This window comes from Lagopus leucura, unplaced genomic scaffold, assembly GCF_019238085.1.
Source record: "Lagopus leucura isolate 7727_CA_CO unplaced genomic scaffold, USGS_WTPT01 Super-Scaffold_100053, whole genome shotgun sequence".
NCBI lineage: Eukaryota > Metazoa > Chordata > Aves > Galliformes > Phasianidae > Lagopus > Lagopus leucura.
In genome coordinates, this window is record NW_024962299.1 from 692,837 (window position 1) to 764,925 (window position 72,089).

The window sequence follows — 72,089 nt, forward strand, 5'->3', positions numbered from 1 at the left end:
TAAAGACTCCAATTAAAATCCAAACACAGTTATATTAGGCCACAGTAGTATGAAAATCACAATAGGTGTCACAGCCATTTTAATCCAAAACAACCACAATAATTTGCCTCTTTCTCAGACACGCCTTCCTTCCCATTGCAGCTGCCCACGGAATCTAACATATCAGGTCTTATGGTGAGGAGGAGTGCTAAAAGGATCGCCCCGGCTGTCTCTTCGGACTTTGCTTTATTTGAAAAGCACATTACTGTTCCCAGTGGAGGCACACGGCCGCGGAGCACAAAGCCGCGGACACGAGGCTTGCTTCCTCACCACCTTTCCTGAGCAGAAGCCCACGGAACCACAACAGCCTGCAGTCCTTCAGCTGAGAAACCCCGCTCCCCTGGGGTGTAGGACTGCACTTTTACAGAAAATTGATACATTTTCATTTTCTTCTCATTGCTCCTCCTTCTTAGGATTTTTTTTTCTTTTCTTTCAGCATAAGTACTGATTTTACTAAATAGACCAATTTACCTTACTGTAGGCTATCATTTTGCTATTAGAATGCTTGTACAATGAACAATTTAGCCTGGGAACTAGGTATATCTGTTAGAAAGGTAATCTAAGTTACAGATGCATCCTTCACATACGCTTTGCCAGTTGGATGATTCAGCACCCGTTTGTTTTGACTTGGAGACGAGGATACCTCAAATTAACAGTTATCGAAAAATAAGGCCATTTTGAGGCAAGAAATTGACAAAGCTGACAACTTCTCTCACAGCAGCACTAATAAGCTTCCATTCACAGGGAGTTGATAAAGATTATTATAAACAGTTTTCCAGACACAGGACTTCAGGAGACAATATATAAATATTTTAAATGGTAAAATATAGGTGCTGGCTTTTTCTGTACCGTGTCCAGAAAATCTGCACAAACACATCAAATTCTCCACCTAGGGAATTTACTTTATTGTTACGTTTGCATTTAAAACAAATGTACGTGACCTATTTGGGGCTAATATAACTAAAAGGAACCTATTTGTTGTTTATTATTTATAGAAGATTCACTTCAGATTAGGCCTTCTGCAGACGTGTGTATCTGTGTGGCACCATAAAGTGTCTCCAGATATCTCCCAGCACTAAAACAGACGAGGAAATGACAAGTTAGGATGTATCCCAGTACGCACAGTATTTTATAAAAGCTAAGATTAAAAGCTGTTTTTTCCTCTTCAGAAAGGCCACATGAAAGAGCTAGCACCATGGCTAATGCATTGACCTTCTGTGTCTGATAATGACAAGTTCAAGTTCCAAGAGTTGGATAAGACGTGGAACTAAAGTAAGTGCACTCAAGCAACGAGTTCCTGCTCTGACAGAATCCCACTCACAAAACCAGCCTTCCAGAAAGAACGAGCAAAACAAATATTATTTTTTTATATATTTAACCATGGACTCTTTCTATACCAGCATATCTCAGAACTATTCTCTTCAGTCTAAGGCACTGATGGTCCCTTTTACTTTTTCATAGCAGATTTGAAATTATTTCACACAAGTAAGAGATGGTAAATTTCTAAAAGAGAGGTGTAAAATTGCTGCTCGTGTGTACAGATTCTTATTTTCAGCTTTTTTTTCTTGTAAACAGAGAGAAAAACATAGAAAATCATGTGTATCACACAAGAGAGGCAGCGTCTATTCACAGCCAACCAGGAAATCAGAACTGCATTTTCACACGACAAGCAGACCTCCTAAAGTGAACTGCTCTGGAGATCTAGCATGTTTTTCTTTTCAGAGGGGGATATGTGTCTGTGTTTAGCACATTATATTGTAAATAAATATTCAGAATTACACATGGATACCGTAACACCGCTCCGCTTAATTTTTGAGGGAAACAGTAAAAGCTAGAAGACATGCTGGGGCTCAGCTTGGTATAAATCAACATACCTGTCAGTTCTTAAGCATCAAATCATACCCAGAGCTGTGCAGGGAGTGATCCTCACCTCAGCCAGCACATAGGACAGAACGTGAGCGCAAAAACAACTCCGCTCCAAAAGGAGCTCCTTCAAACATGGCTCTCGAACCGGCATTTTAATTTTCTTCCCATGGGCAGTCTGAGCTCACCTCAGAAACAGACAATTATTTAGAAAGAAAAATTCACCTTATGCACATCCAAAGCTTTGGTGCCTTTCATTCCAGGAAATTCATGCACACAAATTTTTTTTCTTCCTTGGAAAAAAAAAAATCAAATTAAAAAAAATAATAATACCATGGTACTGAGTTAAAAAAAAAAAAAAAAAAGCGCATTAAAAGAACACTAACATGTCTAAAACAAGAGCTCACGCTGAAGTTAAGAAATGGCCACAATTAAACTTGTCCAGGAAGACAGATTAAGGTCAAACACGTCTATTAATTCTGGGTACCCACTTTAAACCACCTTAGACCTATGTTTTATATTTTACTTTTTCATCAGCACAGCATTTCATAACTGCGGTGACTTCAGCCCAGCACAGCCCAGGCTGCACAGTGCCACAGGGACAGGCAGCCGAGGGCTGTCAGCTCTGTGCAAGCAGTCTCTTGCGCAGGCAGAAAAAAAAATCTGAATTTTAAAGAGGCATTCAGTTTATCTACTTGCAGCCCCTACTCCTTTCCCTGTTTGCTACACTGATTTCAGCTTCCACTGCTCGGCTAGCCAGACCTCCACAGCAGCCAAATCCAGACCACCAGCCGTCACCCCCATGACTTTTTCGCACCCAGGGACAGCCCCTCAGCAGCACCCCGTCCCCACACTCCGTGAGCACAGCCGGGCCGGCCCCTATCTGGAAGCCGGGCACCCAGCCGTGGCCTTCTGCAGCGCTCAGAGCACCGGCACGTGCAGCTGCACAGACGAGAGCGTCCCGCCCTCGCACCTCCGCTCCGCCGCAATCACCTCCCTCGGCGGTACGGGCCAAAATAGAACGAGCGGTGCCGCTTAACGTTGGCACCACGTGCCGGCTGAGGCCATCAGGACAGGGCACCGTAGCAGCCCATGGCCTGCTGGGGCGCCCACAGCCCGCCCAGAGAAAGCAGCCTGCCCCGTGGGGCCGCGGCCCTCCCCAGGCCGTGCTGCGAGCTGCCGCCTCACGCAGGGGCGCGGGCTGAGCGTGGCACCGCCTGCAGCCACACCTGGGGATTCTGCCATAGGGGAAACCACGCTGTCAAAAGAAAGGATGTATCCGCACTTTGTAGCGCGTTTTCTTTGGGTTTTGATACATCTCTCACTAATTCTAATTATCAAAGAGACTTTCTTTCTAAACAAAGGCTGCTGCTTCCTCATCCAAGAGCGACGTTAGGATGCTAAATGAGGAATGCGATCAGAGCGCCTTGCCAAACAAAGGGAGAAGTCAAACACAGACACTTGTGATTCCCCCGCTGGATCAAGCAGAGGGAGAGGAGCTGCAGAGAAAAAAAGCCGACGTTTCAAACACGTTTCTGTAATCAACAGTTCCTGCAAGCAAGGTTCAGAAAATTACAGGAAAAATGATCTTTTTCTGTAAATATCCCTTGTTGTTTTCTTGTTTAAGGTGACTTTTTTTGTTGTTTTGGTTTGGTTTGGTTTCTTTTTTACACATCAGTCTTTGGCTTTTTTTCTTCATCTTAGCTTAGAAAAAGGAAAAGCTATCCTGAAATTTTACAAAATTTGGCACAGTAAATTACAGTCTGTCATGTAACTTCTTCTTTCAGATAAATTCTGAAGTGTCTGTTATGCACTCAAGATGGAACAATTTCTGCTACTAAGAAAATACATTTTTCCTAAGACATAAGTTATTTGTTAATAGGTCTACACACTCATTATGTGAAAACACAGTCTTCTAAAAGCTTCTTATTTTCTCAATAAATTGGATATTAAATAGTTATTTGGACAATTTTAAAGTTAATGTTTATAATACAAACAATAACAATCCTTATAAAAACAGTTACTTCCTAACACCAGCACCGCTTTCTGCTTCCACTAAATGAACGCACCTTTGCCATCCCAGTCTACTCTGATCTGTGCAGCGAGTTTGAGTCCTCAGCATCCGTTAGGAGAGACGAGAGAGAACTCTGCTATTCCTTATCTTGCTGTTCTTCATGCTTAAACTTACAAGGCAGTGTTTGCCAACCAACATCAGTGTTTTTCTTTCTTTCCTCCTGCCTTTATCTACTTGGCTCTTAGTGCCATCACAGTTATTTGGAGGTGTACAGAACTCCCATCACATATATTCTGTTTACAAATAAGCATCTGCAGAAGGTGAAGCTAAAATCATGTCACCAGAACACAGTTAAAGCTAATGCTTTAAGGCAGATAGCATGGAAACAAGGCAAATAATGTCATCTTTGTTTACTAATAGCCATTTCCCTCCCAGTGCAAGAGGGTTACCTTTCTTACTTCCTCTTATTCCTTTATTTGGTAGAGATGCCAGACAAAGTCTCAGTGTACTTTCAAGTCCTATAAAGTATATGTTCAGGTTGCTTATTCCTTCTCGTCTTTCTGTAAATGAGAAACGTCACATTTTGCTTAGACTCAATGATGTTAGTTTCATTTCTTTCAGAATATGCTTAAATCTTCTATTTTGGATCAGGTTCTTCTTTGCATTCAAAGTTATTCTAAAAAATTCTAAGTATTGTAATGTTTGATACATTGTTTTAAACCAAGCATGGTAAAATCCAGGAGGTGATCTTCAAACCTGCACACGAAACTCGCCCTTCTTCTTCCTATGAGCGTACACAAGACAGGAAACTGCAGAAGAAAGAAGCGTGGAGTTTTTTGTTTGTTGGTTGGTTTTTGTGTTGTTTCCATTTTTAATAACTCAGGCAGTAAGCATTTGATAGCAACAGCTGCCAAAAGCGCATAAGCAAATCAGGTTTAAAAGGCAGTGTCCCAAGGTGTATCAGTTTCTTAAAGCCATCTTTCATGAAAATTAATTCGTTCCAGCCTGAAACGTGGCTTTGACACACCTATGAGCTACTGCAGGCCGTCCACACACACTGGCTCACCACCAGTTTTACTGCCAGAGGAGACCAGGTCAGAGATGGCTTGTGTTGTCAGATCAGTCACTGACTTACCTCAATTGCCTTTGGCAAATCATTTAACCTCTCTGGATTACAGTTTTTATACCAGTAGAATAGATCTTCATCAAGGTAGGAGGAGTTTAGCCCATTAATTAATTAATGTAACTATTAAAACGCTCATACGTTAATACCAATCTCCATCTACTCCAATTATAATTCTAATACAATATTAAAAGTAACCAAAACAAAAACCAAAAAAGCCACTGCCTAGTAGATAGAACTGAGCTGTTTCTCTATAGGTGAGAGCTATTTCAAAGCAGCTTTCTGCCCTGTGCACCTTAATGACGACAAATTAAGGAGCACGAGGCTTTCCGTTTTCTTGCAGCTCATGAGTGGTAACAAAAAGCACAGCAGCCTTTGTCTGGATGTGACAACTTGCACGCTTTGGAACACTGCTGTAGGTTTTAATGAGCTAAATTATTTTAAAATATATATTGTGAAAATTCTCGTGACCTGAAACCTGACAGACTGTGTTTGAGTCTCAAACGGAATGTTCCTGCCTAGATCTAACCCTGGAAAACAGAGTATATCACAGAAATGCTGACAGAACATTAGCTACACTGAAGTGTGCTAACGGGTACCACTATAATACACTCTATTCCAGAATAATTTTTCTTTTTATTATTTCATTAAGTTGTATCTCACTAAAGTTCCTCCTAGGATCTCTCTACAGCACCAAATTTTTCATTGAGAAAACTATAAATCATGGGCCTAAATTACAATTTAATTATAAACGCCTTCCCTTCTAATGCTGCCTGGGACCTTTTACCCTCCTACATAATTCTAAAAAATGACCCCTGTCATAATTTCCTTCACTAGAATAATATGCAGAGATCTAATCCTGAATCCTGCTGTCTTATAATTTAATATAAGAGGTAATTATTATTCAAAAGATAATGTTGCAGATATTGAAAATATTCTGAAGTTTAAGTCTAAAAAAACCTCGACTTGGTATGTAAAAGCCTCTTACTTGACTCCCATAGAAAAGGAAGTAAATAAAAAGGTTTTAAGATTGCCTGCAAAATGCTAGCAGTATTATTTGTAGCCGGAATTCGTCTACTATAAATTCCATCACCTTTGAACTACAGAGAAGACACTCACACACACAGCAAAACCAGGAAGGCACCAGATCATTTATTATTGATTCCTGCTTTTTGCCATAGGTTAGACAAAAATTCTTCGACTGCTGCTCTCGAGCTGAAAAAAATATTTGAGGTGGCTCTGCATTGCTGGGTGCGAGGAGGTGCACATCAGCCGGAGCAAACAAAGAAAAAACCTCCTTCTTACAATTCAGATTTGATTTTAAATTTACCACAGCAAGGCACAGCCATGCTTGTCCAAAGCATCCCTGCAGAGGAGAAATTTAATACTATTAAAACTTTAAGGAATTCATGCTTCTTTTTTTTTTAAGTCAGAAAAGCAAAGCCTCAACATCAATTCATCTTGCACACAAGGCAGTGAATTTAACCGCGTACGCAGAACGCAGCTATTACTGCCTGTCTCCATTCCCTTCACAAAGACCTTGACCTTAAAATCTTGTTTTTTCTTTTTCCTAAAACTGAGATTTCATCAATTAAGAAGTGTTTTCTCTTTAGCCAACTCTTAGGTTATGCAAGAACATCTGCCAAAGATGCGATCTGATCGTACAGATGGAGAAAAGAGGTCAGGATGTGCATAAGGAAAAGGACTTGGCAGAAGGAATCCCAGAACATCCTAAGAATGAAATTCAGAGAACAACTGCAATCCTTTTTCAGTCACAAATTCAGGGAGCGTGCCCCATTTTTTTCAAGCAAATGAGATACGAGATGAGCTTCCTTGCTCCTAACTGTGTGCAGCACCATCAGTAAGACCAAATAAAACACCGCAACTGACAGATTCAACATCCTGAAGAGGTACAGGCCAGTGAGGTGAGCAGGAAATGGGGTTCACAAGAGGTAATTATCGCCCATGTTCACCCTTCCTAGGTGAGGCAGAACATCACTATTCGGCTCAATAAAAAAATCAAACTATATATTGTAGAGCACCAGTTTACTACCCTCTTTGTTTTTGCTTGGGGAGCAGTTCATTTAAGATGTAATAAATTGAAGGTTTTTTCCTGTCCTTCCATAAATCTAGGGACAGTGCAAATGAGGTGTTCCTCATTACGAAAGAAGAAAAGGGGCTCCCTAGGTAGTGACATGGACTGGTAGCATTAAAGCACTCATTAAAAGGAGCTCTGTTCTTTTTTGTAATAAGGAATATTACTTAATAGCACTACAAGCACGGTTCACTTCATATTGCTGAAGTGAGCTTTTGGGGTGCAGTGAAGAGTAAAAAAGGAGAAAGTACCACAAACATAATAAAATAAAGAGGTGGAATTTTGCCTCTAACAAATTAATAATAAGTAAGGAAGTGTCATTGTCTGCCTGTATGTAACAGCATTGCTTCGCGCAACAGAAAGATGTAAGGATCTCAGGGGATTTGTGGAAGATGCTAGACTACACTTCCAAATGAACAAACAAAACCAGAGTAGATGGGCACAGGTAGACAGACAGAGATTGCCAGCAGATGATTTTCTAACGTGGGGATCCAAGAAAACACAAAGCTGAAGCAATTTGGAAGGAGAAGTGCTACTAGCAAACCAGGATGGGTTACTGTGATGGGGGATGTACAGCACCAAAAAGAACAGAGTGGAGCAACAAGAACAGTAATTTTATATTTCCACTTCCAACAAAAGTCTCTCCACAACAGCAGAGGTAAATGTTTGGACATTTAGAGAATCTGAATTTCATCTCTCTGGGGATCAGAAGTGAAATTTCAGTTGTAGAATACCTCTGTTTGCTTTTTTCTGTGCACAACAGGAAATCTCTATCAAACACACATATTAGATACGAAGCTCATACGTAAGATACGAAGCACACGAAGAAAGAATGATGCTTCCCCACTGCTGGCATCCTGTCTCATTTGGGTTCACCCCAGATGCTTTGGAAGAAGACAAAAAAAAGGTCTGGTGATTATCTTTGCATTTGCATTCTACTCTGTAATGCCATTTGCTTCAGAACCTACAAGGCTGCGTCTGCAAGTAAGCACACCATGGCTTCCCATTGGACACAGCATTTCACAAGAGGGTTCTGTAGGAAGCTGTGGTTTGTACTGCATCAAATCCTCCCGACCAACCTCAGGATTGAGTGTGCAAAACAACACGTAAAGATGAAGGTCAGAAAACAAAGGCACTGTGCAGAGGGAACAATTGGAGATCTTCAATTAACTTTTTTTTTTAAACTTTTGCAATCCTTGTGCCATTCAGAAAGGAGAACAAGGAGCGTTAATTGAGCAGGTATTATAGCTGTTGGAAGTGTTTTTGTTATAAGTCAATCACGTTGTCAAAACCATGATTAATCTGAGTAAGAGCTTTGCCTGAATTAGAAATGAAAAAACGGAGTTTACGTATTCCATTTACATTACATGTACATTAAGTTTACTTTAGAAATTATATTTTCAAAAAGCTATTGAAATCAGTAGGAAAGCACAGATTTTGTTTCTGACAAAACTTTCCTTTTGCTGCTCCTGCTCAACGCAGCCATCAGTGTGAGCAGCGTCCAGGCTGCAGTACCACAGCACAGCTTAGCAATGACTTCTGGAACTCTCCTCTCTCTTGCTTCTGTTGTCAGCACGTCTGTTTTGCATAGAGAATGTTAATAAAGCACTGCAAAGCACCTAGACGTAAGTTCTTTACAGAAACAAACCTATTTCACACAAATGAATTTTCTTATATCTGCGCCTCGAGCAATTTCTCTTTTCTTCTTTTTCACCAAATCTATTTTAGCATTCATTCACAAAAGCACACTGAGGTCACATCGCTTCTCAAAGCAGAAGGATGACGAGGTCTGAAACCAACAGCAGGGCAGCTGGCTGAGAAACTACGCACGGGTAACACGGCACCTCCGTGCCCATCTAAAGCTGTCCTGCACAACCTCATACAGTTTTCCTGGTCACCTCCCTCCTCTGTCAGATTACTGTGAACTGCACTGCCACCATGGAACCCAACGTCTCACAGGTTTCTGTTGCCTGAAAGTTCGGATAGCACAGTCTTTGCTTTACGATTCAGCTCAGTACTGCAAACACTGTAAAGAGCCTGGGTTGGGGCAGGCCCCTGCCAAACCTCCTTTCACATCTCCCTCCGTTTTGGCTCCAATAAGTATGCCCTAAATACGATTCTTCAGATATACACCTACACTCACCTAAACCACACTTCCTCGGCATGCTTTTAAACAAAGCAGCCATGTGAGACTGGCAGAAACCTCCCTAAAAATCAGGATATGTGGCATCTGCTGCTTTGTCCCTGGCCGCAGCTGTTACTCTGCCACAGAAGTTGGTGCTTTGGAGAGACAATGCTTCTTCTGACAAATCTGTACAGTTTGTTAGTTATTCATTTCCTTGTCATCCTCCAGGCGCTCACAAATACTTTGGTTATTTCTTCCAGAATTTTTGCAGGAAGTGGAGCTGAGACGACTGATCTGCAACTGCTGTCCAAACTCCTCAGCTCCTGTTTAAGTCAATGACACTGCATTGCCTTCCAGTATTCTGACTCCCTTGCACAAGTTTTCAAAGACAGCCAGTGCCTGTTCTGAGTTTAATCCAGCTTCACACATTCCTTTAATGAGGTTTGGAAGTGACGGTTGTAACAGCATCTATCTTGTACACTTTAGCCTGTTTTTAGTCTATTCAGAACTGAGATCTTATCCATTTGGCAAGTGCATCAATTATGGTAGCTGTTGTCCTATAGATGACCTTTAATAGAGGGGGATACGAAAACATTTGGCTGTCTGAAAATTATCATTTGCTCTCCACTGAATGGAGATCCCACACTTTTCTTTATTTTCCTATTCCTGCTATTGTTCTTAGCACCATTATCTTTGCTTTTTTAATGCATCTTGCTGGCTGGTTCCCATTTCATGAGTTGGCCTCTCTGATTTTATCAGAGCATGTTTCTGCTGTACTTTAACACTCACTCAGCAAGGTGGTTTCTTACACCTTGCATCCTCCCTCTGCTCTGGGATATTTTGCAATTGATAAAAAGATTTCATTTATATAATTATTCAGACTTCAGATCTGAATAACCCCCTGTAATTTTCATGTTAGACATCTGAGATATTCATGGTTGCTAATTATCCTTGTCTTTTAATTGTGCACTGAACTAAAAAACCTGCTAGCCTTTTGCCTATGATGTCTTCTGCATTCCTTTTGCATATTCCTTCTCCAGACACAGTGGTAAATGCTGCAACAAGAATTTGGTTTCTTACAACAACAGTTTTCACTGTTTTCCTGTCTGTAACTAGAGGCCACACCAAAAAAGAGAAGAAAGGACAAACAAAAGCTCAGGCTCCCAGCTGATAGCAGCACCCTTTGTCAGGGGTCCGAGAACACCCATCCTTCCAACTTTACAAGAACAGTTTTGCACAGGGAACCCGGCCCCAGCACGTTTCTCTCACATTTAATAGGCCACTTTAGTAGCACGTTTACTTACTCCTCATCAAACAAGGATAATTGACAGCTTTCCACCCCTAGCATCCCACTCCGAGAAGGCAGTTTCCCCAGGAGCCGCCTTGTACAACCTCAAACACTTTATTACTGGTCAATTTGGGTTTCCTGCCCGCTTTAAGTGGCAGTGCTGAGGGTCTCTAACTCTCTCGTGTCTCGCTAATCAATATAAGCAGTCACTTCCACGGCATTTCCCTGCTACTCAGCAAGAGGGGCAATGGACTGCCACGGGCTGTAAATGACTGGATAGCTTTACTGTTGCATCACGAAGTCACTCAAATTTCAAAACAGGAGGAAGATCTGACTTTCTGGCTTCTTTTGAGCTTCTCTCTGCTTCTTGCTGTGAGAGCACAGAACGCCGTTGGCCGGGCTCCATGGCCGGGACCCGCTGTGCCCCTCGGCCGCAGCACTGGCCTGGCCCCACCGCCAGAGCGCAGGCACTGCCCTCAGAGGAGAGTGGCAGAACATTCTATCAAGTGTCGACCACAGCTTTACAGCCCCTGCACTACGGGTATGAGAAAGTTAGGATTAAACAATTATTGCCTCAAACTCACACAGTAAAATTTGTTTATGAGGTAAATTTTAACAAGAAACAAACAGTTAGTGTTGTTTATAAGCAAACTCAAGCTATAAAAACCAGGGAATGCTTTGTAAATGCCAGCCCGTGGGCCAGATGAGGTCCTGGGGGGAGCTCCCTGCTGTCTGCAGCTGGCTCTCACACGCACTCAGATCTGACCGGTTCCAGCAGCCAGGTGCAATCAAAGCCAGGCGCAGTGGTGAAAGGCATCTTCATTTGCTGCTAGTAAAGAGCTCTTCTCATGGGTCTTCCATTGCACGGAATGACCTCTCGGTAACACCCATATGACAAATGGCCACACTGGCTACTAAAAGATACATCTATTATTTAGTAACAAATATCATCAAAAAGACTGCGCTGAACACAACACCGGTGTGCACGAGGCCGTGCCAGGCTCCACCAGTTGAGCCGAGTGGTGACCAAACACCTGAAACCCATCGCCAAAGCTGATGGGCACTGGATGTGTCAGGGCTCCTGGGCTGGCTCACGTGGGAGCCGTCCCTTCGCCTCTGGGACCTCTGCAGTGTGCAGGACCTGAGGAGCACCAGTGAACACTGCTGCTCTCGCTGAAGTCCTCACGCTTCGTGTACTCTGAGAAGGAAATACTCCTTTTAGCTGATCCAACTTTACTAACCCTTAACAACAAAGAAACAAAAATCAGGGTAGGGGGAGAGAAAGAAGGAGGAGGACGGAGGATGTAACATTCTTTTTGACCGCGTGCTAAAAAAGTATAAATCCTTTAAAAAGCGAATATACGCCTACTGCAAAGCACTGAGGTGAAAAGGGAGGTCTGAACATCCCTGCTCCCCCAGGATCTCTTCAAGAGAGCGTGTTTCTGTGGTGGTTGCCTTGTGGTTTCGTTGTTCACTACAGTTTCCCAGAGCCCTATATTTTACTGAAACATAAGTACAGGCCCACCAATTCGCTGACAAGCTGATCTATTGGCTCTAGGACACTGAGGGGAATTATGCTCCTGCCGCCCTGATGCTCTCCTTTGTTTAGAAAAAGAAGAGAGAAAGAGAGAGAGTGCAAAAAAAAAAATCCTCAATCGTTTAGTACAAGTCATTTTACATGCTGGGATAATGAAGTATAAAAATGCCTTCAAAGGACTGATTTCCTACTTTTAACTCACTACCAGCCGAGCTCTTTGTGAGGCCCTCTGGAACATGCATTCCCAGCCCCACTCAAACAAAAGAGCTGCGAATTCATTAAACTATTTAATTATGCCTTTTTATTTTTCTCCATTAGCAAGCCCTGCCAGTACAAAGTAAATAAAGCCACCATGGTCTTTCCCCAGCAGACACACTGACTGTTTTTATTCTTTATTCAGTTTACAATATAAAGGGCTATTTTTTTCCCCCTCCTCCTATTCTTGGCTAGTTTCCTAATACGAGCCCTACAAACAGAAGCATCCAACTGTACATGCAATGCATGGAACTAGAGAGCAGCAGCAGCACTCAGCATTGCAAGCACATACCCTAGACAGCTTTCAAAGTACCAGCAGCCAGCGGCAGCCAAACAGCACTTTACAGCCAGGCGCGGAAAAGATATTAGCTTTTTTTTTTTATACTCTAGTAAATTTGCTTTTTACATCTATTTCTTTTCAGAAGGGCTTGTTATTGAGCTTACTGTCCACAAATTCCATTGATCTCAGGCTGTGACTCAATCCATATGCTCACGCTTTGACACCAGCACAGCAAGCAAGCGATACAAATCCTGTTCAGGCTACAAACTTATTGATTTTATAGATTTCCCCCAAAGTTGTGATAATGATATATCATTGTTAAATTTGGTAGAACAAACTGCTTTCCCAATCTGTCAATGCGAGCATGAAAACCAATTCACAGCCTTGTTTAGAAGGCTTTCCCTTCAGAAGAATAACTACTGCTAGCGGAAGCAGATCACCAATACCAGCCGCTGGCACAGGCGTGATGGATGTTACCCTTCCTGCTGCCCTTTGCTGACCTACAGCAGCCTGGGCTCCCACCTCACCTCCTGGTTATGAGAACCACCCTCGGTTTTCAGCAGCATTTTTCAAATTCATTATTTAAAACTTGCAGTATATGTAAACGACAGTAACAGCTTTTAAACATATTTCCTCTAAATATTTTAGATGCATTAAGACAACAAGAAAATTGATTTCTAACAAATCATTTTTGCTTGCTCTACTCCAATGCTCACACAAATGACAAAGCTATGCTTTTCCCTTCCATGGGAGGGAGACAGAATACTGACTCAGAGGAGCATCTTCACTTCTTGCATCATCACAGCTTCTCCATCTGACAGTGGTGGGAACAATGAAACATTCCACTTCATAACAAATGGCCTCCGCTGTGAAACACAGTTGGGCATTTTCCTCATGGCTTCTTTCTGCCAAAGCAGAAACTTGATCCGACCTTCGTCTCCTCACCAAGAGGCTTCCATTCCAGAGGTATTAGAACAAGGAAACTCAAGCTGTTTCTCAGGTTCTGAGAACACAGCATAAGCAGTACATCCATCCTTATGTGCTTATCATACCACAGAAAGGCAGTCATCAAAAAAGTCTGCACGGTGCAGAAGATGCACAAAAACTGTAAACAGCTGTTGTGTTTTTAACAAACCATGAAACAGCTCTAACAAAATGGGTTAGTGGAATTACAATGCATGCTTTCATTCACACATTCTCCTCAACTCTGAAGCAATTATTGGCACTCCAAAAAGAGAATTCAGGAACAAAAAAAACTTACCAAAGAAACTGAAACCAATCAAGAGTCAAGAATTACAGTGTTAGAAAACAAAGATTAGGAAATCAATGTGAATAAGTAGTGCCTCTGTTGCATACCTTCTCTTTCCTACCCCAGCCTTTCTATCAGCTATTTCTCCCCATTCTCCCAGCACACTCCTGCTCAGCACAGAAACAGCAGTTGGTCTCATCTGACATCGTGCCATTAGCTCAGCACACAGCACTGTGAGAGTCCTCACAGGTTCTCCCAAGACTTGCTGGTGATGGCTCCACACACACCTGCCCTCACATCCCCGAGCAGTTAGCCGTGCTCCCGGGACGACGCCCCCGAGAGACATTCATGTCTCCTTTTACTTTGATTTAATTCAAGCTGATAGATGCTGATCTCTTTTACCTGCTGCGGCTTTTTTGAACTTTCTGAATGCCCTTTCCAAATACGCCTTTCTGAACTTCAGGGCGCTTTACATTTGAGCATGTGCCCGCAGTCTCTGTTGTCTAACTTCCAACTACAGTAAGGAATGGTTCCAACACACTCCTCACCTGTCTATGGTATTTCTGCTGTTTTTCTCACTACAGCAGAAATGCCGGGCTGACAGGTGATAGAGAAGAGCCCAACGCCAGTTCTTCTGTCTTTGTGTTGCTGAGGAGCTGTGCTTCATGCTCACCCACCAGCCCGTAGGCAGGAAGCGGTATCACAGCACGTCTGCACAAAAACAAATTATTTGTTGGACAGAGGAAGTACTGCCAGTAACACACGAGGCACTCAGATATCCTTTGTGTGAAGAAAGTGAAGACCTTAACAAAGACAAGTGTTATTACTAATCTCGCTTTTATGATGGGAAAGCTGAGACCCGGTGAAATTGCAGGATTTGCCCAAGGTCCCATGAGAGCAGTGATAATGTAATGCACCGTAATGATCTCACTATCAGATAACAAACTTTATTTTCCTCTTCTTAAAAACGTTCACAAAAGGAATGCCTTTGTGATGAAAGGCAAACAACACCACAGGATCTACCAGTGGTCATCGTACATCTTCCAGAGGAAGCACGGGTGCTCATAAGAAAACCATTCTATTCAGCTATCTCCTTCCTCCCCATTCCTTCTGTTCAAGCTCTGCCTCTTTGTGGAGCAGCTATGACTCTCATATCCTCTATTGTTCCTTGCTTACAAGACAAATAATGGCATTTCCCCAATCAATCGGAGCAACAGTAAAGGCATCACGTGCTCCTCTAGCATATTTCAGATTACCTTTCACACTACGTGATATATAATTTATATGCCTCCACAACAGGAAAAATCCGATGGTGATACTCGGTGGAATTCCCAGTCCGGGTAACGCAGCATTTGAGAGGATTCCCAGAACCACACGTTGCAGGTGATTAGAGGAGAGAACTGCTGCCTGCCAGAAGGGAACTAAATAGGCAACTCTGAATGCGGAATCAGAGTGTAAAGCTATCTGAAGAATATGAGATCATCCTGAAAACTATCTTAATTCATTCTTGGCCCCCCAAAAGCAGTGGATTTGGACAAATCACAGAACCTTAGCCTTCAATTAATGTTTCTTGAAAAATAGGTCTATCCTTCCTTGCATCCCACTCTCTCACTTTCCTCCCCGCCCCCCCCCCCGGCCCCCCCCCCCCCCCCCGTGAAAAAAAAAAGGAAAAAGAAGAAAGTCCTTCCTGATAATTGCACTGGTCCAAATGTGCAGGGGCTTTCATACAGAATGATGGCTTCCCTTGTCTCCTGCATTTGTTCATCTCCTTTGGGAGGAGCAATTTACAGAAAGCATTATCGATTTTTGCCATAATAGGTACAGAGATGCCTCACTGTCCCTGCTCAGCCAGCTCACTCTCTGCATCACAACTGTCAGGCCAGTTTGTGAAGCCCGTCATTATTTTTTTTCAAGTAAATCCATCATGGGAGTGGGGGAAAGTGATGAAAATAAAATTATTTTCACCTTGCCATAAAAAAGAATGGCCATGTTCCCTAACAGAAATAAGTGCAAATGCTGTCAACTAAGAGAGCGGAAGGGAAATTCAAAGCAACTAAAAGCAGGCTGGGGGAGGAAGGGAAGGGAGGAGGGAGTGCGAGGAGGCATGGCAGTAGCTAATTTACTTTGAACACATTCTGGAATTTTCCTGTTAAAGCCACTATTTACAACTCTTCCAGTTCTTCTCCATGTTCACATTTTTCTGGAAGCACTGAAATCCATCCTTTCTGCAGGTATTTTCTTGGGCTTTTAAGGTGTTGAGGAGATTGTGGGTTTTGCAACGCCATTATTAAATATTATTGGTCTGCGGGATGAAATCTGCCTGTAAACCTCCCTCTGAATACAGACCACCCACCTGCTGCAGAGATTACCAGTTGCACTCTGCTCCTTTGTGTACAGAAACGTTTGGGGTTTCTCTCCCTCTCCCCGTTCACTGGGGCAGGCCAGGGCCACTAAACTCATTTTGTCCCTGATCAGCATGTGAATGTTGAGGGACACTTACTCCAAATGCTTCTGAAACTCAGAAAGCCTTTTAGAAATTGCATCTAAAAACAAACAGTCCCCCCGCCCCTCGGCTGCATTACTGACTCCCAGACAAGTCCTTTGGTATTCATCCCTCCTCCTTGATTAGTTTTTGCTGTACTCTTCATGTCGGTCACTTATCTCACATCTTTAAGGTCACAGGCTGCAGTACCCTATTCCAGCGCCCCGGCTTGTTTTTTATTCCTGAAGACAGCCTTGTTTTGGGCTCAGAGGGTTTAATCCAAGAATTGGCCCTGGATCTAATTCCCAGATCCTCAGTTCATTAGCCATGAAAAGTGATAGCTGCTTAAGATTTTTATGAGACATTGTTCCAAAAGCGGACCACAGAAACTGCACAATTGCCTGACACATTGTACAAAGCCCTGGCTGCTTTGGTACTGACAACAAGGAGCTTGATAGCAATCAAACAGCTTAATGAGAAGCAGCAAGTTTGCTCTTGGTAAGGAGCAGGGAAGCTGTGAAGTTTGTTTCCAAGTGGTGCTCCCTGTAAGGATGCTTTGGATAAGATTTAAATGGCCAGAGCCCTACTTCAGGAGGTTGGCAGAGGGGTACACGCAGTGGCCTGACCTCTCCCTACCCGCACTTGCAAACATTCCCTCATCCAGAGCTCATCTGTCCCATCCCTCCAGGCTCTTCAGCACACCTAGATATGGATGCTGAAGTTAGCTGTACCATTCCCAGCAATCGGGCCAGGAACACTGGCAGAAAGCTGCCAGACAGCTGCACGGAAATGTCAAAGGATTTCCTTCAGTCAGGCTGTAGCATAACCCCAGTCACCAGTCTCATACCCAGGCAACGACAGGGACACAACAGCAGTCAACACAAGGCGAGATGTTTATCAGCAAAGCGGACACTCCGCTGAGTGCTGCATTAATACCAATCGCAGCTGTATTGCTGAGTGGCTCGGGAACCATGAAGGGCCAGCAGCAGGGCTTCATACCACACTGCTTATTCACTTCTTGTCTTTGGACCCACAGCCATTGCGCCAACTGCCTTCAGTGCTCTGCAAACATCTCTGAGCAGATCCTCATCAGACAGATTTATGTAGAAAGCTATATACCAAAGTGTAAGTTGTACAGGAAGCAGTTGGCTGCTTCTTAGAATGTGCCTACTGACATACAGTAACGCTGCTGCTTACAGTACACAGCAACTTTCATGAGAAAGCTTTTAAAGAAGGTCAGAGCTGGGGCAGCATTGGTACAGGGGCTCGTGGGTCTGTGCCACCCGTCCCCCACCACCAAGCCCACTGCAGACAGCATGAGCTGCATGCGCCTGGAGTTGCTACAGAAAATCAAAGACATCCTTGGCTTCTCACTAGAAAGCAAAAAATAAGCTTTGTAATATAGATCAAGCGTATCAAGAAATTTTAGCTCATTTATTAAACGTAGAGAACGGCTATTACCGCTATTTATCTAATACGCTCTGCTGTGCAAACAACAGGCCCAATTTCAATAGCAGGGTAATTCTGTCAATGAATTACCATCCTAAGGGAAAAATTACTTTAAATTAGTTTAGTTTGTTCTTTTGCTCTAACAAGTACATTCTAGATTGTAATTGTTTTTAAATCTCTGCTCTCTGGTGCGGACGCGCTGCCGGAGCAGGTGGCTGCCTTATGGCTCTCACCCCACCAGCATCGCGCTGTGCTTAATTCATACATATGTTCAGACACATGCATCCGCACCCACAACAGATGTATGCACAAAAGCACACAGACACATATGTGGCTGCTGTTTCATATAACAAGTACAGTAAAAACATTAGGATGAGGAAAATTTGGAAAACAGCCTGCAGAAAAATAACTTTCACTTTAGCTTTTAATTTTAAATACATTAAATTAGCCACGATCACGGGAGAAGTATGTGGTGAAACCAGATGAGTTCAAGTGTTTGCCGACCTCATGTTTACATTTTGGAATAAATGTTTTCCCATTCCACGAGTAATACAGGCAAACTACCCTCTGCCTTTGGAACATGCTAATAGCATCGAGTGTGGCTGCAGCCAAAAATGCTGAAAAAATGGCAACTTCCTACTCAAAGATTCTCTCATGCATAAATGGGTTCAAATGCATTGATTTCAGTAACAGAACAGCTATTTACCAATTCTTGGCCAGTCAAGGCCAATACAGACGTCAGTAAATGCGCAGCGCCGCATTACGTCGCGTCTGACCCCACAGCACACTGAGCTCTGAGCAGCCCCGATCCGCCGGAACCAGCGCCATGCAAGAGTCCGTCAGCATCTGCAAAGCAACAGCACTCAGGCTGCTGAACAAAGCAAACCAGAAATGAAGTCTGATCCTGAGCACAAGCCTCAGTTTGAGAACTGGCACGGACAGAACCAGTGGTGATCTACCTGCTCCTGTGTGAACTGCTAGAGATGCAAGGATGCAGCTCCCAGTGTTCCACCAATGCTCACAGGACATTGGCTAAAGCAGTGTCAAGTGCCGGCAGTTGTCTGACAGGACAGATTCCTCTAGGCAGAAGATCTCCGTACCACAGAGCAGCCAGGAAGCACACAGTGCACGTCCCCGCGTGGCACCACAGCGTTCCTCCCTGTGCTTCACGCCATGGCACTGGACCTGGCTGGATGTTAGCTGTTGCAATCACCCACACTTATTTTAAGAGCACGAAGCAGGATTTGTTTCCTGCATATTTTTCTACGCTCTGGTCTTGTGAGAGACATGAACCCCACTGCTGGTCAGCATGCACTTTAGCAGATCCTTTTGCTCTCACGTTTATTGAAGCCTGACAAGATGATGCTACAGTTCGAAGCTAGCCTTTAAGCACGCTGTTAACATTAAGAAAACATAATGTAACAAGGAATGAGGAGAACTGCTCGCCTTAGAAGAGTTAAATAGAATTGGAAGTGTAATTTAAAGGAATATTTAAACATACACGTAAGGCAAGCAATGCACTCTCCTCTCAGATAAACATCTATGGATAGAATTTCTTTGGTTTTGGTGGAGCAAACTCTGGAGAACTAGTGAAAGATTTTATTTTATTTTTAATGGAATTAAAATAGGGAGTATACAAGAAAGTGGATTATTTGTGGAAAAACACTCTCTGGCCTGAATGTTGGGGTAGAAATGAAGCCCGCTGCGCTTTCTCTGCGTTCAGCCTCTGGCTGTCCAGCTGGTAACCAGATCATGTGGAACACAGCCCTCTGAAAGGTGGAAAAAGATCTGAAATATGAAGCACTGCTGTTTTTACTGCTAATTCTATAGAAAAAAAACCTATAAAATATTAAAGAAAGTATTTAAAAATATATTAAACAAAATTTGTACCATAATAGCTTGACCTGACATCAAAATGCAGCTTACAGCTTGTCTGTCCTGAGTTTCATAGTGTGGATAACAGAGGAACAGGCAGAACGTTCCACACAGCCTCCAGCGTTCAGCAAAATAGGATTTGGGCTTCGTTAAAACAAATTCCAGGTGGAAAATCGGGCATGCTGATAAAAGCAGTGCAGGAAAGAGTGTTAGCTCTGATAGGGTAGGATGGGTATTGAATTCACTCTTTACATTACAAGACTTAATTAAAGAGGTTGACCTGAGGACCCCAAACAGTGACAAGCTAAGATTGCCATTTCTGGTACAATGTGGTATTACTAAATTCTTTTTAATATGACTCCAACTGGGATGTATATAGAATATCCTAATTCAGGGCAGAAGCACAGACCACATTCTGCATTGAGGCTCACAGATGAAACGAAGCGCGCTCAGATTCTGCGCACAAGCACTAACATGTATGAGCAGAGACCAGCTACTGCATCCATTCTATATGAATTTTTTAATTAATCTGAATGCTTTTAAGTGGCTTCCTGTAGTCATGAACATCATAATCTCTCCAGTTCTGCTTCTTAACCAGAAGAAGCCCCCATGACAGGATAGGTGCTTGGGAACATCCCTACTCCTCAAACCAGCATGCACATGGTCTGTGGTACAGCGTTAACAACACCCTGTCAGCAGTTACGCTTGCAACAATTTCACTTACGAAGGAAACAAAAAAGGGCTTAATTCAATAGACATTCCAAAGACAAGCTCTTCTATCATTAATTTTGTGGCCTGAATCACACTCCTGTGCCCACTCTGATACCTATGTTCAGAGCCAATGCCCATCACTGTGCTCCTGTAAGCCTCCAAGAAGCTGCACAGAGCCAGTTCCAAACTGAAGATGAAACGTTCCTTAATTAGGATTCAAGGAGAGGAAACCATGGAGAGAGGGAGGAGTGGTGATGAACACAGGTGGTCGCTGTCAGCATGGCAATGCGCTGCGCCTCTTTCAAAGTGCAACGGAAAATCAGTTTTCCAAACCAACGGCAATGTGTTCCCTCACCTTCACCAATGCCTTCTGCACCCCCACTGTGCCTGTCTCTGAAGGAGTCTGTTGTGCCTCAGGAAATGTTACTTAACCAAAATAAAGCAAAGATGTAGAGAAAACCTTGGAAGTCATAGAACTGACAAGATATGCAAAAGTTAGGGTGTAAAAAAAATACTAAAATGCCATCTTTGCCCTATGGTAGCCTTCCTTCAGCAAGGCAGGCCCCAGTCAAAACTGTGGAAAAGGATTTTTGAACACAAACATATTAAGACTAAAAACATCTGGTCAATCAAATTTACAACTAAAGAAAAAGCATAGTAAAATTTTACTTTGTTTGAAGAATAAAGATGCATTTTTAAATACTTTATATACAGCACTGAAATTAAGGTATGGGTCTATGCTCAGTCTTGCTTCAAATGCGAGACTGAACAGGGACAAGCAGCAAATGAAAGTGAGCCTCTTAGCTGTACACGTCCCTCGTCACTAAAGAGATCCCTAAGTGCCAAGTCACCCTAAGCCTGGGCTCACGCTTTCATTTCAGTGAGAATCACTCACTGGCACACACCTTGTCATTCCTGAAGGGATTGCCTGCTGCGGCCTCATTTTCCAGAGGTTTGTTCTCTCTTTGGTGAATTTTTTGCGTAGTTCAACACCTTGAGTTTTCCAGTGCCTTTCTTCAGGAATCTGGTGTGATGTTAGCCAGAATTCTTTTTTAACTCAATGATTTCCCTTCCCTGTTATTATGCCATTATTTATATCGTGGCACCATCTGCAAGTTCTGTGCCAACAGAAGAAATGCCTTGAAGACCTAAGCTACAGCAGGGTTGACATACAGACAGCGTTTTTGTCAAATTAGAGTAGTTCTGTTTTAAAGGACAGAGAACAAGTCCACTGCCTGACCACTCCAGAGCTGACCAGAAGTTACAGTACATTACTGAGGCCACTGTCCAAATACCTCCTGGACTTTGACAGGCATGAGACACCGACCATCTCTCCAGGAAGCCTGCTTCCCATGTCAGACCTCCCACACAGTGAGGACATTTTCCCTAACATCCCGCCTGCCCCTCCTTGGCACAGCTTTGCACTGGGGCACAGGCTGCTGGCGTGGGCATGGCATTGTTCCCAACACCCAGCAGGCAAAGCTCGCAGCTGTGATGCCAGCCGAGGGAGAGCCCACCACCAAGCTGAGGCTTCTGAAAGTAGAAACAACAGCATAACACTCACAGAGCACGAGGCTCGAGGTGGTATGAAAGTACTCTGCTTTATCAAAGTATGGCATCCCCATCACTTGTGCATCGAGCCCTTGATCACTTTGTTCTCTGCAGCAATACACCACGTATGTTAAATTTAACAGGGGTACCAGATCATCTGCCTTCCATGTAGATTTGGGTCATCTTTTATGGCTTGCATGCATACTTGAGGGTTTAAGGACCAAGATTCCTCAGAAAAATTCTCACTTGGCTGCCTAATTCTGAGACGCAGCTCCTAATAGAAAAGACCTTACATTCTGTACCTGAAGTGTAGTTGGATTTACAGGAGGTTCATACCATGGATTCTATAATATACACTTTTGGTCTTCTGCTTCTTCCGTCTGACCATCTGTGCAAGGTTTTCTGAACTATACAGTTGACAATCCTTCTCCAAACTCATGTGAAAACATCTGCAGACCCCAAACTCCCCCACAGAAGTCACACGACATGCAGCGCAGCGGTCCACATCTCGTAGAAGTATGAGCTGTCTGCCTTAGGGCATTATGGATTCTCCTAATCTCATCTGAGACAAGTACAAAATGCACATCTGACTTTTCCCTCCTTTAAATTAACCGACTGATGCAAAGAGAAGGATTCACAGCACTGGCTGAGCCTTCATAGCTGCTGCTTCATCTCCTGCTAGGTTTTGGTCCCGCTTTTCAAAAGGGCAGGATGAAGCTAAGGATGGGCTATTTCCTGTTGCTTGTACATCTCACATGCAAACCCCTGATGCTGAAGAGTATAAACTTCTATTTAATGTGACTTTGAAGCCAATTTCCAGAAATAACAAGCACATTCTCTGACCAGCAATTCTGAGTCACTGCCTGCGCTGTATGACAGAGACAACAGGCACATTGCAACCCCGCTCTCAGCTCCCCAGCGCTGTCTTTCTCCCAGCCCTGTGCTAAGCTGCAGAGAGAAACCCAGGCTCTGCCACCCCCCACAGCAGGACAGCACCAGTGTTGGCCCATCACAGCCAACAAACCACCCCAAGCCCAACCCTCTGCCTGCAGTTGCTATTCATTCATATTTAAGGTGTTTTCTTCTCATCAGAGGAAGATAGCAGTACATGTCTCATCCCTAGACAGGGACAAAAGGTTGCTGTTCTGTGCTACAAAGACTTCATTCTCAGGACTGTGCCTCAGAACAACTGAAAATGCAGGAAAGTCTGTACAAATGCTCCACTCATTGTCCTACAAGATAACCGAGCCGGAGGACGATTCTACCTGAACACGGCCATGCAGATGGGGAGCGCTGGGAACAACAGAGGGCTGCTCCCAGAACCAGTAACCCACGCAGCAGCAAAGGGCCACCAAACGGCACGCAGGGATATTCCCACAACCGCTTCAGGGAGCACCTAGGACAGACTAGAACAGCTTGGCCTTGTAGGCTTTGGGCGAGAGAGAGCCCTGCACACTGTCAGCACGAGCCGAGCGGGGCCCACTGCACACACTGCCAGATCAGCCTTCTTGGGGAGCAGCCCACAGAACCCAGAGTCGGGTGCCGGGGGGCACAGGGCAGGAGCGAGCAGAGCCCCCCCTGCGGGCAGAGCCCCCCACCCGCTATAGGTGTCGCTGTGGGCCCATGCAGCGCACCTGGCGCAGCGCGGCTGTGCGGCACGAGCGCCTGCAAATTAATGATGTCAGCCTGTCTTCATATATCAAGCTAATTTGAAAGGGCTTTAATTTTCTTAAAGGATAAAAAAAGGTTTCTTTGCTAGATTAAACTTACGATTGTCATTCATATATTGTTTATAAGGTACTCATCTCCTCACTCTGTATTTTTTTGTTTTTGATTTTGTATACTAGTTAGCAGTGAAGACTTGTCTGCGTGTATCAGAAGGAATAAAGAGAGAAATGTCCTTAACTGTCAGTTTTAATAAGAGGAGTCAACATGCCTCTATTCAGGTTAAATATTGCCCTGTCACATTTCAATAGAGTCAACAGATTTTTTAAAGAAAAGTCAAAAGCACTGTGTTTGCAAAAAATAATAATAAAAATCCCTACCCCCCACCTCCTTGTCATAGAGTGTCAAAGCCTTTCTTTATCTGGGGGGGGTGGGGGGGCGTGGAGGCAGGACAGAAAATTCTTTTGTAAAATGTGAAAAATTACTACTCATAATTGGCACTGACATGAAAAAGGTTGGGTTTTTTTGTTAGAAAAACAAAGAAAATCTCTAATTTAATAATCACCTGCAAAGTGTTATTGTGATGGGAACAAAAAACACACAATCAAAGTCATCTCTTTTAAGTAACTATAGTGTTTTTAAGCAATCACTGCACTTTACTGCAGCTCATACACATAAACCAATGATGTGCAAAGTATAACAAGACACTCCAAATGACTGAAGTAAAGTTCCTCAAATAACAAGTGACAGGCTACACAGAAGAAGAGCAAGAAAGGCTGTGCCACGTAAAAAGCAGTCACCGAAAGGAAGTCAAGGCAGGAGACTCCGCAACAACCAATACACCAAAATCAGACGAGGATGGCAGGGCGCGAGCTGCCAGCACCCCTCACGGACTGCACAGGGCCTGTCCTGTGTGCAGCACTGCGGTGCTGCTGGGAGGAGGCAGGGGATGATCCTACGGAAAAAGAAGCCCCCCCAGTGCCCCACAGTTTGAAGTTCTTCATCCATCTCCCATTTCAAGTTGGAGGCCATTATTTGAATTACTTCAGCTCCACTCCCACTGGTGAGGGGAAACATGGACTAGAAGCTGCCTCCCAGTTCACGCTGCATAAATACCCAATCACAGTGGAACACAAAGACACCAGAAAGGAACACAGAGGTGGAGACCTTGCACAGTGCTGGAATGTGGCCCTCTGCAGTTCTGCCCTGGGACGAGCTCTGGGGACTGCATAAATCCCTAGGCTGGACGAGGCAGCAGGGCAACAGCCGGGCAGCACCGTGCCTCACATTTGGCACACACACGGGGTTTGGCAGAAATCCCACCGCCTGCATTACTGCTTATGTGCAAAGTTCCCAAAGCAAAGCTCACATAGGTCAGTGACGCCAAAAGCACCTCTCCCAGTCAGGTAACTCAGATCCCTGAAACTCAGGTGGTTCCAAAGATTCTGTTTTACAAGCCATCTGCCAGATGCTTACATTTCATTGTGCAGACAGTCTAAATTTCATGAAATGGCTCCAAGATTTATTTGGTGAAACCAAACCCTGCTGCACATAAAGCAGGGCCTGAGTGAAAAAGCAGAGCAGTGTCTCTGTCCGTCCTTGCAAAGGAACGCAGTAATGGAGACACATCGGGATGGTTTTTCCATCCTGCTGAGAGTACGCTCCCTTTGGAGCCTGCCTCATTATTTACAAATTTGATAACCAGCAGGCTCGCTCCACACGGGCAGCCTGCCAACTGCCTGCCAGGAAGCACAGCTGGTAAGCAACGCTGGCATACACAGTACTCTTCCTCCCAGCTGGCACCGCAACACCAGAGCCCCATGTGGCTCAGAGCAGCAGCAACTGTTCTGCACCGTGCTGCAAGTCTGGCACTCAGAAACCCCAACCCGGCCACAAGCAGCAGCACTGAGGGCAGAAGGGGGCTGCTAGGCACCGGCTGCATGGACGCCAGGCGGCTCTCTGCCCCGAGGCCCACAGCACTGCTCTGCAGCAGGTACACATCTTTGCTTGGCAATACATTCTACTCAACCCTGTCCATTTCTAAGCTCACATTCAAGTAAAAAAATGTTTTCAGCACTGTATCTTCTGTACATGAAGGTGGGTAAAAAAATGGAGCTGGTTGGTCCCTCCCACCCAGTGCTGGGCTCCTGCATCTCACAGCTGAGCGTTTCCTGTCATTACAGCCACGGGGACCTGCTCTCCTGGGAAGTTAATTTTCCTTGGCAGTTTTCTCAAATTCAACCCCTCGTATGCTTTTCTAAAGCAGACACTGCTAGTGTGACTTCATATAAACAGACAACAAGTATTTCAGAAATTAATCTTCGTCAGACAGGCTTCATTAATCTGTAAATTACTCCAGTTGTACATTAACCCAAAGGGCATAGCACTGAAATCCTGTGATGTCTTCTGACGTACAAAAGTAGTTCCAAATTTGCAGTCATTATCCAAATGAGCCTCTTGATAAGTCAAAAGCAATCACGTACTTGGTTTGTGAAGAAATCAGCAAAGAAATTTCACTAAATCCTTATCTTCACATGTAACATACGTTTAATTGCACAGCTCCATACGAAGCGATGCTCAGTCACGACTTCAGTACACTGAGGCATTATGAAATACCCAGCAATGCCCACACTGACAACTGCTGAATCCAAAAATATTCAGCAGTTTGTTCAGAAAATCCCCCCAGAATGTCCTCAGCAGTTGGACTGAAGTGGCCTGGTGGCACGCACCACTCACTAAGGCTTTCTCCTCGGTCCTTCCTTTTCTATCATGTTTACTACTTTGCTTCTTCAATTTTTTTCCTTAACTTAAACCATTTCCATCTTTCTCACGATGATACATACAAAATGCTTTTTGCAGTGTGCCCAGAGCTGAGTTGTTTGAGTTCAGGGGTGCTTTTTCAGTACTAAGATGGAAAATGGCAGAAAATAACCCGGAATTTCTCTCAGTGGCTATCAAAACCCTTTCCCTTTGCATGCTTGAGCACACACACAGTTTACAAGCAGAGGTAGTTTCCCCATTGGCATCCACAGCCACAACATTCTGGCGTGCAGCTGAGCGCTGCCATTCTCGGTTGGGTGCAGTTACAAAGTCTCATAAAAACCAACACGTGCATGGTGGTGACTTTTCTGTCTCCAGCAAAGCTTGCAGAGCTTTGCTTTCAGTGCCAGCACTGTTCTCATAAAGCACAACCACTTTTCCATTTTTTTTTTCTCCCCGGGTATGTAATATTTTCAACTTTGGAACAGCCCATTTGACTCTAGCAGGAATCCAAAATGCTTTAGCAGGAACAAAACTCTTAAGAGATTACTGCCCAGCACACCCTGGATTAAATCTCACAATTAGGAACTCAATTTGCATTCTCAAAGTGAAATTCATTGTTACAACCAAAACTGCGGTTGACACAGTACAATAAGCTATTGTTGAAGTCATTCCTGCAAAAGGTCACACACTTAAACCCTTCCATTTCTCCTGACAACCCCTCAGGAAGGAGCCCTACGCTGCTCCACGCCAACAGCCGCGCTGACCGCCTCTGTGGCCACAGCTCCCCCAGCGACAAACGCAGCTCTGGGACGAGGCAGAGGCCTCCAGCCCGGCAAAGTCCTGACGTTTGGTGGGAATAGGTGGGAACTCTCACCTCCACCCGAGCATCTGCTGGCCAGGATCTAGAATTCCACCTGGCTAAGATGCGCTGACCTACAGCTCTCCTCTATGGATTGTCTCTGCTTGAGCAGCTCGCCACGCACCTGCTGCTGCATCCCACTTCCTCCCAGAAGGTTCCAGGGAGGGTTCCTGGCACAGCCTCACGTGGGCTCACAGCATCCCACCTCCGAGAACCGCGCATCTCCTCACACTGCACCGACCCGTGCTGTGGTACAAAGCCCAATAAACTTGGAGCACGTTGTTACTCAGCTGCACGTGATGACAGTCTTAAAGTTATCCAGAGGTAGGATTGTCATGTTCATAAATCATTCTATCGCTGAGCAGTGAAAGAGGGGAACCTCCTGGTTACGGTTTTACTATAAATATCTCCTGTGGAGAAGATGCAGGCTCAACAGAATTCGGCTTTTAAACTGCTGCTAAGAATTACCTATAATTCTCCCCCCCACCCTTTTTAATCACACTAAATATGGTTACAGAGCAGGGTGGGAAGCATGCGGTCCATACAGCATCAGCAATAACTCCTTTCTATTCTGCCAGGCTTTGTGTCACACAGAAGGCATAATGTCTTATTGATGAGCTGATATTAAGCTATTTCTACAGTGTCAGAGCACAGTGACTCCTTTTCAGAGAATTTTTCAGAGAATTTTCCATGAGCTTTGTCCAAGAAAAAGCACTTGGAGGAAATCAGCTACATTGCACAGCTGCTGCACGCAGACTGGTGATGCACAGCTCTGCGATGGAGCGGTGCAGGGCTTTGTCCGAAGCCCATCAGATCCAAGGAAGCGCTGCGTGTGCTGCCGCAGCCCCCCGCCTGTCTCCAAAAAGGAATTATGGCCTTTAGCATTTCTAAAATTACGTATACTGCATTTTACATGCATTTTCAGGTTATCAATTAGAGATTGCTGCTCTGTCTTTTCCTGATAGCTTGATATAAAATTCACTTTGGTGGCAAACATGATACCTTTGTGGATACTGCTGTGACTGATACGACTGAGTACAATTAGCGCTGCTGCAACGAGTGAATGTCATCCCAGCATCTTCTGGCCCTGGAACATGGAAGTATGTTTACAAACATTTTCTCTCTCCTTCCCAAAACATTCTGGCTTGCCCTCCAAACCTGGTGATCTGATGAAGCCGTTGCTAGTTTTCGGGTAAGAAGGTCCCCCAGGACCTCGACACAGCAGCAGCTGCCCTTGCACTGCACAGTGCCTCTGCAAGTCAGTGAGTAGAGGTTCAGAACTGGTCCCCTCCCTGCAGACTCTGTTGAGACTGGATTTGCTCTCTGGTGAGTAGGAAGACTCATTGGGTTGAAAATCCCTCCTAGTATCTCACCTAAGAGCACACAGGGGAACTCTGCTGCCACGTACCCAGGAACAGGAGAGAAACCAGCACAGAACTGCTCCTGAGCTTTTCACTGGAGGGATGGAAACGTGAAGTCTTGTTATACGATGCTGTGTTACTAAAAATGCTCCTCATAGATTTGCTCACACTGACAATTTCTAAATGTTCCTTAAAAGCAGAATCAAAATAGCATGAAAAAATTCTCATTTCTTCTGTATGTATCTATTTATTCATTAAAAATATATACATATATTCCTGGTCCCTTACCTCCAGCACAGATCAGAAACCAGAGGGGTGGGCCAGAGCTCAGTGGTGTGAGCCAGTTTCTGCTGTGGTGAAATTTGGGGATGGCATGGTGGCAAGAGACAAAGCTCCCTGATGGCTTCAGAGAGCCATAACCCACCTAACGAACCCAGTTATCGTTACAGCTAGAAGCAGATAGAGACTAGGACTATTTTTTAAACAACATCTAGAAATTGTCAGCGTGAGCAAACCTATGAAGAACATTTTTAATAACATCATCACACAGTGAGATTTCGTTTCCACCCCTGCTGAGCAGCACAGGGCAGTGGCACACAGCACACCGTGCAGCCGCAGCACACAGCCCAGGTGGGACTTCGTGCTTTGCCCTCACTTCCTGAAAGCAAAGGGTATCCTGAACTGCAGAAGTATTATTTAAAATTAGTTTTGTTTCTTGAGCTTCTATTGTATGTAACTAAAATTTAATAGGGAAAACCCAAAGAAAATCTGATTGGTGCTTAATTTTTAAATTAATCGTGTTCTGGTTTCAGAGCATGGTTGCAATTTGCAACAAAATCAAACTCTGTAACATTTCTTAGAAAAAGCATTTCCATTCCTTGTTTAGCTTTATCATTTGCACGTGCAAAACTAAAGAGGAAGAGAAATGGTAAAAGGAAAAAAGGTAATCTGTAAATAAATTCTGTATTTCTTCTTTTCCCAGGGTTTTGCACAGATCTGAAGTTCCACCCCGTGTTTCAGCCTGTAAGTACTTAAAGCACAGCATTTAATTTTTGTCAATTTCCCCACTTGCAAAATTTCACTGTATTGGAATTTAACATATGTTTCTCTGGATAAACCTCACAGAATGTTTAAATTAAATGCTATCATTTTTTAAAGTCTGAAGAAATCCACAAAATGAAAGCAATTAAAAACAGATAGTGTAACTAATAGGTTCAAGTTAGGTGTGTAATTATAAATATATTTTAATTAATTTCCTGCAGCATCCTAGTTATTATCCACATCTCACGGGAACCCATTTGTGCTCATTTGCCAATGGGGGAAACAAACGATGGTGCCCAGGAAGGAGTGTGTTTCACCACCCGACGCGGGCAGCCACCACTGCTCTGCTGCACCCAGCAGGGCCAGCAGTGCCCAGCGCTGCTCTGCAGCTCCGCTCTCACTCCCATTCTTCGGCCTCTGTGAAACTTCAAAGCAAGTTTCCTTTGTGCCCCATAAGCCTTTCAATATTCCAGAAATTAGCTACGTACGCCTTCCTCGAGGACTTAAAGCAACCAGAACTCAACAGAATCTTCGAGATTTGAAGTGCTCTAAGTGCATTAAGCAGCACCACAAATTTCATTTCTGCTGCACAGCATAAAAGAACACACACACACTCACCTCCCGGCATCGATTCCAGAGAGTTCTTCCCACACCTGCAAGAAGTGCCAACCCCCTCCCGTGTGGGGCTGGGCACACCACTGCTGGCACAGGCCGTGCTGCCCACCGGCAGAGCCAGCACACCTGAGCGCGGGCAAAAGCAGCAGCAGCACAGCAGGCTGCAGAGCACCAGGCTGCACCACGAGCCAGCAGCGAGCAGAGCATCTGCAGCACCAACTGCCTTCCCACCCCTCTGAGTTGTAGGGATTCTCCCTTTTATTTATAGCACAGAAAATACAGATTTTTAAAGCCTCCACGGATGTGTATACATCTGGTTTTGCCATGACATTTTGCAGAATTACTACAAGTGATCTGGAGAACACACTGCACTTCCCCCAGCCGTACCATGCACGCTCATGCCACCAACTCCCTCAGCTTCAGCTGGAACCACTGCACATCCCCACATGGGAGAGGCACAACACCTTCACAGCAACACAGTGCTTCCATTAAACCATCGGCACGTCCTTTCCTGGCTCAGTCCCTTTACATCTTCTCTCCTGCTCTGTGCTCTTTTCCCTTCTGCCTGGGCGCAAGGGTGCACTCCTTTATGCAGGGTATCATTCTGGTACCCAACACACAGATTTCTATGTTCTTCAGGTTCCTAAAGTTGTTTTCTGTTGCATGTGCTCTTGTCCCTCCTGACTTGAGTTTACCCAGGTCAGCCATGTCCTGCCTACGTACCTTCTCCTTGATCCTTAAGGAAAATATAAATCCCAACTTAAAAGTCTCATGGTGATTGCCATACGTTGCCAACCTGCTAGTTTTATCTTTTTCTTGTCCTATATTTCAATAGAAAATATAAAAAAAGATAAGTTTGTTTTTTATCACCTACATTATATATTTGATATGCAGCTCAAGACAATTCCTCTTCTCTCGCTTTATCCCGTTCTCATGAACCTTTAGAAGGTACCTGGCTGCTATTAGGAAAACCACTGCAGGAATTGCTCTGCGCCTCACAGAGCCAGGTCTGAGCCGGCTACTGAACAGCTGCTGCACCAGCAGCCTTTACACTGGAAACAGGGAAAGTAAGCAAAAATAATAGGACCGAATGGCTTGTATAGAATATTAAGCCCAAAATCCAAGCATATGGTGTATCTACATTTGATCTCAGTACTTCCATCACACACGGAGAACACTGAGCACCACTCAGCAGCTCTGTGAGCACAGGACAGGTCTCCAGTGCGATTCATGATCAGGAAAATCAGATCTGCTGCCTGCAAACAAAATAAATAATTGCACTGCAAGCAGCACCATCACTCCTCTGCTACCCAGAGTTTTGAGATAAAAGCACTCAGACTAAAAAAAATAAGGGAAAAAAAAAAGGGTAAGCATTCCTACCAAGGACACCCATAACCTGTTCTGGATCTTAGGAGGGGGGAAAAAAAAAAATCTATAAATACAACAGAGACTTCTTTATTGCTGTCAAGAGCCAGGAAGGAGGCTTTTTGGACTGGAATATCATAAAGATAAAGAGCACCTTAGAACAAAAGCTTTCTGCAGAAAAGGGCAGTGTTTACTCTTCCAGTTTGAGAGCGTTTGAGGCAATCTCCCTTCTCACATTAACACTTGTTTGCACCACAAAAAGGTGTTTTTAAGGACACTGCAGCCAGTCTGTCAGACACCCAGGTGCCACGGGAGCAGTGCCAGCCAGCACCTGGCCAGGCAGAACGGGCACAGGGCACCTCCAGCCCACTGCCGCCCATGGGCTATTACTGCATTACTGCTTTTTTGTAAGCTGGACAGGAAAATAATGCTGCACAGTGCGAGATGAGTGGGAGACACAGACACTGCCCGCAGTTTGATCTGGGCTCAGGTTGGAGACAGCACCGCTGCCTCCACCACCTGGCCTGTGCACCGAGCCCCTATTGTATTCGGGCAGCAGAGGAGAAAAATAGGGATATTAACCTCTAACACTGATGAAAATAATAGCCACAATAAAACAGGGATGAAGAACACAGCGGCAGTAATTATTCTGCTCTAGTTTACCCTGGAGTACATAGAGGAGGCAGGAGCTGGCCGAGCCCCTGCCCAGAGCCGCACAGGAGGGCACAGCAGCGCGCAGGGGCAGCCTGCAGCCCAGCTCCCGCATGGGGAATTCCTGCAGAGCCGCCTGAGCAGATGAGAGGGGGCTGGAAAAGCAAACCTGTAACACAGAAATGGACCTTTGGGGAGTCCTGCACGCACCGCGGGGATTCAAAATACTTCTGTTTGTCCCTGCTGCACGCTGAGCAGTGTGCGTATGCGGGCAGATGGCATAACCGCATCTGGTTGATGTATAAGCACACACTGCTGAACATCAGGGCTACGACGTGCAAAGAGAGGAGTCAGTGGATGGGTTTTACACGTGGAAGAGTCGTGATCACTGCTACCAAAAATCAACTGCTTCTTTTCTCCTCCCCTTTTTATTTTCTCTCCCCCCCCCCCCTTTTTTTTCTTCTTTCTTTTTTCCAAGATTCTTCACATCTGTAATTAATTTTTGACATATATGGCACAATTTCCTTCCATGAGTTATCTTAGTTCTTCTCCGGTTTAAATGTCACTCTTCTTTGAAATCTCCTCATTCAAAAATCAAGTTGGATCTAATAAAAAATTCAAAAGGTGCATCTAATAATAATGATATAATAGCAGCAAAAAACACGCACCTGCATTCATGCCGAAGAACAAGGGATGTGAGAGACAAAAATGTAGGGAAAAAAGAAATTAGAGGGGAAAAAAAATCATGATATTGCTGAAGTGCTGCTCTCACACTAAGACCAGGGGGATTGGGATAAGGCTAAAGTTAATTGCATTTCCAGATGACAAACCTCTCACCTCTGAACTGAATGGCTCTTTATAAAAGCTATCAGTAATAAACTGTAAATCTCAGCTATGATTGCAAATAAAGGTCATCCCTTTCATGCTGCCACTTTCCCAGGCCTTATTATATTCCTGTCTGAACCTTTCTTACTTCTTAAGGTACGCTAGCCGCCCGTATAAGCAATCAGCAAGGCTTTTTGATTTTATTTTGAAAGACACAAGGCGATCGGATTTACATCCTGGCACCTCGCTTATCCAAAATAGAAAACCACTGAATTCTGACAAGAAGACACAATCCTGCTAGCAGAATTAATCTTCATCTTATATTAATGCAAAGAAAGGCAATCCCCTTCCTCCTCTTCTCTCCACTTCTGAAATTCACGTTCCCTTCTCCGCTGGCACAGATGGGTGCCCCCAGCTCTGCTCCCTCCCCGCACAGTGCTGCTGTGGCCGCAGCGTGGGGCAGCCAGGCCCCGCTCCCCACCGCTCCAGACACCGAGAGCACAGTGGGGACCCCCCGGATGTCCAGGACTGCACAGAGCTCCACAGGGACACACAGTGCTGGCACCCAGTCTGCCCAGGAAGCAAATCTCCCAATGCAAAAAAAAAAAAAAAAAGAAAATGGCATCAGCTCAAAGAATCACAGAAGCATTAAGGCTGGAAAAGACCTCAGAATCACTGAGTCCAACCACCCACCACCACCATGCCCACTCACTCAGTCCCTCGCTGTCTCACATGTGACCGTCAAGAACTTAAAGTCTTTGCTTCCCAATGTGATGCTGAGAGAAGATGGACCCTTCAGTGCCAACATACACGGAGCACTGAACAAACAGCTGAGGGAACAGCAGGAAGTCCATTCACACGGCTGTCCCACCAAGCCCCCGCACAATCGCTTCCTTTTCAGGAAGTCTTCTACATTTTGTTGGGGCACAATTTCAACCAAAGAAATGCCAAGACTGACAAAAAGGAGAGCAGACAGCATGTAGAAAGGTAAAAACAGCCCTTCTTCTGCAGTCCCTGAAGAATGCCAGAATCAGAATCGAGTACCCAGCCTGGGAACGGTGCTCACAGGCCCCAGGTTCATGAATCACAGAATGGCCAGGGTTGGAAGGGACCTCAAGGATCATGAATCTCCAGCCCCCCACCAGCAGCCCTAAAATCCCTCACTGCCAGCTGGAGCCAAGGAGCAGCTGCATTTGCACCCACAGCCAGGGCCAGGCCTGCTTCAACATCTGCCAAAGTTCCACAGCATTTATCTTTACAGACAAGATCTACTTACAGGCTGACAGCCACGACAGACTTGTTAATTGAAGAGGCATAATGAAACACAACCTGCAGGTTTATAAGGTGAATTGGGAATGGGAGAGTCCAGACCAACTTTACAGAATGCTTTTGCTTGCGGCACATGCGAGCAGGAGATGTGGGGAGAGCAGCAGCCTGATAAACCTGCTGTACCCTTAAACGGGAGGAAAGAGGCTCAGATTGCACAGCCATAGAAGTGACTGGTGTAAGGAACAAATAGACTTGTCTATGGGATGGGATAATTATCTTCCATATCTTCAGGCTCTTGGAAAACGTGACAATGGCAGATCTGAATGAGGCTTCTGACAAGTCCCAGATGTAGTCAGGTCTTTTTTAGTTTAGCTTTTAATTTAAACTGCACATTTTGAAAGTGATATACTGATAGCTCCAGTTGGAGGCAGGAAGTAAGCACTTGCTGAGAGCTTGAACAATGTCCCTCACTCATAAATTGCACTAGCCCCAATACATCACTCTCCCAGCCCTGTGCAATCCTGCCAATACCCCACACTCCTATCTCCCCCATCCCTGAGCTCCTGTCTCAAGCACAGCACAAAGGCAAGTTGCCAGCCCAGGAGGTGCTGCCAGGTACAGCGATCTTCTCAGCACTTTGTTTCCCCAGATACTTTGTTTTCACAGACACCAACACAGCACATGCTCCCTTCTCTCTGCAAACACCTTTGTGAATGAGACAGCAAGGGCACACCAGTACTGCTTCATGCATACAGGCTTACCTCACCTGGGCACACTTACACATCTAAGCATCGCTGCTGCACAGGAGTAAGGAACAGGGAGATGATGCATGGGCCATGGGATTCATTGCTGCTCATGGGTTTCAGTTCCTTTCATTCTCAGCCAAATAATTTGATATAGGACAGTTAGTGGAGCAAGCTGAAGCCTGAGCACTGCAGAAGGCCTCACTTCGCTGGAAGCAAACATCTTCCCCAGCTCCACAGGCCCAGAGCACACTCACCCACATTTGACCTCCCATGCCTTCTCACATCGAGGAACTCACATCTCATTCCACACTTCTCCTTCAATGCTCTGTTGAAATGCCCGGAAAAATCAGGTAAGCCTTGTAAAGTAGTTCCAGGCATTGGCTGACTGCAGCACAGGACAATCAAGAGCTTCCTTAGACCAGAGCATCCCTACTTCAGGCACACTCACCAGACATAAACCTAAGAAAGCACCTCATGTTGGGTAGGCTTCCTTTCTGTTGTGCCTCTAGCACCGGCCCCATGCTTGCAGTAGATCTCATTTAGCACTCATGAAGGTATGTGCTCACCCCCGGGGAATAAGGGAAGTATGTTCAGGGGTATTTCTACATCAAAATACGTGAGGGATCACAGCTTAATGGAGCTCTGGGGGAGGCTGGACAGATAGGAGTCCCAGTTCACCTCCTAAAGCTATCCCAGCACATGCCAGCTGACCCTGCTGTGTGCTCCCACTTCCTCTTTCACCTCAGCACAGCCCTCCCTGCACACAGCGTCCGCTGGGAGCCCCCACGAGCCAGGGGTCAGCAGTGACAGCTGAGATCAGCCCTCCAGGCTCCGGGGAGCGCTCAGCACAGGCATGCAAGGGTTTATTTCTGGTTTGCTCTGCGCAGACAGAGTTGCCCGAGGTTCTTCTGCCGAGGACAACTGAACAAGCACCTGGGCAAACAGGCTTTAAAACCTGACTTTGCAATGAAATGTGACTGTCTCTGTTGCGTCTAAGGCCAAATGCTCTTGACATGGAGGAGAATTAATTTGAGGTCTTACTGTAAGAGCCACAGCCTGAGAGGCTGCTCCTGACAATCCCTGTCTTTCTGCGAGTTCTCATCTCGGGGATTAGCGTGGCTCCCAGTTAGCACATTAACTACAGCACAAAGAACAAAGTCTTCCCCAGCAAGGGGCAGCCATGGACCATGGCACACCTACTGCAACGAGCAAGAGCACGGTGCAGTTATTTGGGAGGGTCACATCACCTCACACCACCCCCTGAACAGTAAGAGCAGGGAGCCTTACCCTGGACTGCAAAGGCTGCAATAAATACTTGGAACAAAAATTGCTGCATGTGACAAGACGGCACACACACACACACAGGCTTCCCTCCATGCAGGCTGCAGCAGCCCTCAGGGCTGGCAGAGGGACCTCGGGTGCACGAGGAGCCCGAGATGCCACTGTCACCCCATGGCATCAGCAGCCAAGGGGCGACGAGGTGTGTGAACCTGCGCTCTGGACAAAGTAGCTACAGATCACAGAGCAAGCTTGGAACACAGAACAATTACTTTAAATAAAAGTTACACTGTATATGAAACATCCACGCATTCCTGAACCCTCACAATCCATGGGACCACCGAGAATGAATTTAAACCTCTGCTACCAGTATATTTCAAGGCAGCGGCACCCAAATAAAATACTGAAACGTAATCAGTCAAGAGAATACTTCAAGCTTAAAAATACCTCCTTTCTTGAAAATGGACAGTAAAGCCCTAGGCAACATAGCCACCAAGGTTTTATTACAAAGTACATTCCAGAATAATGGCTGAAAGTCTTGGGAATGCAGTGGATGAAAGAAGTAAACAAGCCTTTTTCTATCCCTTAATGATGAATTAAAAAGCAGTACTTTGCTGTTCTGCCTCATCTTCTAATCACGCTGCATTCACACCCCTATAGTTAAGGTTTCGTAGGTATTCCCATCAAAAACACCTACTGCCAAAGGTTTTCTATTTCCAAGCAGTAGACATCCATGCCAGCCAACACAATCAGGCGAAAATCTCACTCCAAATCAAAATTCGAATTAAATTTTGAGAAGAAGCACTGCCTGCCTGATGTTACAGCTGTGCTTGCTGACACCTACACCCCTCACACTGCCTGTTCAGAAATTTAAGTAATTTCAAAATGCGGCCTTTTGGGATTTTAAGAATAATAGTGGAAATACTGTATGTGCTGTTGCTGCAGTCAGATAAGGAGCCAAATCTTAATCCTGCCATGCTATCTTGCCTCGGTGCAGATTATGTCTCACCACATCTGTGTACAAACGCTAGAACAAATAACAAACAGACACTTGCCTGAGAAAAGAGGAGATTTACAGGCTGCAGTGGGAAACGGTATCAGCTTAACAGTCTCTTAAGAATTTCTTGATTAAGAATACTGTTTTGTTTCTACTGTCAAGCAGGTAACACTGAAATATCAATAAGCATGCACAGCTGTTAATCCATTCTTTTTAATGAGATAATTTTGATCTTTCAGTTTTGTCTCCTAAACTTATTTTCAGAGGCAGATATAATTTCCAGGCTCTGAAACCAATTACCCACTTGCACTTATTTTATTTTTCTTCCCCCCAAAAACATGCTTGCCGTATTAGAGAAGACATCAGAAAGTAAAAAATAATAATCTCACTTCCTCCTCCCAAAATGAAGGAAAAAAAGGTGCTATGGATGCATACATCAGCTGGGGAGCTACAGACAGGCCAGCCAGTGCCTCTGCACAAATGCCCTCCCTCAGATCAGCGTTTGTTAACACAAAATCACACCCAGAGCCGAGCAGCACTGCAGCAGCGCTCAGTGGCTCTGGAGACATGGGCACAGCTGCCCTGCCCTCCCAGCGCCACCGCTGCTCCCACCCCACGACTCCCCTCCAGCAGCCCCACCTCAAGCCCCCCCCGTCCTCCTGGGAACAGCCGCGCTTTGGGGCACAGCCCCAAGTTCCTTCTGACCATTAAAGCAGGGGAGAGCCATGCTAGCAGAGTACGTGGCACAGCCCAACACCTGCGTCCCACAGCTGGTCCAGACTGGTGTATTCAAATGCAGTTTGAGGCAAACTGACAGCAATGACAATACGAGATACTTACAACTAGTGTGCGACACAGCATCCTTATCCTGGGCGTTATTTAATTGTAAGGAGCTCTCTATTCAATATTTTTCACAATCTTTCCTCACGTCAGAGCGCATCTTTAACCAGATGCAGTGCAGAAACCCACCTCACCCTCGTGGCAGTCACAAAAGCCCTCTCACCCTCACCTCCACCCAGACAAGTCAGCAACATTAAATCAACAGAATACCTCAAGGTGGAAAAGGAAGAAACAACTAGGGACAAAATAAAACAAAGTTCTATTAATGCTAACTACATGTTTCCTTTTGTGTTTATACTGCTGCTCCCCTTAATCATCTCCAGCTGGGGACAGAGCAGCAGCTCACCACCTCTGCTACAGTGGGGCAAAACCCCAACACAGAGGGGACTGCTGGTCTTGATAAGCTGAAAATGAGGTAAGAGAAGAGCAGGAAGTGAACCAAAAAAGGATTTTAAGTAACAGCTGGCAGCTGAAGAGTTAACCACAACCTTCTCTCTTTTAACACAGCCTTCTGTAGTAGCTAATGAAGGTAATGAAATATGACATGTAGTTTGGCCCTTGACCACGGAGCGCACCTCCCTCCCCTCCGCCTCGTGAACAAAGCCAGAACAGATGGAGCTGTGGCTGCGGGGTCGGGCTGGCGGCCGCTGCCCCACACGGGTCGGGTGGCCTTGCCCCAGGGCGAGAGTCAGTGGGAGAAGGGTGCTCACAGCAAGGTGGGGCACAGGGAGCAAACCACATCCATCCACAGGGCAAGAGCAGCACCAAGGTCTGCTCCTTTGGACATACAGCCCCATGAGCATCACCAAAGGACACATGGAAATCAGTTTTATGTGCTGGCCCAGTTATCTGCTGCTGGCCTAAACATAACAAAACACGCTCACCAAACAAAATGATGGTGAGGCTATTGCACGAGCAGAGGAGAGGCTGCACACTGATAAAAACCACTCCTCCACCTCATGGCAGCAACCCACCACGAACAGCCAGTCCCTCCTCAGCAGAGCTGGAGGTGGGAAAGCCTTCTGAAGGGAAACATCCACCAAAAAAGGCTTCCAAGTTCTCAGCTGTTACAGAAGCAACTAAAAAGTTCCTCACCCAACCCTTGTGACCAACCAGACCTCTGGAGAGGAGTGGGCAGCTCCTGGCCCACATGGCCCCCAAAAAGGCTCCTTTTGTCTCTGCCAGCCCAGTCCAGAGCCCCAGAGCACACAGCTGTGCCCCAGGCTCACCACAGCCACATAGGTGACACAGCAGCCACAGCTGGCGCCTGTTTCCTCAGCCCTCCCAGAGGTGCTCACCTGCTGGCCCATCTGCATGCAACACTGATCATTAAAGGAAAATCAGTTTGCCTTCTGCTTTCTCACTTAGTTGCCCATGGACTGCTCAAATTGCCAGAGATCTAAGAAACAAAACCTGAAATTCAGAATAATCCTGGAGAAGAGCCATTCAAGAAACTGCTAAATCAATAGATGCAGCCAAAGCGTCCTCCAGGCGAGCTGCAGGCTCAGCACAGTGAGCAGGGTGCCCATCCCATCGAGGTGAGGCAGAAGACACTTGGCTGAGGCATCCCCACAGCCAAGCCAGCCCTCCTGCAGCAGCTCCTCTGCAAGCTCCCCAGCAATATAATTTGAGGGATTTTTTTTTTTTTTAAAGTACCTATAAAATAGTAAGGTATCAAAAAAATCTAGAAAATACTATAATTAAATTTAGTTTTTCAACCTTAATCTGTCCCTCTGTTGCATATGCATTGTTATATATGCTTGAATTATATGCTAATTCCCTATTCCTCTACAGGAGGCTGAACCCATTTAGTGAACACAGCGGAGCATGCGATGGGTTGGTGCTGAATAACAAAATCATCTGCTGGTTATGGAAGCACAGCCTTGTCTGAAGCCAAATTTGGATACATAACTTATGTGTGTGACCTTACCCACGGTGCCTTTGTTGCTTGCACGTAAAGAGGGGTTAATTGTGATTTATGGTGGCTTTACACCACACAAACAACACTGTATTTCACAAGGAAGATGTGAGGGTGTTTTCCCAGCTGTGCCTCAAGCACCTTAAGGATGGATCCAGCATAGGCTCAGCCTCACATCCAGCACTGCTCGGCGGCCAGGTGGTAACGCAGAGCTGGAGAGAGGGGATGGGGGTACAGCCAGTGCCAGGAGCACCACAGCAGGCCAGAACCCTTCAGAGGATGCTGCAGAGGACACGGGCCAAGGCCAACACAGTCACAATGAGAGCACACACTGGGGCTGTCTCTGCACACCAGCACATCCAAAGCTGCTGGGTTTGGCCACTTGGCTTTGCGCTCTGGTAGCCTAAAGGTGTGTGAAGCCACAGTGCCCAGATGTGACACGGGGCACACTGGTGAGCCAGGCCTTCAGCCTCACTAGCACAGCAATGGAGCAGGGCTGCAGCGGGCAGGAGAAATCCCCACGGCCCCGGCAGCACAGAGCCACGGGGAGGCCTGGAAATTGATAGCCAGCTTCAAACGTTATTTATCATTCGCAGCACAGACACTGACATGGGCCTTTTGAAAGGGGATACTGTACCTTTAACCTTGGCTCTGCACACACGGTAATTTGGGATGCGGGCCCCAGTTCATGGGGTGACCTTTCAGCGGGCACAGGGGGAGGGGCCGTGCTGCACTTATTTATGAGGCGGTTGGCAATTTTTGACATCACATGCTAGCCCCATTATTCACATGCTACATGACACGAGATTGGCCCTTTTAATGCAACAACAATGCATCAAAAAATCTGATTTTCTGCTCCGACAGCAGGCTTGTCCTCCTTACCTCCCCAAAACATCATCTTTCCAGGTTAAAGGCCAAGGAACGTGATTTAAAAGCACACTGCTTCCACCAAACGTGGAGCACAGCCCCAAAGCAGCCAGGTGCTGAGGCTGGAGTCCTCCCCATCCCCACACAGACAGCTGCTGTGACCCCAGCACAGCGTTCAGCAGGAGGAATTTCTCCTCCCCACATGTAAGAAATGCACCACGAACTTATGAAGTCTACAGTCATCATTCCATCTGAAAGCAATTCCCTACGTGCAGCCTGAAGACTCTGCTCTGGGGTCTGCTGTGCTGTACACACACCCCACTGAGATCAGCACTGTTTGTGCATGCAGCCGGTGGCACTGCCAGCTCAGTGACCACGCAGCGACCACGGCACAGCCACACCACACAAGGAACTGGCCCACGGAACTGAGCTCTCCTTCTATAGAACTTGAAATATCCGCTAATGCACTTAAAGATAATAAAATACAGTTCACATAAATGCACTGCAACGCATGCATATTAAATCACTCATCAGCTAATTCCACAGAGAAAAGAAAACGGTTTGTATGTTTAACTTTTCCAAATATCCTTTGTTGTGGGCTGGCAAAGAGTCATTTTAAGGCAGTTGATTTATATTTATAAAAGCATTTCTAAAATCACTACAATTCCTTTACAAATCTATCACATGATGATGTGAATGACACTGATCCCAAAATATCATTACAAGTCAATAAGTGGGGCTAATTTTATCAATATTTTTTATCAACTCCAACAGTGTTTCCTAAATGCACTGTCAAAAGCAGACATAATAAGTATTAGAGAAAAAGCATCTTGCTAGCAATGAGTAACTTCACAGGTCGTGAGGATGTTTATTTGATTTTTAGGGCAGAATCGTAGGCGTGCTGCTCCTTCACCCAAGAAATAAGATCTATAGAAGCATTTCCACATTCACCACCACTCAGTGTGCAAACAAAACAAAAACCAAACCCTCCGTGCCCTGCCAGCCCTGTCCCCTTCCCCTCACTGACTGGGACTTGAGCACTTCCCAAGCCAGACACCACTGCAGACTGGAAAGCTGTGACCTAAATCGCCTCACAGCTATGGGGGACACCCACAAGGACGTGCATCTGCCGTGCTCGGGGACCCAGCCCAGACCCGGGGAACAGCACAGAACCCCCCGAGATCCATCTCTGGAGCTCCGCACAGAGGCGGCACAGCTACCAAAACCTGAAAGTCCACGTCCATCTTTGGATTAAGCTGTGGGGGGCATGCAGGGCCTTAGTTCAACACACAGCAAAGTTGCTGTTGTGGCAGAAGACTGAGGAAACTTGTGCTGTCTCCTGTAGTCACACTATGCCTCACTCCCAGCTCTTTCCCCACAGCGCCAACTGCATTCTCCATCTGGCTCACTGCTCTCCACTGCAGAAGTGCTCACATCTCAGGAACACCTCATTAATGGCTGATGGAGCACTGTGCAATTCTCACTGACAAATGATGGACCATCAGCATTATTTACACTTCAATATTGTTACTGTTACTTCGGAAAGTTTTAAACACACGTACTTCTCATGCTCCATGGGCTATTCATCAGCCTGTTCTGCCTTTTTTGCAGATCACCAGCCTTTACACACCCAGCACAGAGCCCAGCACCCACAGCCCTGAGCCGTGCAGGTACTGCTGCGCTGGTGGAGCAGGCAGGGAAGGGAGCAGCCAGGTTTATGAGCCAGAGCAGAGAGAAACATCTTCAGGAAAATCCTCCTCCAGGAGCGGGAGGCAGAAAATCCTAAAGCGGTATTACATTTTTACAGATTTATGTGGGTTTTGAAGCCAAGTTCCAAGACTGGCAGAACACAGAGGGGGAATTATTTTCTTCTTATTAAAAGAATGAGAAGGCCCAACATTGATTTTGTCCTTCATCACCACACAGAAGAACTCCCAACTACCACACGGATGACGGTATGGATAATCACAACACCATAAATCAAAGCGAATGTATTTATTAGAGTGACTTTCTTTGTTGTCCATGTGTGTGCTGTTTGTTGGCCCATACTGTTATTATTTTAATTTATGGGTTGCTTTTTCTCCACTCCTTCCTGCCCCCACAGTACCAGAGCCTGTCCACAAGTTTTACTCACGCTGGTTAAAATCAGCATAATGAAATGTCACAGCAGCCCGACAGCTCTGCGAGGACACTGGGGCAGCACACCGTGGGACGCTGCCCGCAGGCGCCCTGCCGACCCGGCCTCACCCCACAGCACTGCCCACCGTGCTGGGGACCCAGCAGAGGCAGCTAACGAGAGCAGCCATGCGCAGGAGAGGAGCCTTTCCCAGCTTAACAGGTCTCAGTGTAATTAAGTGCAATAATTTTAACCAATTTGCAAATCCCACCTCATCTCCCATTTGGTTATAATCACATTCTCATTATTAATAATGCCATACTTCCGTATACTCAGTGCAACGCACAGTGGGATGATGGGCACGAGGAGCAGCACAGAGCTTCTCTCAGATCCCATCTGCCCCAGCGTAATTTAGGCCAGCCTTGACAACCTCATCTGCAGCCGCTAATGACAGCACGGACCCCAGGGAGTTCCCAGGCACAGGGATCCCACTCTGCCACCCAGAGCATGCAAACCTATGACTTGGGTGCTTGGAAAGCAAGACACCTCCCCAGAATTCCTGCTTTGGGGTTCTCCGTTTGCTCTCTGCTCTGGTTTCTACCCTTCTGGGCTTCATTGCTTTAACTCTCTTTAAAAATAATGACATTTGGGGTTTCTCCTTTTTCAAAAGCTGGCTGTGCATGGCAGGGCCTGAGCAGCACAGTGAAAGGCTGGCAGGGGCAAGTCCCCAACCCCTTCCTCAAGTGATTTGAAAATGTACACCTGCAAGCCACCAGGACAAGCTGCAGCATAAGCCTCATTCAATAACAAAATATTTGCTGTAACACATGTATTTAAGGAGGACAGCACTCGGTCACCAATGACCAAAATCCTGACCCCTGAAGTTCTCTTTTCTGAAGCCCGTCAGAGCGCTTCCAGCTGACCACAGCCCATCGGCAAACAAACACACGGAGCAGCACCACCATCCTCACGATGCAGCCATACAAGCACCGTTCTTTGCTCTTTTGAGAGGAGAAGCAAGCAGAACTACATAAACACCCGTCCCTGCTTTGGGCAGTCACGATGCAAAAAACAAACAGCCCTCTGACAAGAGGGGGCCCTGACACATGGCAGGAGCCAAAGGAACAACTCGTACCCACCTCAGGAGCAGGGGAACACACAGTAAAGAGAGGACATCAGAGAGCAGTATGGTTTGAGTTCACATCCGTTGTTCTGCGGATAAGTAAGGGCGAACACCAACAGCAAACCTCGCGCGTCTTGGCACCTCGAACAGTGCAATATTTACCTGTGTTGAGGTCACAGCTTGCTCCCAGACACGTTGATCTCTCCTTAATGAGAATCCTCCCTCAGATGTGAGCAGCACACCTCGAGGCCCCGCAGCCCCACACGGCAGCCTGTGGCTGTGCACCCCCTGAGGACGCAGCCCCACACATCGGCCTGAGGGGAATAGGCCTCCACATGGAGAGATGCCAGCATCCCCTGGGAATCTCAGACATCGCTGACAGATCCTCACAGGAGAATAGAAGAAAACAGAAAATCAGGAGAAAAAACAGCATCTCATCTGATCAGATTGGCCCCAGCCCTGTGAGAGGCCCGGCCAGAGCAGCGGCCCAGCAGGGCCCTGCACACAATGCTGCGGGGCCACAGCGAGGCCTTAAGGAGCAGCTGGAGCCGTGGCCTGGCACAGGCTGTGGGAGCCCAGCTCAGCTCCTTCACAGGGCAGCACAGAACCGAGGCTGGCAGTGTGCAGTGTGCACTGCAGGGCGTGCTGCTGGTGAGCTTCCGACCAACGAGACCTGAATTGAGGGCACCTGCCCAGGGAACCAGAGCATCTGCACAGTGCTCAGTGCTGCTAGGAGTGCCAGCACAACAGCTGATCCTTCTAAGACTCACAGAATGTATTTTTATCAATATTATGATTAACTCTCCACAAACCAATAGAACAGGCTTGCTTTTAAAAAAAGAATTCCCCCCCCTTCCCTCCAATAATTGCCTCAGTCTTGGCTACAATGCAGAAAAGGACGTAACAGGAAGAGTCCACAGGAAAGCCATGAAGTGTACAAAAATGGATAAAGAAAACTTGTAATTACCCAGAGCCTACTTATGCAAGAACACATTTGGACAAAAAACACATGGGTGAGGCAGAAGGGGAAGAAGGTGGAAATCAAGAGATCCTCCCACTTGTCATCTTCTAATACTAAATACAGGGGACAACTAAAGAAACTGATGGTTTGACTTACATAATGATCCTAAAGATCTCTTCCAACCTAAGTGACTGTATGAAATCCCTACACATCACTCTTAAGAAGGTAAATGGAAATAAGAACACTAAATTTCCACAATATCTCTGAGTGTCCCTGCATCCCTTCTCCAGGAGCAGTAACCTGTGTGTTCCATAATGCTGCTGTCTCCGTGAGACTTCATAATGCCACATGGGTGCCATTAATAGCTGTTATAAGAATTCTCAGCTCTTCTGGTCCTAACCAGAACCCCTCAACTCCCAACACTCACTCAGAAGCAATTAAAAGATCCGGTTTTGCTGCCTCTGTTAATTCTGACCTCAACAGATGGAGGAGCTCAACACCAACCCTTTTTCCCTCTTTATCGAGCATATACATGGCACAACAGCACTGCTGGGATACTTTCTACAGACAGTTCTGCTGAGGCACACGGGAAGGGTAAGCACGTTTTACTACAGCACACAGGCAAACACATGCAGTTGTAAGAACTGAGTCCAGGAGCTCCTGGCTCTGGCCAGGCTTCAGTCAGACTCTCCTGATTTAGGAACTGGGGGTGGTAGCAATTGGAATTTAGAGTGCCAGGTCGCATAACCGAAAGACTTGCCCTATCCGTGTACTCCACAGCTACGGTGAACGCAAAACTGAATAGAGGGAAAAGCAGCATAGCTAGGAAACAGAATTTGCTCAAAATAGCAGATTCACAACAAAACTGGAAAAGCAATGCAGGAACAAAACCGCACATTCTGACAACATCTACTATTACTGAGTTTACTTTGCCGTTTGATTTCAGTGGGTTTGATTTTGTTTTTTAACGAGGTCAAAGGCTTGGGTTCACGGAGCTCCTCTGCTGCCCAATGGCCGCCTGTGCCTCCGCCCACAGCAGGGCCTCCCATGTAGCTGCTAATCCACTCGGATGCTCAACAGCAGAGCCTCGAGTTTTCACGGATTTATGCCCTACGCTGCACACGGTTCCGTCTGTTTCACGGTTATTGTTCTCACCAAGTCTACTTCATCATTTAAATTATTAACAGCAGAATTACACTGACTGAGATCTCCTGGAATAGACAGCTTTAAAATACCAAGGCTTGTACTGTATTGATACAACTGAGTGGAACAGAAAAATCGGAAGAAATTTAGATTTAAGGGTCATTAAGCAATCTGTGCTTTTTCCAATTATTTTTGTTTTCTTTACATAAGAAAAACAGACAAAAAAAGTTGGAAAAGCTCCTGTAGATGGCCATCTGCAGACTGCCACACATACGTTCAAATACCTTCACGCAAACAGTAGCCTGGAGCTGCCTGATTGATGTGCCACACATCAGAGCACACACCATCTTCAATGCTTCCTGGCTCACCTCACTGCTCTCTGGCATGGCTCAGGGCAGCAGTGCATCACATGCGGCAGAACCCAGCAATTCCTCCATAAGCTGCAGCCACGGAGCCTCTGCAGCCAGGGCACTTCTCTTTTACCAAAGGGGACTACAACATCTGCAAAGCATGCACCTTGTAGCACCACGCATTGCAAAGATGTAAATTTCACACCATTGTAAATCAAACCCAGTGACACAGGTGGGTGAAGGAGGAAGAGGACAGGAGCACAGAGGAACTTCCAAGGCCCTGGTTCATTGATTCCTTCACTGTCACTTTCTCATTAGGAAGAGAAAGTTTCCCACCAGCCTGTTATACACCTACTGCTGCCAAATCATTCAGAATACTAAAAAGAAAAGTGTTAGAATGACAAATTCTCTGTAATTCACAGGGTTGCAAGCCAATTCCCCTCCCTTCTTTGACTATATTTCTCGAAGGCAGAAAAGTGACTGTGAAAAACCAGTTCTGTTTGAAAAAGGAGCAGAAAGCCACCTGCTGTCAGGGACAAGCCCTGTGTTGCCCCAAGCAGCTCTCCCCAGCCCCAAACACTGCCAGCAGAGGCAACTGAGCTGGTCCCAGAGGTAACAAAATTCATTAATAACAGACTAGAGAGTGCCCACATTCAGATCACACATATGGTTTGAATACAGGGAATTTGCTTTTCCCATGCACTGCATTACACGTTTATACTGAAATAAAAGCCATTTTTTCACCGAACTTCGTCTAGCATAATTGACAGATGGCTCCGATTCAGAAAAAAAGCAATCAATGTATTCAAATAGTTCCTACCCAGGCCATGTTGCCTAGTCTTCAAATATTTTGTTACAGACACACTTTTTTAAGATAAGTTCCATGCAGCTTTTCATGGGAGATTTTCTTTTAAAAATAAGACCTAGCCTCCTAAAGCAACAGTTTCTCCTCAATTAAGTCAACATCCAACAGTGGTTCCACTGTGCTAACAATGAAAGCTTCATGTACAACAACGAGTTCTTTTCAAGCCAAAGGAAAATATATTTCAATCACATCACATACCCAAAACCACGCCACTCCACTGCTCACTCAGCTTGGAGAGGTCCAGGTTACAGCTGGTTCAAGGCAGCTCCTCACAGCCACCAGGTGTTAACAGCACCTGAGCACACAAGTTTAATTGCAGGCAGCACACATTGAATCCGTAATAGAAAAAAAAATTCTTACTTGCATGGTGGGGTCGAGGAGGAGACAAAATGATTGTTTTACAGGGACTTTGTATCATCATTCATCAAGCAGTAAAGACTGAGGTATGCTCTTTCGCTAGTGCAAGGCATAAGAAATCTCAAGTCACAGCTACAGGCCCCCCTAAGAAGCCTTCCAAAACTGCCACAGGCACCAACTGCCCATAAGGCGATGCTTCCAGCACTCCAGAGCACAGGTCCCAAAACAACCAGGCTGAGAATGAACCACTTTACACAACTTAAGAACAGCAACACCTTTAACGTTTAAATGACTTGTGTTGCACAAAGATATTTCGTAAGAGAGAACTGGGGGGAGCAACAAGAGATAAAATATCCAAACATACTTTGCTTGTGCCAGCACAGCTCACCCTCTCTACTGGTTCACTACTACTCATGCTAAGCACTTACATGCTCTATCCTTACTTTTATTCCCTCCCTCTTATCCAAATGACCTTCCTGATAAATTGCTTCAGGACCTGCTCCTGTGTAGCATCAGGTAATATTGATCCCATCAACTGTTGTGCTCCAGCAGCTGATGCTTGTCTCATCAGCCAGCAGGCAAAGGAGCTGCATGTGGGCCTCTGTTCCAACAGACCTAGCAGCAGCAGGAGCAGCAATAAGGCCAAAGGAATCACTGAACTCCAGAAATGCAAAATCCAAAATGAGCTCTTTTATGGATAGCATTCAAACATCAGAAGTGCACAACAGAAATGTAAAGTGTGATTCTTCTTTACTTCCTGAGAAATAGCAAGCTATTCTTGTCTTTACCACTTTTCTCTTTCCTCATCTCTCACAATTAGACGTATTACATCAATGGCCAACCGTCAGCTCTCAGAAGATCTAGCAGAGAGTGGGTTGCTCTATGCGTCACTCATCTGCTGCTGAATAAAGCATTTTTTCTCCTCCCGTCGTAATGACACTTCCAGTTGGAAATAGCTGTATTTTCTTGGAATAAATCAACCCAACAGAAAACACCCTGTAGAGGTTCATTACAGAAGCACAGAGCTGAGGCCAGAAGGTATGTCTGGAGGTTGTCTGGTCCAAGACCCCCGCTCAAGCTGGGCCACCTGCAGCAGGTTGCCCAAGGTCATGCTCAGCTGGGTTGGAATGTCCCTAAGGATGGAGACTCCTCCACCTCTCCAAGCAACTTTGCCAGTGCCTGGCCACCTTCACAGCAAAAGAGGTTCTCCTTTTTGAAGTGGGATGTCCCATGTTTCAGACTACGTCCATTGTCCCATGCCTTTCATCTCACATAACGCATGGCCCTGACGGTCCCCAGGCACCTCCCTGAGCACACAGCTATGTACAGAACAGGTTCTGGAAGCGACAGTGGGCAGTGCCAGGAATGCTGAGAGTTCCAGCGGCAGCACTGGTGCTAAAGCCAGCAACAGGAGATCACCGTGGAAAGTAACCTGAAGTGTATCTGTGCCTTGTTCTCTTGCACATCAACTTTTCCTGACTGTATCTGTAACAAGAGGGGCAATAATTACTTCACACGGTCCATTCTATCAGCATTCCCTGCACTGCCCACGAGCTCAGCATTAGCTCCGCATCGCACGCAGGAGGCAGAGGGCCACCAGGAGGCTGTGTGCCCACCTCCCTCTGCCCCTGGGGCCGCTGCAGCCGGGAGCACACGCAGGATCACAGCACAAAGCATTAGACATGCTCTGGAAACCCTTTGCCCAGCTGCTCATTAGTACTGCATTAGTCTGTAAACTCGAGCGCAAAGCGCCTAGTTCAAGTTGCTCTTTCTTGATGTACTTGAAAGGTCCTGTGAATTTATGGCAGGATAATGTGGAGCACAGCACCTATTTATGAGTTGATCATTTGTACGAAACCCCCCTCAAAGCACCGAAGGTTACCATTCGACCACGAGCTGCACTTAGCTGCGCAGAGGGCAAGGAAGCCAAGTATATGAAAGTTAAAAGCATTAATAAAAGTGTGACTTATAAATTACTTCATCTTTGTCACCCTTTTTGAAATGGGGTGAGAGAGGCCAGGGTAAATTTATTTTTTAAGTGCTTTCTGAGACCTGCAAGGGTCAGCCCTGAAATGCTGTACTCTATAAATCATTCCATGCCTATCTGATAGATGTGAGTGCATCATAACATTAACAAATATTGATTTGTTTATCATTTGCAATGGTTTATAGCTAAATGCAGACTTTGTAACATTTTTAGGGAGAAGAAACTTTAATCTGAGAGAATGCAGAACAGAAGATGCATCGGCCACAGGAGGACAGAGCTGCCTGTTGGTTCTGCTGCCCGACCGTCACTGCATGCACACTGCACTCCTATTACAAAACCAGTTATTTCACCAGATGGCTAAAATTTTCAGGCATTTCACAAAACAGCTTGTATCGCTGCTCAGAACAACAGTGAAACCCTGCATTAGGGGCGCTCTGCTGAATCACAGCCACGAGAAGCAGAAAGTGGCAACTGCAGCAGGCAGCGGTGCAGGGATGCCAGCTCTGAAAGCTGAGATGGGGGAGCAGGCAGCACAGCGTCACCCAGCCTGGATCCCACCACCTGGTGGTCGTGAAGGTCAGAAGCCATCTACAGCCACTCCACACAACATCGCCTTCTGGTTTCCACCCATTTCATGAAATTACCAAAACTGGCCATTTCACCAAAGGGCGGGATGTGTAACTCACGAGCACCATGGAGCGCTATGTAACGCCCTGGAGGCACAACACAGACACACTCTGCAGCGCCTCTGACCTGCTGCCAGCCCTGACCAGGGCCACCCCTATGGCCAGCCCCAGATTTCTGCCCAAAATCGGGGACCCAGGTGCAAGAATCGGCCCAGACACCCTGCAGGCAGCCTGGTGGGTATGGGGCAGTGCTGGTGTCACTGGCTACCGCTGGCCAGCACCATCCAGCAGCACAAGGGAGCTGCTCTTCCAGCACCCAGCCTGTGAGACCGCAGACCTGATAAAACACGGCAGCACCCACGTTTTTGTTTTCCACTTAGTTTAATATTATGCAGCAGGTTGTAAAGGCAGGGAAGACACCTGGAGCAACAGAAGCAAGTTGGGAAAAACTGCAATAAAAATCTCATTAACCTAATGAGGGAGACAAACCGTACGGCGAGTCTCCTCCTGATGCTTTGCATCATTAGGCATTAGGGTAAAAACAAACTTTTTCATTAAGCAGCCACAATAAAAACTGGGTTATTTTCTCTCCCTACCCCCTTTTTGTTTTTAATAGCACAACTCTTTGCTTTTATTTATTTTTGGAACTTGACAGGCTTGATATCCAATTTCTATGCAGAACCACCCACTATTCACATCTCAGAGAGCTAATGAAGTGTAATAAAATTGCCCCAGGAGACATGTATATGGAGACATGCACAAACTTTTCACGAGAATACTAACTGCAATTTCTTCAGGTGGGAAAGTAAAATTATGTAAGATAAATGAAAACAAAATCAAATAAACACCAACCATCAGCAGTGAAACTCCATTTGCAAAGGAGGAGCACCTCCTCTCCTGTGCCGCCGTCAGCATCGCTCCCAATTCCGCTCCACTTTTCAGTGAGCAGCCTCTGCTACGACAAGCACGTTTCAGAATGTCGTTAGGAAAAGCGGAGCCCAACAAGGCCGGGTGGAACGGCGCTGTGCCAAAGCAGCAACCAAGCGCTGCTAACACGCGTGCCAGATCGCCAGGCGCGGGCGGCGCAGGGAGGTGGCACCGAGCACTGTGCCATGCTGTGCCGTGCTGCGGGCACCGGGGCTGCGGCAGCGCCCACACCGAGCGGCTCTCAGCCACAAGACCCTCTCCTACCAATTACAGGTCGTCAATATTGACTATCTGAGGGATTTCCATGCTCGGGAAGCAAATTAGAAACTCAATACCTGAACTATTCCTAAATGCAGTTATCAACCTCAGAGTTTTATCTCATAAAACCAATTCAGCTTAGAGTTTAATTCTATTAAATTAGGGCTTAGAAATAAGATTTGCTCTGAGAACAAATGCATCATTAGTTTTAAAATGCAATATACTGAATCCCAAAATGTGCAGCACTACAGTCTGAAGAACAAATGAGTAGAGATGGCACCCACATGCACTTCTCCCGAAAAATATTTACCGGCCTTGGAGGAATCTGCCAGCTCGTTAGGCCAGCCGGGCTTTTGGTATACGGGACGTCCCCCTTCTTTAGGGAGCGATAATCCTCTTGTGCCTCTCCTTGGCACAAGTTTTTCCTTTGTTCTTAAAACCTTCTTATTTCAGCAGCTGACAGAGAAAAAAGAATCAGCATCCTCTTTCTTAATAAAAATGCCACAATGAGATCCTGTCGGGCTGGTGCCAGGCGTGTCAAAGGAGCAGGTACTAATGCAGGAGACCTCAAGAACTACCCGTTTGTGTAAGTTCCAGCCTATGGAAGAGTCACGTAGGGCTGTTTTTTTCAAATCAGACTTCCAGTACATGAAAAGTACCCTTCCATGGGGTGCATGTAATCTTTGAATAGGGCCCTTAGTTTCCTGTGGTATTGTATTAAAACGCATGTTTGATACAATAATACAGGGATAGAATATGTTCAGAGAGGACGAGGTAGCCCAACGGTGCCTGTCCCCCTGCATTATGAACCGCTGCGCACACTTTCATGCCGTAGCAGTCGAGCAGAGCGAGCCCAGCGCATGCCTGCAGCGTTAGCATTACGTGACTGAGACCTGGGAAAAATAGAAGGAAAAAGGCAAGCAGCAGCCCAGCGGCACGGGAAGTCCTCCCCAGGAGTAGGATATTCTGGTGACACGTTTCACTGCAGATTTTAATCCAGATGTGGTATTTGAGACGAGCTAATGGAAGCGGGAGGTTCCTGCCCAAGCCTGGCCATCTCCTTCTGCATTTAAAAAGTGCTGTTTCAAAAGGAAATAACGATGTCTCCAAACAGCACTGTGTTGTGAGTGAGCAATCTGCACTGTGCTGCTGTACCATCATAAAGTAATTGGTGGCCCATTGTCTCACATGTAGGCTGGGTTAAAGCTTTTAGAGATGTACTTTAATACATGTTAATTTGCTGGTTTTATTCAAGTGGACTATAACAGCTCCGTCCTAATAAGAAGTACAAAAATAAAACTAACTCAAATGATCTAATTATGATTTTTGGTAGCAGAAGACTCACGTGGAACACGATCAACGCTATACAGCCTGAAATACCTTCCAGTAAGCATTTAATGTAGCAATTAATTCAAAAATGCATGGCAGAGCTGTGGAAGTACAAAGGCAAAACTATCCATGTCCACCTGGCCGGTTAGCTCAGCAGCAGCTCGGGGGTGCTGCCCACACCATCATCCTCCCTCCAGTTGGGATCTGGTCTTACAATATTGAGCAAATGGTCAGGTAATCACGTTTGTACTTTTCCATATGATTTTCCTCTTTCTTAATTTTAAAATTATATTTAGATCAAAACTCCTGTATTTTATGTGATTAGAAGCCTTTCTTTACCATATTCCATCTTCAGCAGCAGCAGCAAGCAGCTTCCCACGTGCCAGCAGCATTCCACCAAACAGTGCATAGCTGCACTCCAACCTGCATCTGCTGTACTCGCTTTGCATTCAGTAGCACAATCTACTCCAAACAGCCAAACAGAGCAGCTTGCTGAGATGCTACAGGGCTGCTGACATTTAGAAGTCTATTTTCAATCCTATTTTACATAAGCTTCCAAAATGTAGCTTATGAGAACACAAAAATCGGAGAGAAGACGGGCTCACCAGTGTATCTGGAAATGCCCATGACCTACTTGCAGCCATAAAGAACAGGAAAATTGTATGGCTTTGGCAGCAAAGTTACAGGAAGAGAAGAGCCAACCCCAATACCAGCATAGGAACCCAAAGGGACAGCCACCATGAGTGTGGCCTTGGGAAGGGAGCTGCGGCCCGGAGCCACCAAACCGTGCACCGCTGCTGTGTTCTGGTAACGCGCCACGTCTGCTTGATTCCCCGGCCCCAGCAGATGCCCGGGGAAAATCCTCCAGGCTGAAGTGCAATTCCTTTTCCTGACTGCTCCTAACGTGCAGCAAAACAGCCAGGAAAAAAAGTGGTGTGATAAGTGTAGCACAGGGTAAATATCAACTTATGCATCTCTTAATGGTGTGCTGTGCAAAAATCTGTAACGAGAGAATCAGAAGAGTGGGGGAAACAGCCCCAAAGTTTTTAAAAAACACCTTAAAACGAATCGGGATTAATCGAGGCATTACCTAAGTGGAGGGATTAAAGGAGAAAAAAAAGCACCTGAGTGAATTCAAGGCTATTAAAACTGACCGTGTTTGTGGATAAGCCACAGCCATAAACTGCCCATTGATACTTTACATTTGGTGCGGCTCTTTCAGCCTATAAACAAATTGTAAAAGATGGCAACAGCTAATTTAAAAAATAAAAAGCGAAGTGTTGTGGCAGAGCCTGAATTGAGTCTGACAGTCAAGGTCACGTAACTTTTCACTTTTATTTAAAGACATTGCTTTGATTACTGAAAAATACTGCACGATGCACACACAAGTCCGAGGTCAGGACAGCCGCCTGTGCAGGCAGCAGCGACGGCTCACTGTCCACTGCTTTAGAAGGAAAAACACCAATAATTGCTTAAATTGCCAAACGTTGCGTAATTACCGAGCTACAGAAAATCGTCAGAAATCAGTGGTATAATTTTTTGAAATATTCTTTGAGTGTCACCCTTATGCCCCAAGCAGCCGTTATGGCTGTCAGTGATTCCCAGAAATGTTAGGGAAATGCTTGCTGCTTTATTTCGCGCACATGAAAAAAGCCTTCGCTGCATTATTTTTAATTACTTAATGGCATTTGTATTGTCCCGAGCCTTTTACCACAAACTTTGGGAAAAACCCTTAAAGGCAGCTCTGAAATTCACTACCTGTCAGGAAATTAGTTGAGGCTGCAATGCATGTCCTGTGTGGAAGTACCGCACGCACAGAAAGGATCTCCCATCCGCCACAGCCCTCCCGGGCCCATTAAAGCCTTCGTAGGTGGATCTCACTTACATCTTCGTTTAAAAGAAAGAAATACGGGTTCTGAACAGAGCTGGAGACTATTTGATGTTCAGCCTCTATTGTCTTCAAGGCAGACTGGCACGAAAGCTCAGAATTAAACAGCCTTTGAATATAGTTTTCATGGAGATCATTGGAAGTGATACGAAATGCAGCAGCCCAGCACACGGGTCCAAGCCTCCCACATCCATCCGCTTTCAAAGTTTATAAAATGATGATAACCATTTGTCACGGACTTTTTATAAATTACGGGCAACAATCAGCCCTTTTCTTTATCAGGACCTGCAGCTTTCCTGGCTCCTTCCTTACTGCCACACACAAACAAGTTCAAACGCTCACATTTTCCCAAAGGAACAGCTCCTGGAGTCACCAGCACTGCTTTAACCAACACAAAGACGAGGAGCCAGGATTCTAATGGTACAGAAAGGTGATCAGTGGGGAGCGGTGGGAGGTGATACATCACACTGGGGAGCAGAGGGCAATCCCCCCAGCTGGCCACAGCTCCAACAGCATTCCTCAGGGCTTTGCTGGATGCCTCCTATGGGTTATGAAGCACAAGGACTGGGATACAGCCAACGAACTTTCTGGCCTAGTAGCAGATCTCCATGCAGGCATCTTGGCTTGAATCTTTAAACCGAATGCTTTTTTCAATGCAAATAGCAAACAGTTTCAAAACGTATTCTTTCACTACTGTCCTTCTCATTTTACACCCTTGTTCAGGATGTGTGAGCTTTGCCACTCTTTGTTACAGAAATGAGCTGTAGAAACCCATCACATTGCTCTGCATGTTCCCATCTCACCATGTGAAGCCATGCCCAAGGACGGGGAGCAGGAGCACAGGGCTCCTTCACACCACAGATGGGAAAACAAAGTGTGAAGGAACAAAAAAAGCTTTTTCCAGCACAGAAAGTACCTGAGGTGTATTTAGACCAAGTGTAGTTACTATGGGCTCTTCTGTCACTACGTCCTGTGGTCACAGAATCATAGAATCATTCAGGTCGGAAAATACCTCTGCAATCCCCAAACCCAACCCATCCCATAATGTCCATGACCACATCCCTCAGTGCCCATCTCTGCGATCCCTGAACACCTCCATGTCCAGAGCACAGCTCTGCTCCACTCACTGGTTCATCCCAAGGCTGGAGCTGCCCCACTCCCTCCAGGTGCCATCTCTGTGCCCAGCATATCACCCACGGCACTGCTGAGCCCCAGGGAGGGGACATGCAGCACGAGGGCTGTGCGGAGCACTGGGGATGGGTGCTGAGCATCACTGCTGCAAATCCACCCTGTGTTCCTCACCTCCCACATGGTCTGACTTTGGAACCCACGCTGGTCCATCCCCATTGTTTTGCGAAGCATTACATACAATTTTCTTCAGATAAAATTCCTACCCTATATGGCAGATGAACATTTAGAGCTACACCAATATTTTAGTTCAGACCAGCGATACTACTGTTATTAGAAAGAAATAATTACTATCTAAAAAATAATTGCTTATTGGCAGCAATAGTTTGGAAGGCACAGGAAACAGACACCCCACAAACACTGCAGATGCGCGTCTCCTCTTTCTACCCGCAGTTGCATCGCCTGTACTGAAATTTGGAGCAGTATCGTTTGAGGAGGTGCATTTAACACTTTTTGTAACTGCATTTAGGCAGAGCTGTCACTTGAGAAGATTATTTTAAAAGGGGATCATGAAAAAACCACTCAGATAAAATAGCGCGTCATGCCAGACTCATTGTGCTAAATATATTTCCTGCACACTTCGCGTTTTTGCTTCACTGTTCTCACACCGGGGCGTGCGGTGCTTCCTCGCTCGGCAGCACTCCCTGCTGAGCCTGTGGCAAATTCCAGAACACAAAGCACAAGTGGAGCCAGGGCAGCACTGCAGGAGGAAACACCCCAAGCACCACCAACCACTGCAGAAAATCAGCTAAAGGCGCCTGAAGTGCCAGCACCTGATATGGCAGCCCTGCAGGCAAGGGTGAACGCGGCATCTGCACCCACAGTCCCAACAGCACCCCGAGCTGTCACCTGGGGACACCCGGCTGTCTCATGGGGACACTGAGCGGCCACATGGGGACACCGAAATGCCACATGGAGACAATGAACTGCCATGTGGGGACATCGAAATTCCATGTGGGGACACTGAGCTGCCACGTGGAGACAGTGAAATTTATGTGGAGACACTGAGCTGCCACACAGGGACACCAAAATGCCACATGGGGACACTCTGTCAGCATGCAGGCACAGCGGTGCTCCCCGACCGCGGGCATGGAGCGCTCTGAGCCGGCAGCAGTGGGGCCCAGGGCACCTCCAACAAAGCAGCGCCTGCAGCCAGCCCTGCAGCCGGCCGTGCACTATTCATCTCCTTGTTCAGATGAAGGCAGGATGCATAAAGAGGAGCGAGAGAGAAAAGGAGCAAAGTTATAAAAGGAAAAAGGAGAAATCATAAATTAAAAGAGAGACAAAAAGCTCTTCTGGACATTTTTTTCTGCGCGAAGCAATATGGGAGGAGAAGCGTTGAGCATCGCTGTGTTTCCTCATCCAATGACACAGAAAATCTTTCCTGCAAGTAATTCAAGAAAAGGATCTCCAGAAAACATGAACAGCAACGCCAAATTTCTGGCATTAGCTGAGCTCCCAGAAGTGCCGCTGCTGGAGGCTGGCGCTCCCTAGGCGCATTGAGGCAATCTGTGCGAGGGGAAAATCAGGAATGGGCACAGAACGCAGCACCGTCCTCCCCAGCGCCGCTCACCTGGGGCTCAGCTCACCGCAAACCTCATTTCTGAGAGAAAAGTCCCTGCGACAAACCCAGCGCTGCCAAGGGCCGTTTGCCGACTGGGAACAAAGATCCGATCCACTTTAACTCGCCAAACACTTTGCCACTGTTTTATATGCACTGCATCCGAGGAAGGGAGAAATAAAGGAGAGATTTTTAGGTCAAACGATTAAGGAGAAAAGGGATTTAAACCACCAATTTTTTAAAGTTCTAATTGTTTGCTTATTGACACCAATTTACGTGGAGCCTCTTAGCGAATAAAGGTTTTCACAGTACATGGCACTTCTTTATGTCAGTTTTTAGCCATCATGTCACAGCCCGGCTTGAAAAGAAGAAATGCTGAAAACTCGTAGGCCAGAAATGAACAGCCTATTAAGATCTGAAAAGCTGTCATCCCCACTGAAAAGACTTGCGTCAGCCACCGAGGATATATTTTAAACCGCCTGTCCGCAAGAAAACTTTAATAATGCAGCCTTGCTCTAATGTCTTGTGAGAGGAGAGGCAATTTTACTTCTTCTATTAACCCAACGTGATTACAATGGCTTATTTCATGGAATATTAAGTTCAAATTCTGCTCCCTGGGAGGACAATAAAAAAAAGAGTGTGCTTATGACATTGCCCGAAATAGCCACAAGGACCGCAACTCCTTGGTGCTTTTAATGCATCCAAGCAGTAATCCACCTTAATTTGCTAATGGTTAAGTAAATTAGCAACAAAATAATAAAATACAAAAAGGTATCAGCACAGAGGTAAAGTGCTTTCCTCTAAAAATATTAAAATAACAAAATGATGTTTGTGTGGAGATGGCGGTGGCCGTCAGCCCCTTCTCTCCCCCCACCAGGTCAGGGGCAGAAATAAACTCCGTTTGTCGGCCAGGCTGAGCCATGTGGCAACGGGACGTGCTGCAACCACAGCTGGAGGCTTTGTGCCAAGGGAAGTGTCTGTCACCGCCAGAGCTACCTGCAGGCTGGGGCTGCTCTGTGTGCCATGGGCTCAGCGCTGCGGGTGTTGGCCCTGGGGCAGCACGCTGTGGGCATCCAACTGGCGTGCTATGGGCATCGAACTGCAGGCATCATATGGTGGGCAGCATGCTATGGGCTGCGTGCTATGGGCTGTGTGTTATGGGCTGCATGCTATGGCCACCACACTGCGGGCATCGCACTCTGGGAATTGCACTGCAGGGAGGCACTGCCCACCCAAGGGGCCACGGCCGCCCACTGCACACCAGGCGCAGGAGCCCCGCACACCATCCTGATGTGACTGGGGCACTCCTGCCCTCGCAGCCGGTGCTTCACCTGCACTGCCGCTCTGACCAAACACGCAGTGCTGTGGGTGCAGGTGTTCCCTTGCTGCCCCATCCTGCCATGGGGGGCTGAGGCCGGGCACAGGGCAGCAGTGGGACCCCCACCCAGCACGCTGCGCTTTGCCTCCTGTCCTTTCCTTCTCATGCTTTCTACCTACAACTTTTTCTTCTTTTTTTCCAAAGGTGGAAAAAGAAATCATTTTTTCATTAAAAAACAATTAAGTATACATGAATGTATGCAAATAGCTGGTGCAATTCTAAACAGCCACCGTTTATTTTTTCTACCTACCACAACAATTTCAAAGCAAGAAGGCGAACTTAAAGAAATACATTCGACATTGCCTGCTGTGTAACATGAGGAGACTCCATAAAAGCAGAACAATATTTATTCCTCCTTTCCCTAACAGCTCCCTGCTTTATTGGGCCTGTGTTCCAAAGCGATCTGATAAGAAGGAGCGAGGCTAAATGGCAAATGGCAAACATCCCAAATCGCAACCTGATGTATTTCCCCAGCCCTGACCTTCAGATAAAAATCACAGAAATCTGCAAACCCACCAAATATGCAGCGCCGCACGCTTCCAGCGTTTTCAGACACAACATTCGGGGGCAAAAAAAAAAAAAAAAAAAAAAAAGGAAGAAAAAAGAAAGAAGGGCGTTGCTATTTGGAAGCGCCCGGCCTTCCCTCCCTTAGAATTTAAGGCTTACGGTGGTGTGCAGCACATGCGGGGTGTGCAGAGCCTCCGTCGAGCCGAAGGGTTTCCTCCATCTGCGGGCGCACAGCTGCCTGTCTGCAGCCATCAGAGAAACGCGCTGCGTGCAAAGAATTTATCCCACTGCTATATTATAGGTATATTTAGGGAAATACTTCAAACAGCAAAAAAATTTTGCACTGTGAAATTAGCTAAAATCATGACAACTGTAAGAAAAAAATTATACGGACAAAATTTGGGTCTGGTGGAAGAATTCTTTGATGTCTGGATTCCAATTTAACCCCGACTGAGTTCTAAGAATCAAACGACCAGAATATCTCCCACACCCCGAGCCTCCCTGTCACTGCTCGTCACCGTTTCATTCCGTTCCTCCCAGCCCCACGCCGGTGCAGGACCCGCTCCCACATCTCCTCTCTGGGCGCGGCTGCTGCCAACTCCCCATTCAGATATTCATTTAAACACGTGTGATAGCAGCAGAAAATACACGTAACAATATTTTCTTCACCGTGCACCTGCATTGTTCCACGGCACACGTGTAGGTCGGGCGCCGAGCGCTGAATGTACAGCAACATGTGCACATGTGAAATCTAAAAAATATTTTTCGTGGCGAGAAATGCCGCATCGGTGCCCACACAGCAATGCAGTGAGCGTGGACAGCAGCACGGCTCCTAAATCAGAGCGCAGGCAGAGAACAAAACCTGCTGCCATGCACACAGACGTTTCGGTGTCACTGCGCTGCCCACGGCAGGGGGACCACACAGCACAGACCGTCACCTTCGTTTTACACAGGGACAGCAGCACGGAGCCTCCACCAGCTGTACACATTGTGCGCTGGATAAATAGCGTCAGCCCCTCCACTGCTGTGTTTTGCATAGAAATTCACTTTTTCTTCAGGTACTGAACCGCTTCGTCCCATAAAGTGAACCGAGCTGCAGGATTTTTAAAGCGGTTCTAAAACATTAATAATATATCTGGGTTGTTTAAAGAATATTTCCAAATAACATGAAATATTCAGGCTGCCCCCCCCCCTGTCCCCACCCTCAGCACCATAAAAAGATAAGATTTATCATGAAATGTTTGAGGGATAATCAGCCATTTTTGGCCAATATATTTTAATATTTATATACCTGACATAGCTGAATATAAATGATACATCAGGATTTTCCATAGTGCGTGGAATTTATACAATTAACCGAGCGATCCCATGGCTTTAGGGCACGCAAGGTGCAAACAACGCTGCAGCGCTCTGCTGATTATTGTTATAAATCTTACAAACCACGCAGACGTTCAGGTGCGTTTTGTTTACACTGTTTCTTTTCAAATATTATATAAAACCACGTTATTTATCATTAAAGGAGTTTCACTTTCCCACCGCATTTATTTCACGAGCTCCAATTATATCACTATTTTAAAATACACTTGGCAAAATACACGTCTGAAATTTGCAGCAAAATTTGACCATTTTCAAGTTATTTCTAAGGATTTTTCAATCTAGCAACAAGGAAAGGTTTAAGCATTATCCGTACCCGAAATGTCTGAACAGAAAGAAGTTGGAGCAAGAAAAGCATCTGGCTGAGCCGCAGCGGCAGCTCGCAGAGCCGAGCAGTGCTGTCAGCACCCACAGCCCCGCTGCTGCTCGGACAGCAGTTCTCAGCCATATCTCAACAATCAAAAATACCGACTCTGAAAAGCTTAATCTGCAATTTTGCAGAAGAGAAAGCACGAGCAAATAAGCAGGTTTGGATTCTATAATGCGAATGCATTTTTCCTTGGAAATAGCTACATGCTCTGTGTTTTTATTCCTCTTCCATATAAATGCAGGATCACTGAGGGTCTGGACTTACAAATAAAAATTCCTAAAAACGTGCCTAACCGCTTGCAATGCTACAGCATTGTTTCAATTATTTTCATTGGGCCGTGCCCGTTTGTTGAGGTGCTGGAGCCGCCGAATGTGAAATCCGAAGCACGAACGGCTCTGAGCTGAGCTCTGAAAATCACGGGGTTGTCCACCCGTTAGTAAAAGGGAACGGAGCGCTGCAGCTGCTTATCAAATCAGTTTTATGTTTCTGAAATGAGTTCCTGCTGCTGAGCCTGAATTCAGAGCCGGTCAGAAAAAACAGATTGATGGAGCCCCAAACAACCCCTCGGAAAGCACACCAAGGTGCTCCCCGCGCACACACGGCCGCACGTGGCAGAGGGGTACCTTTGTTTGATACCTACGGAATCACAGCGCGCTGCCTGCCTGGCTCTGTGTGTCCACGGGCAGAAAATCCTGCCCCAAAAAATTATAACTGTGTACATTTTTTTCTGCAGATTTTGTTTGCTTTGCCTCAAGTAAACAAGCAGCGTCCCTCCTGCTCGCGCTGCAATATCGGCACTCGGGTGCCTTGCTGCTATTGTTTTTCATTCAGAAAGCACACGTATTGCTTGCTGAGCACAATTCCATTTCTTCTGAAATTTACATTTTTTTCTGCAGTTAAAACAATTGAAGAAATAAACAGAAAAGGACAGTGTTGCTATTTACCATCCTTTTCCACATTGATACAAAAGCAGCCCAGCGAGAGACCCACAATTTTTTTTCGTTTTAGTACTTATTGACCTGTTCAATGGTTTCTTTTAAATGCACCTAAAATATAGCAATCTGGCACAGAAATGCAGAACTGTCTGCTGCCTTCAGACATCGGCAGTGTTTTGTTGCAAATCTGAAGGTGTTAAAATCGTATCGGCGGTGCCAAACAGCGCTAAACAGGAGCTGCAACTTTATTTTTAATGACGACTTTAAGGATCGGGGATCAGCGAGGTGAATGTAAAGACTGTTAATCTTAAATTTCTACAACCCCCAGTGTCAGGGCAGGCATGTATGGTGCATCAAGCATAACAAGACGAAAACGAGGAGGTGTTGGCGAGGAGGGGGTCCGCGACACTTGCTTTTCTTGAATCCCTCTGAATACATTTCACAATTCATCAGTTTTTGTCTTTCCTGCCACGAGTGAGGACAATCAGACCAGACACCCATTAGATTTTTCATGCAATTTTTTTTTTCCTTGTTCGTGACATGTTGGCAGGGAGGATGGCAATTCTGAAATCTTACCAAATGAGAAAAATGTCAGAAACGGAACTGACAGCTCGTGGTTACTATGGTGATAGGTGATATTGAAAAAAAATAAAATAAGACTCAGTTAATTCAAAAGGAATCAAGTTCAGTATTTTTAAGCCAGCTGATACAGATGAAAACTTAATCCCGACACCGGGATGTTATCTCGTTTTAGCTAAGAGGCAAAGAAACCATTTACTTGATTAAACAATTAACCGGCTCCAACTAAAAATATACAAAGGATATTATATTGGAAGCAAAAACTAAAAATATCTGCATTATGGATACGCTTTTCAAAATGAAACAGAAAGAGCAGATTAGGAAAAACAGCCTGCCCGTGGGAGCTCTGCAGATTTCTCCTCCATAATCACCGTTACCTACACAGGGCCGGTGCTCCCGTGTCACTTTTAGAGAGAAAGAAGTGGTTTCATTCACTGACAAAGAGCAGCGCGGGGGGAAGCGGAGCTGCTGACGGATGTCCTCCGCAGATGGGCGGCCGTGCAGGTTCTGCAGGAACCTGGATATCTCCATATTTGTGTTTATGTATTTTATGGGCTTTTTAAAAATTCCCCGGGGAGCTCTTTACCGGGCCAAAATAACGCGAGATCTGGTGCTCTCCTGGTACTTCCAGCTAGGAGCTGAAATACTGAAATACCAGGAGAACATCAGATCTCGTGTTATTTCAGCTGCATTAATGGCTCCCTGAGGAATTAACAAAGCCCGTGAAAAACAAACACAAATATTTGAGGCAGAAATATAAATGCTGGAGTATCCGCCGCTCCCACAGACTCACTGCACGCCTGCCCTGCCCTGCTGCATCTCACATCTCAAAGGGTTGTGTCACCAGCCACGTGGACAATTAATACCAGATTGCTTTTTTTTTGCCAGCCACCTCTGTGTTTTGGTGCAAATCCAACTGCTTTCCTCACAGTCCTCGAGGAAAATAATTTTAAAGCAAATGCTTGTGAAGTTTTAGGGACGCTGTCGCAAAAAAAACAACTTTCCGATTGCCAAAACCTCCACAGTAAATTGAATTTTGAACGTGGTCCATGGGTGGATGTGTGAAGAGCCGTGTCGGGAAGCGCACTGAGACAAAAGGCAGCTCGGGTTTTGGAAGTTTATTGTATTTCCATATATGTGTGTTTAAGCTGAATCACAATGCCATCCCACATTTGAAAGGGACATTTAACCAGGCTAGAGGAAAGCACTGCAAGAAATCAGGTCTTTCCAGATCAGCAAATATGGAGAAAAAGCAGCATTCTTATTTATAACCATCAGTTGGTATTTAATGATGGAGAAAAAAAAAAAGAAGAAAAAAAAAAAGAGGAAAATACCCTGGAAAAATGCAGCAGCTCCTGACAGGTTAGCGGCTCAGTGCGCACTGGGCAGACTGCATTGCCATCTACTGGGAGAGGGAAGGCAAAATCCCACTAAAACAGCTTGTGTTTCAAACGGCTGAAAATTAACTGGAAAAAAGCCTAATCCAACATTCAGCACCGAACAAAAAGCAAAAAATTGTCGCTGAAACATCAGATCCTTTTATAACTCATTATGTGCCACTTCTGCCATCTCCTCCGGCGCTCCCTTGCTTCCCAGGCAGATCCTGTCCCCGCTCTGTCCTGCTGCTCTGCGGAGCACCTCAGTGGTGCCGGGAGATCCCCGGACCACCAGGACGGGCAGGTGGGATGCAGGCCCTGCCTGGGGCTGTGCAGGGGAGAAGACACAGCCTGGCCAGGCCCAGTGCTGGGACAGCAGCCGGGCTGAGCGGCGTGTCATCGTAGTGCAGCCTGGTCCCAGCAGCACTGACGCAGCTCGCACCCACTGAAGCCAAGCAGTTCCACGCTCCTAAGTCACATCAGTGCCTCTCATCTCCGGTCTTATCATCCGCATTTTGGAGCCACCCCAGGGCTTGCCATGCGGAGCAGCAGATGCTCACACAGGGCAGACTGCCTCCTGAACACTCACCAACACACTGCACCAGGTAAAGAGCAACAAGGGGGAGAATCCACCACTGCCTTACAGACGGCACACTGTAAGGGCAGCCGCTCCCAGCTGCTCCCCGCAGCCCCCAGCTCAGCCCACCCGTCGCCCTGCAGAATGGTGCCCACTCCCTGTGCCTGGACCGTCGCTGCCACCAGACCTGCAGCGTTCTCCTCAAGGACGCACAGAAGCTTTCAGAACAGCGGTGGCCTATAAATATCAATTGTTTCTGAAAGAGTTTCAGCCTACACCCACAATGCGGATCCTTCCCTGCTCACCGCAAGGAATGGAAACGATGCCACCCTGCTCCCAGCCCTGAACACGGGAGCAGAGAGCGCTGGAACGGTGGCTGGTTTGGATGAGCCCCTTGTCCCCTCGCTGCCAAACAAACGGGGTCACAAAGGCCGGATGCTCCCAGACCATGCTGAACTCTGTCCCCGTAGCTCAGTCCGTCGGAATCAGCAGTTCCTAATGAGAGCTCTGTGTTTCCAATGCAAATAGGGTTTCTATCAGGACACATTTTCATCCCGGGTGTTTGTAGACAAAACATCTCCCCCACTATCAATGATGGCTCCCACATCTGATCGCATGTACTACTGCATAAAAGTGGTTTGGGGGGAACATCAAAACGAGTTCTTTTATACTTGCACTAAAAAAACCTTGTCTAAACAACAGAATTATGCTAAGAGTAAAAAAAAGCCATTTTAAAATAAATGCAATTGCAAAAAAAAAAAAAAAAGGGGGGGGGGAAGGGATCTGGGAGATAAGAGAATGATAAGGTAAATAAACCAAAAAGACAAGATATCACAAACCTCATTTTCAAGATAAAAACCAGTATAAATAACTGCTTGGGACTGTTTGAAACTGTTCATTATATAAGAAAAGCAGAGTCTGTTTAGAATTGGAAGCCTATGGAAAAATACAGAGCAAAACTACTTAAAATTTTGTATCATGTGCCGACTGAGAACATGGCAAATCCAGTGCAAGGAGGTCTGTCATCCAAGTGTCAGCCCAGGATCTGCAAAATGGCCACGTGTACATACATACACATTGAAATGGAACCTATTTTTACATAAATTTCAAAAATGCTTTTTTTAATGTGGTCTACAGCATCGCTGGACGTGGAGACAGAGGTGCAGATCACAGCAGACAGCTGATGCTAAGCATTATTAAAAGAAAATGAAAGCATTTTATTCTCATCTCCTTTTCCCTTTACAAAATTACGGCAAGGAGTAACACTGCCATAAAACTTCCACTGGCGTGAGGGGTTGTTGGTTATCCCTCAACATTTTTAATTTAAAGCCAGACGTTGCCTTTTTTCACACAGAAAATACGATTTGGAATTCTGGAGAAACAGGAGCCATGGCAATCTATTGTTTTGACGTATACATATGTATGTGTACGCACACACACACGTGTCACAACATGAAGCACTGCAGACGGGCAGGCACTGCTCAGACAAACCCACGGCATCGCTCAGACCGAGGGAGAAGCAGAGGTCACAGGAAAAGTGGGAGATAATACGGAAAGAATAAAACCACGATTAGAAACATGTAATCACATAAACCAACTGCACGTGAAAATAATGGCTTCAAACTGTTTTCAGAGATGTGTGAAGACAACAAAAGGAGAGCCCCGTTCCAGCCATGCCTCCGACGTCTCCCGCCGGCCCCGCGCCGCCGTGGGGCTCCACGCAGCTCCTGTCACCCACGCGCAGCTCCCGGCGCAGCGCGGCTCTCGCCGGACCACACAAACTCGCTCATTCAGAATAAATCTGCACAAACCCCAGCAGTTTCAAGGGACGCCGCCTGTGCGGTCCGCTGATATCTCAAAGAAACGAGGAACTATTTTCACATCTCATTCACGTAATGGATGAGCTGCAGAGCCGACGAATACTCTGGAAACCGTTCAGTTTGTCACATCTACATGAAAATTCTTTGATACTTCTACATTAAGCTTTCAAAGCAGAGCTATTTTGCCAGCCCACTGTATATACATTAGAGACCACGATGGTCGCAGAAGGTCTTTGTTGTTTTTTTTTTCGTGGCAAAAAGCATACGTGAATAATCCCGAATGAGCGGGTCGGGTCAGCGGCTGCGGGGTCAGAGCGGGGCTCTGTGCCACACGGACATCTCGGAGCAGCCCTGGGGCAGGCGGGCAGGAGGGGCTGCTGTTCTGCTCAGCTTCTGCACGTGGAGCTTAACCAGCCCTCCAGAAACGCACACACGTTGGGGTCTACTTCTTATCTTGTTTATACCATTTCAATACAGCCGAGTTCAATGAAATTAATCCTGATTTACAGTGGTGAGAGAGCAAAATAATGGTTCTAAGTGGTGTAACCTTTTACCATCTTTCAGTTGCCAAAGTCTACCAGCTGTTAAGTCTATCAATTTTGCTCTTTTCATTTTTTCAGGCACGTTCTACCTCCAATTTCTGCTCAAAACTCAATTCACTTCAGTGGGATTTCTGTGCAAGGACCACGGCTCGAGCGCGGGCGCTGCCACAAATCTGCTGCGGCTCTCAGCAGGCGTGAGGCCGAGCTGCAGCCCCAGGACGGGATGGGGAGGGGAGGAGGTGTCCGTGCAGAGCCCCCCGTGCAGCAGTAACACATGGCAAGGTCTCATTTAGCACAGCTCCTTCGTTTAACAACATGCACAGCTCTCTATGCGTTCTCGTGCCGTTCACTTCCAACGTCCATCGCAGAGCAACCTGAGTTATTAGTGCTGCTGGCTATGCTTGAAAACCCGTACTGACCCCGTTTCAAGGAAAGCGGGGGTAAATTAGTGATGTCATCAGTGGAAAGCACAATATTTTTGCTGTCAAAGATGCTTAAAAAGCTATTTAAACAAAGGCAAGAAAAACACCTAACTGTGAAAGTTATACAGAAACATGATCACCGAACTTTACATTTAGGAAGAATTAAGCTTTTAAAGAGTTTTTTTTCCACTGAAAAAGCCTCTAATGGTAGTTATCCAGGTGGCCCCTGGATTTATTGTTGGATTTCGCTTTGACTGCTATGAAGTTCCCAAGGGGACCATCACGTCAATAATTTCTAAGGCAACATTTTACTCCAGGTAACTGAAATTCCTCAGAAGATGAGAGCTTCAGCTTGGAGAATCTCGGATCTCGGATCTGAAATCACTCATACTGACTACACTAGAAATTCAAAAATAAATTACTATATAGCCTTCTGCTTTCAGCCATGTCAGAGGTCTCTCTCTATATATTTATAAACATTCTTTATACAACAATCCAGAAGTTAATTCCCCTTCAAGCTATTAAAACAATACATTTAATTATGTTCATAAGGAGTTGCCCAGGACACAGCCAAAACCCACCACGACTTCAACGTGTATTTCATATTAACACACTTTTCTATTCTGAAAAATTAGTAATGTAGGTCAGACCCTGTCTTCATTCTGGAACTCCCTTCAGAGCGGTCAACAGCCCCTATTTATAAGGTCTGGGCTTTTGTGGAGAAGTCTATAATGTCTATTTTTGGTCAAGCTTAAAGGAAAAAGAAAAGGCACAAAGGTCTCCTGGTTTCCAGCACACAAAGCACATTTTGCTGTGAGGAAAAGCCGAGTCGGGCTTCTATCTAGACTAAACAAATTTCAGTATAAAATGATAAATGAATCGAGGAACTTACACTCTCAGATCCTAAATTATATTAAGTCACTGATTTTATGAAGCCAGAAAAAGGTCATTTCATGATACTTACAGCTACGCTAAATAACCAAAATTTATGCGATGATTTTAATTGTTAGCGTACTCAAAACCTTGAGAATCAATACAACTGGTAGCAGATCAGAGAAGTTAAACTGAGATGCAATTGTTCCCTGTAAGACCTATTACGTTTAATATCCATTGGCCGTGTTTGTTCCGCAGGTCACGTAGAAAAATAAATGTGCTGTATTTCTTGCATTTGGTTAAAGGAAAGCGCCTAATGACACGTGTCCACATCCCCAATGCTGTCCCCATGCCGGAGTCTATATGGGCTGCCTTGCATAAACCAAAAGCCATCTGTCATAAATAATAAACACACACCGCGTGTAAACCCACCACCCCTCCTGCTCCCCAAAAGGGAGCCGTGCGAAGCAGGGTCTGCCCCAAAATATTCCTGCGAGTTGCTAAGTAGATATAAAAGAACACAGACCTGAAATAATCTGCAAATAACTGTAACATAAGCCCTGAAAAATGCTTTTGGAGCCGGAGAGAGGGGGAAGGAATGCTTCCAGCGCCCAGAGTCAGCCCAGGCGCCGAGCAGGGGCGCAGGGCTGGGGGATGCCGCTGGTCCTGAGTTTATTTTGTAAATTTGAGAGATGATTGCTACAAATCTTATTTAAATCAAGCTTCCTTGTGAGTATTTTCTTGTAATTGAACAAGTGTTGAACTGCACCGGGCTGTCACAGCTGTTACAATACATGAACCACACGTACTGTAACAGCTTTCGTTCCACATTTTTGCGGAGCAGTTTCCATAGCACTATGATCAGGGCGCGCATATTGTTACACCCCTCGCAGACTGGAAATAAACTCTGATGTTTAGGTCGCTTTCTCCAAGTGCATCTGGTACTTAAATTTCCTGAAAAAACATCAGCGGGCGACTGCGATGTAGGACCAAAAACTGCTGGGGTACAACGCCTCATTTCGCTTCTTATAGATTATGTTTAGCCTTCACTCTCTCAAAATCCTAACTAAGCAGCATGCTGGTCGGGAACGCGTTGTGCAATATGCATCTATGTTAACTGCCATCCCGAATTAAACACTATGGCAAACTTCCTATGCACAACAACATGCAATGTAACCAGGCTTCCCTATGCACCATCACAGTGCCAAGCAGTGCTCCCACGTCGCTGTTGCTCAGCACAGCACCTCCGCACGCCCAAACCGTGCTGCTGGCAGCAGGCAGAGCACAGCCACTGTGCCACTGGGAGAATAAGCACGGCTTTGCCCACTGTGATGGAGAAGACCTCACGAGCACTTGCTGGCACGGCCAAGGCGGGCCATGGCTCACACCCTGCTGCTCCCACCCATCCCTCGGAGGCAGCAGGTTGGGAATTAGTGACATCCAGCAATGCTGTTCACTTTAAATTTTAATAAGAAACAGAGACATCTTCTCTCTCTTTCTTTCGCTGTTCCTCCCTCTCTTCTGAGAACAGAAGGCTGCCGGTGAAAGGAATGGAAATCTGGAAAGAATTTGGGGTGGACTGGCCAACCCCCTTTCATTTCCTTCAGATGTTTACAATCTAGCACCTTTCTGAAGACAAAGATGGGAAAAAAGCTATTTTTCCTTTTGACTGAAGGGTGAGACAGGGGGGTATTAAAAACTGATCAATGTAATTTTTTTCACAGAAGTATTTGCACATCTGTGAAATAATGTAATTTATGAAAAAACTCTTTTTATATGACATTCATGATTACAGCCTGATCTGGAGAATTATTCAAATATAAAATTAAATACTCAAAAACTAGCTGTGCTGTGGATGACTGAGACTTTCCCAGCTGTGCATCGCACTTCTGTAATTCTATTCACAGTGCAGAAGTGGGGCTCTCCAGCTCTGCCCGAATCTCTCGTAAGAGGAATGCTGCATTTCCAAACAGCTCTGCGATCGGCCGCTTCGTGTTTTGTCCTCATTACCATCCCAGTTGTTGGGTACGTTTTATCAGACTGTCCCCCCCCCTCCAAAAAAAAAGAAAAAGAGGAATGTGTACGCACGGAAAGCGCTCTATAAATTATAGCGTATTTTATTATCACAGGGCTTAGGGAAAAATTGGCTCTTAAGAAAGGTTAGAAACCTTTAAAGTGAATTCTTCTGTTTGGCTGAGCTGGCTCTGGTTAATGGGCTCCACCTGGGCCGGCACCGCTCCCAGGTGTCACTGCGGGGAAGGGAACGGCTCTGCTCCCTTCCATCCGTCCCCTTCCCGTCCTCGGGGCTCCGCTCACTTCCAGCCGCCCCAGGCAGCACCGCACGGCCACGCGGCCGCAGCGCAGGCTCAGCTCCACACCAAAGGGCACCGCTGCTCCCTTACCTGAACCAAACCCTCGCTACAGATGCTTGGTGGCTTTCCTATTATCTACAGGCTACAGATAGCCTAATCTTGAAGCTACGTGTTCTTTCCCATGTGATGAGCCAATACTTTGATTAAAAGGGAAAATACCACCCTCAAACCAACCGAAACGCCACGGTGTAAACTGGCCGTTAAAAGGAAGCACCAACAAACGGCCACGTCAGTACCAGGAGGATCTGCAGCTGGAGTTGAGCGGGGAGAGAGGAAAATAAGGGATAAGATATTGTTTCTGCTCCCTAAGACAGACGGACTTTAATAACACTTAACAGAATGATGCACATTAACGATCTCAGAAAGCACTTCTTATGCCTCATCCATCATGCGGAGGAGAAAATGAAGCCTTCGACAGCATTAGGAATTATTCTAGATCTTGTCAGTAATTCGCAGCTTCTCTGTAGTATCGTAACACAAATTTGTGTGTATGAGACACTGACCATTAATCTAAGGGCTTTTTTTCCCTCTCCACGGCGTGCCGAGAATGTATCAATTGTTTTGTGGGGAAATCTCACAGATGAAGCCTTACTAAATAAAACACGGAAGAGGAAAGAGATATAGACAGAAACATAAACAAGGGGAACTCGGAGACAAATTATTGTCCTTAAAACAAAAACAAAAAAAACACAATAAAATCTCCATATATGTGTTTTCTGAATGAGCGCAGCAGAAAGCAGCCGGAATGTGCATGACTATAAAGTTGTGCTCACACACACACAGACACACTGAATTTTCTGGGAGGCTTTTTCCCCCTTTTACCAGAGTGCAGGAAAACCCTCATCTCCTCCCAGGAGAGCCGTGGATTTTTACACATAGCAGCAAAACAAATTTCAATACAAAGTGCCACACCGTAAATAAACGAGGGCTTTTGGCAAAGCCTCTCCTGCAGCCAAAGCCGCTGATCGCAGAGCTGTTCCACTGCAGCTGCACTACAAAGGGAAAAGTCCATAAATATCTGTACAGCAAACTCCTCAAAAAACCCCTGTGAGTACACTCCAAATTCATTCCTATACACGCGGCGTAAAGATGAAAGCTAATGAGTTATATGAAGTTTATGATAAATTAAAACTGCTCTGCTTGCAGAGCCCATACAGCGAGCAGATGGATGTTTACACGGCCGTGATGGAGCGCTGCGCAGCACAACACTTGTCAGCCGGAATGAGGCGACTCTCCTCTGCTGTGCAGGAGCTGAATCGTCTCAGGAAAATAAAAGGACGGGATTTGAT